This window comes from Canis lupus, chromosome 11, assembly GCF_011100685.1.
Source record: "Canis lupus familiaris isolate Mischka breed German Shepherd chromosome 11, alternate assembly UU_Cfam_GSD_1.0, whole genome shotgun sequence".
NCBI lineage: Eukaryota > Metazoa > Chordata > Mammalia > Carnivora > Canidae > Canis > Canis lupus.
In genome coordinates this window covers 269,822-341,617 of record NC_049232.1, presented here as the reverse complement: position 1 = coordinate 341,617, position 71,796 = coordinate 269,822, and the positions used below count along the sequence as shown (strand labels likewise).

Below are 71,796 nucleotides of genomic sequence, written 5' to 3'. Positions count from 1 at the left end.
CACCGTCTGCAACCCAAGGCGTGACCCCGGGTTCCTGGGATCGAGTTCCGCATCGAGCTCCTTACATGGAGCCTGCTGCTCCCTCTGCCTGTGTCTCTGCCTCTCTTTCTCTCTCTGTGTCTCTCATGAATAAATGAATCTTAAAAAAAAAAAAAAGTTAAAAAAATACTCTGGAAAGAGTATTAAAATTGATAAACCTTTGGTGTAATAAAGAAAGAACAAAAGTCACAAATAATCACAATAGATCCCATAAATTATTTAGAAGTGTACTTTTAAATATTTAAATATACAGGGATTTCCTAGTTATATTTTATTATCACATTGTGGTCAGAAAACATGCTCTTCTTGATTGCAACCCTTTGACATTTGTTTGGATCTGCTTATGGCCCAGCATGTGTTTGATCTCAGTGAAGTTTCCATGGCACTAGAAAAGAATGTGTTGGGTTTTTTTTTGTTTTTGTTTTTTTTTGTTTTTTTTTTTTTTTTACTTATTTATTTGAGAGAGAGTACAAGTGAAGGTGGGGGGAGAGGCAGAGGAAGAGGGAAAAGCAGGCTCCCCACTGAGCAGGGAGCCTGATTTGGGGCTCAATCCCAGGACTCTGGGATCATGATCTGACCCTTAGGCAGATGCTTAACTGATTGAGCCACTCAGCCACCCCAAGATTATGTGTTTTGCAGATGCGGGTGCACTCATCTAGTTGAAGCTTTACATCAAGGTTGTAGTGTATTGTTCAGATCTTTTCTGCTCTTAGTGGATTTTTGTCTGCTTGTTCTGTCGGTTAATGAGATAATTGTAGTTACCCATTTCTACTTACAGATCTATAAAGTGTGCTTTATATATCTGAGGCCATTTTATTAAATGCATGCAAATGTAGAATTATTATATCTTCCTGGTGAATTGAAATTGTAAGAAGGAATCCTCTATCTGTAGGAATGCTTTTTGCTTATTTTTTTTCTGAAACTAATAACATCAGCTTCCTTTTTTTTAGATTTATTTATTTATTCATGAAAGACACAGAGAGAGAGAGAGACAGACAGAGGCAGAGACATAGGCAGAGGGAGAAGCAGGCTCCAGGCAGGAAGCCCAATGTGGGACTCGATCCTGGGGACTCCAGGATCATGCCCTGGGCCAAAGGCAGATGCTCAACCGCTGAGCCACCCAGGCATCCCCATCAGCTTCTTTTTAATTACTGTTATGTGGCATATCTATTTCCGTTCTTTGGCTCAATTTAAAGACCCAAAGATGTGCTTAGGTATGTGTTTCTTGGAGGTGTCTTTTGGAAATAGCATGTTGTGGTTTTAATATATATATATATATATATATATATAAATATAATTGGAGTTTGATTAGCCAACATATAGTATAACACCCAGCATTCATCCTGTCAAGTGCCCCCCTCAGTGCCCGTCACCCAGTCACCCCATCCCCCCGCCCACCTCCCCTTCCACTACCCCTTGTTCATTTCCCAAGTTAGGAGTCTCTCATTTGTCATCCTCTCTGATTTTTCCCACTCATTTTCTCTCCTTTCCCCTATAATCCCTTTCACTATTTTTTCTATTCCCCATATGAGTGAAACCATATAGTGATTGTCCTTCTCGGATTGACTTACTTCACTCAGCATAATACCCTCCAGTTCCATCCAGGTTAAGGCAAATGGTGGGTATTCATCGTTTCAATGGCTGAGTAATGTTGTAGTTTTAATCTAATCTGATAACTTCTTTTGATGGGAACATTAGGCCTTCCATATATACTTTTCAGTACATGTGAGCTTAAATCTTCTTCACTGCTTTCTATTTACCCACCTCACCTAGAGTTATGTAATCTTTTCTTGACTTCTTTCAGATTGGGTTAGAATTCTTCTGTTAGGATTCTATTACAATTAGTCTATTATTCTACTTTTCCCTCTATTGGTTTGGAAGTTATACACTTTTTCTCTTCTTTTACTGGCCAAGGACTTAAAAGATCCATTCTTGATTCATCAAAGCCTAATGTTAATTGGCACTTTTATCTTCATACTAGACAATGAAAGGATCTCAGAATACTTTAACTTCATTTACCTGTCATTATATATGCCGTTGTTTTTGTGAAATTTAATTATGTATATATAAAGGTATTTGGATATGTATTGTAATATAGTATTATTGTTTTCTATGCCAAATGTTTATTGAGATTTATCTTCATATTAACTATTTACTTCTCTACCTCCTCAACTTTCCATGTGAGGTCATTTTCCTTCTGTATGAAAAACATCCAGTAGGACATTCTATCCTGTTAGAGGTAACTCCTTCCAATCTTTGTTTACCTAAAAGTAGCTCTGTTCCACCTAATTCTTAAAAGATATTTCCCCTAGGAATAGAATTCTAGGTTTAGCATCTTTTGTCACAGTGGAAGCATCAAGCTAACAAGTTCTGACTTCCATACTGGCTGGTGAGCTGTTCATCTTCTTGTTTAATACATTCTTTGAAGTTTTTTCTGTGTCATTGGGTTATTCCAGTTTTACTATGATATGTATAGGTGTGGATGTTTTTAAGTAGTAATGCTGCTTCAGATTCTTTGCGCTTTTAAATTTGTGGATTCATATCTTCAGTTTTGGTAAATTCTCAGCTGTTAGGTACCCTCATTCTGTGACTCCAATAAAGGTATATTAGACCTTATCACCATAACCCCTATACCTCTTAATATCTCATTTTCATCCCTTTGTCCCCGCTACTCCCTCCTCAGGCTTCATTCTGGATATACCTTATATTTCAGTTCACTAAGTCAGTTCATTAGCTGTGCAATCTTCCATTAAATTGATATTCTGTTTTTCAGTTAGAGACTTTCCATTTGTTCCTTTTTTTATAGTATGTCAAATAGTATTCAAATTTGACTTTATCTTGCTTAAACATTATTTTAAAAACTGTATGTGTTGACATCTGGCAGGGGCTTTCTCTGATGCTGATCTCTGAGTCTGTCACAGATTTCCTGCATTAGTTTCCCTCTGCCCAAATACTTAGAGTACTTTCTGTTTTCCTAGTTGGAACCTGATACACTGCAATCTGCCAAGTTCTCAACCATGGGCCTTAAAACTTTCCACACATTTTTTTTTTCACTGCTCTCCTTTATATTTTGTTAACTTTCAGCGAAAGGGAACTTGGTTCAGGAGCCATATAATTGTGGTTTAAAGCCAGGAGTCTAATACATACTAGAAGAAAGAATCCCTTCTCAAAGAGTCCTAACCTTTGTAAATAATTTTTGGATAATATTTTTTGGGGGGGGGCACACTGCCATCCTCTCAATTTGTTTCAGTTGGCCTGTCATCAAGCAAATTCATCCTCTCCTTCCACAAAACAATATCTGAGATACAGATGTTAGTTATTAACTAAAAGTTAAATCATCTTGAAGCTATTTCAATTACATATTTAAAATTTATCATTCAGAAGTTACTTATTCCAAAAAAAAAAGTTATTTCTTAGAACTTGTCCTCTGAAGATACAATTAAAACAAAACAACACACTTCAATTAGCACAAACTTTGAACTCCTAGGTCCCAGCTTCTTTATCAGAAGGCTTTTTTTCCCTCTAAAAATAAAGATAAAAGCATGTTACAAAAAAATGCTAGAATAGCAATACTCTATAATTTTTTTCTTCCTGTGATCTTACTACCCTCTTTCTCATCAAAAAAAAAGAATTTTTTTTTGCTACTTTTATAGGAAGTTACATCATTTCCCAGTTCTGCTCTCACTTCCCCCCACATCTAGAATCTTTGATGTTACCTAGTTCATCTGTGGATATGCTGACTAGTGGGGCTTGGAGCAACCAGAACCTTCCTCCTCCCTTGGCTCCTTAGCTCTCTCTGAAGTTGACTGACCCTGTCATGGCCTGTGTGGGGATCTGCCCTTCTGCAAAGTAGTCCTTGACTTAGACTACTCTCTAAGTAGTGTGCCTAATCAGTCAGGGGGGAAGACAGCAGACAAACACCATAGTAGAACTTCTGCACAAACATAGTCTTGATGACTCAGTGACCCCATGCTAATTGCTGTGGGGCTTACACCTGCGGATCCCCACTTACTTCTTCCACCATCCTGACACCCTTTTTTAGCCAGTCCCAAACTGCAGTATTTCTGGTGGGCTGCCAACTAGTGTAAAGGTACCACAGACATACACCCCTTGTAGGGTTAGAATAAGCTCCTCATTTAATTAACAAACTTCAAAATCTTATGAGAAGCAAGATGGCATCTGGGCAGAGAAGAAGCAGATTCAGCACATCACAGTCATGTTCACCTCAGTGCCCAGGGTCCCTAAGTGGCTAGGATCTGACCAGATCTGGAACATATTTTTCTTGTCAGGACACAACCATTTTAAACTTAAGGATAACATAACTGTTTTTGGAATCTAAGCCAATAATCTGTGCATTTACACTTTTAAGAATTTATACAGATAAGAGGTTCTCACTGATCCTGAACCAGATCCAGCAACACCAGGGAGCAGATGAAGGAAGTATATTTGAGGTAGCACCATGCCCTGTTCAAAGAGACACTTTTGCTTCCAAACATTTGCTTTCGATTTTTCACAGAAACGAACCTTACTAAACATGCATTTATGTGGTTGTTCTCCTTTCTTTGTAAGGACATAGTCATCTTTTGCATTCTTTCGAAGCATTTCCTAATAACTTATGGCATAGTTATACCATAACTTAACCAGTCCTCAGTGATAAACATTTGGGTTGTTTCCAGTTTTTTTTTTTTTTTTTTTTTGCTAGTATAAGCAGTTTTGCAATAAAATATATTTTCTCACCCTTACAGATATTTATCTGAAAAATACATTTCTTTTTTTTTCTTTTTTTAGAATCATAAAAATTAATCTCTTTTTTGGTTTAAGAAATTCTTTTATCTGAGTATAGCTGACAAACAATGTTACATTAGTTTGAGGAGTACAACATAATGATTTGATAAGTTTATACCTTATGATATGCAAGTGTCACCATACAACACTATATAATATCATTGGCTATATTTGAAGGTTACATTTCTTTTTTTTTTTTCTTTTAAAGATTTTTATTTATTTATTCATGAGAGAGAGAGAGAGATGCAGAGACATAGGGAGAGAGAGAAGCTGGCTCCCTGCAGGGAGCCCAATGCAGGACTCCATCCCCATACCTGGGATCACGTCCTGAGCCAAAAGCAGACGCTCAATGCCTTAGCCATCCAGGCATCCCTGAATGTTACATTTCTAAAGGCAGAATTGTTGAGTCAAAATTTGCCTTATATTTTTGATTGTGTGAACTTGCTATCCAAAAATATTGTAACAACTTACACTTCCAACAGTAGTGTATAGAACTTCCCAATTTCCCCATACCTTCACCAACACTAGGTATTATCAACATTTTTTATCTTTGACAAGCTAATATTTGAAAAATGGAATCTACTGGGTTTTTTTTTTAAATCTTGAAACTGGGGCAGCCCCAGTGGCTCAGTGGTTTAGTGCCGCCTTCAGCCCAGGGTGTGATCCTGGAGACCCTGGATTGAGTCCCATGTCGGGCTCCCTGAATGGAATCTGCTTCTCCCTTTGCCTGTGTCTCTGCCTCTCTCTGTGTGTGTCTCTCATGAATAAATAAATAAAATCTTTAAAAAAAGAAGTAAATCTTGAAACTGTCTCAAAGAAAAATGGGAAGTACAATATAAAACTTCATTTCTTCCTGAACCATTTGAAAACTAAATTGCTGACAAGACATCCTATAACCTTTGAATACTTTTAGTATATATTTTCTACAAGCAAGTATCTTCTACATAACAACCATAAAATCATAAAATTGTCAAAATCAGATTAACGTTGACTCAGTACTGCCACCCAATGGTCTGAACCCTTCCAAGTTTCTTTAATTGTCCCAGTAATGTCCTTTGTAATAAAAATATTCAGTTCATAATCATGCATTGCTAATTTAGTTTCTGCATCTTTTTGGTCTTCTTCAATCTAGAATAACGCTCCCATCTTAGAACAAGTGTCTCTCAAGCCTGTACAAGTATCAGAATCATGTGGTGAGCTTATTAAAACACAGACTACTGGGCCCCAGGGCTCTTGACTTAGGGATTGATTGGCTAAGAATTTGCAGAAATTCTCAGGTGATGTAGATTCTGTTGGTCCAGGGACAGAGCCTCTCCACATTAAGTCCACCAGCATGACTGGTCCCTGATTACTCATTACTCATGAGGCTTGTGCACAAAATGGAAGGTGAAGATGTAGTTGTATCTTCTTAGAATTTAAAATAATGCTTCATACTACCAATAAGTAATGTTTTTAAAAAAGAATTATTAAATGTGGTTATATTAGTTTTCCATTGCCACAATTTGGTGGCTTAAAACAACATAAACTTGTTATGTTAGAGTTCTGGAGACCAGAAGTCCCAAATAGATGTCTTTGGCCTAAAATCAGGGTGTCAGCTGAAGTTGCATTCTTTCAGGAGGTTATAGAGGAGAATCCATTCCTTGTCTTTTCCAGATTCTACAGGCTCTCTGTATCCTGCTCCTATGGCCTACTTCCATCTTTTTTTTTTTTTTTTTAAGATTTTATTTATTTATTCATTCCTGAGAGAGAGAGAGAGGGAGAGGCAGAGACACAGAGGGAGAAGAAGGCTCCATATAGGGAACCGATGTGGGACTTGATCCCGGGTCTCCAGGATTACACCCTGGGCCGAAGGCAGGTGCTAAACCGCTGAGCCACCTAGGGATCCCCTCTACTTCCATCTTCTAAGCCAACAATGGCCAGACAAGAATTTCCCAGGCTGTATTAATTCTGACTCCCTCTTACAAGTATAAGAACTTCTCCCTCTGCCTATGTCTCTGCCTTTTCTCTGTGTCTAAATAAATATTTATTTATTTATTCATGAGAGACACAGACAGAGAGAGAGGCAGAGACAGGCAGAGGGAGAAGCAGTCTCCTCGCAGGGAGCCCAATGTGGGACTCGATCCCGGATCCTTGGATCACGCCCTGAGCCGAAGACAGGTGCGCCCAACCGCTGAGCCACACAGGCATCCCTAAATAGATAAAATATTAAAAAAAAAAAAAAAAAAAAAGAACATTGAGCCACCAGGATAATATAGAATAACATCTTTATTTTATTTTTAATTTATTTATGATAGGCACACAGTGAGAGAGAGAGAGGCAGAGACACAGGCAGAGGGAGAAGCAGGCTCCATGCACCGGGAGCCCGATGTGGGATTCGATCCCGGGTCTCCGGGATCGCGCCCTGGGCCAAAGGCAGGCGCCAAACCGCTGCGCCACCCAGGGATCCCCGAATAACATCTTTATTTCAAGATCTTAAACATCTGCAAAGTCTGTTTTGCCGTGTGAGGCAATGTATTTACAGATTTTGAGGATTAGGACATCTTTGGGGTCCATTACTCTACCTATCAGAGAAGACCACTAGCTGTTTACCAAACTGTTATTCCCTTCTATGGGCACACAGCTAGACTACATTTTCCATACTTATTTGCAGATGGGTGAGGTCTCTCAAAAGGAATGTGAGAGGCACCTGGGGGGCTCAGTGGTTAAGCGTCTGCCTTTGGCTCAGGTCGTGATCCCGTGATCCCGGGGTCCTGGATAGAATCCCTCATCAAGCTCCCCAGCGGGGGGCCTGCTTCTCCCTCTGCCTGTCTCTGCCTCTCTCTGTGTCTCTCATGAATAGCTAAATAAAATCTAAAAAAAAAAAAAAAAAAAGGAATGTGAGTGGAACTGTGTGTTCTTTCCACATCAGGCCTACAAGAACCTCTTTTGGAGGTTCTTCCTGTTCTTTCTGCTTTCTCAGGACCTTAGAGGATGTGCTATCAAAGTACTTCCCTACTTCTCTGCCTCTTTCCACTATCAGATTTCATGAGCTGGGGCCTCACTTTGGTAGAAATCTGGAAATGGGAGGGAGTGGGGACTGACCTGGCCTGGGAGGTCAGGGAAAGACACAATGAAGAGGTAGTGTTCTAGCTGAGGGCTGAGCACTGAGGCTGAGGAGGCATTAGCCAAGAAAAGAAGGAAGAAGAAAGTCAACAGGCAGACACACTGCTAGAAAGAGGCTGAACTTAAAAGGCACCAGCAAATACATGTAGTAACTGGATAGGATGTATGTGAAAGAGAGAGGGAAAGTACTCTGGGGACAGGGCAGGGGTTGAAGGTGGGGTGTGAAGAAGAGCTGGTGAGTGAGGTGCACTAAAGATGGGGCTAGAGCTCCAAAGTCAGCCTGGATTGTTGACTCTGCAGAGCTGCAGTTGGAGCTCAAACCCTCAACCCAGCCAAAGCTGTCAGGCACCACCAGAAATGTGACCTGGTGCCCGGTGCCCTGCTCAGGTGCTCTAAGAAGCTTGGGTATCTGGGCTGTGACTGTGGGCCCATTCTAATATGTAAAAACATGAGGACAACTAAGAAGATGGGTGGAAGCAACTAAGGCTCCTTTTCTCCTGGCTTGTGTCCAGAAAGATTTCCATCCCAGCGGAGGTGCTTAGAAGACAGGTATGTGTGGACCTCTGAGCAGGGAAACCTTGGGTCTGTTTCACTGTCCCTATTCTTAGAGCCACGCTGTTCTAAGGCTGATTCAAAAAGATCCCAGATATGGAAGGGTAGGCTGTGAGCACTGCGGAAGAACTCTTTGCACATAACCACTTAGTCCAAACCCTGCATTAAGAGACCAGAAAAAATAGTAGCATAGTTTCTAACAGGTCAAATCCATGTCCCTGGGATGTCTACCACAGCCCCCTGAAGTTCCTGCATGAGAAAGCTTACAGCTGCCAGAAGAATTCAGTTTATTCCAGCCAACACATAAGGATAAGGTCCCTGTCTCCCAGTCTCTGCAAGAGAGTGGGAGCCTAGTTTTCATAAGCACTAGTTAGCAAATCCAGATGGCCTCATCCTGCACCTATATATTTCTACTTTCCTGATTCTGCTCACCACCCCCACTGCATTTCCCCCAGTGACCACACTCAAAGCAAGATGGGATTTTTCAATGTTGAGATTATTATTTTCTCCTGAGATTGAGAACTGTTTGAGTGTGGAAGAGGGATTGGGTGGGAAAGCAAATGAGCTTCCGTGTGAGGAGGTGCGGCCAGGCTCTGGACAGTTACCTCAGGTTCTGCTTGTCAGGATGGTGGTGACCAGGGAGTAGAGGTCCAGCTCTAAAGTATAACAAAGTGCCTCTAGCTAAGTCATTTCATTGATTTGAGATTCTCTTTCCACCTTGGCACACTGATCTGTAAAATGGTCTTCAAACTTTTTTATGGGTAGCAACTTATTTTTCAGATAGGAATTTAGATAATTCTCTCAAATAGATGACAATAGAGCTTCTTTAGTAGAGTGGAGAATTGAGAGGTTGCCCACTGGGTCTAACAGACTCTCCTGAGGGAACTGAATTACCTCCAAAGAACCTGCTACCACAGAAACTACTGTTCCAAGGCACCCAATCTCACCTTCTTCCACTTAGCAGTCAGACCCCACCCAGAAGAGTTTTGTCAGGGCACATGTCCAGCTTCCCTCAAGCTTCTAACCAAGTAAAAGGGCAGCTCTCAGGTAATTCCCTGAAAAAAAGCTTAGTCCTCTGCTTCCTCTGCCTTTTTCCACCTGGCTGGGAGAGGGGATAATGGAGTGGCATCTTGAACCCACAGGTAGATACCATGTATTGATGGTGTAAAGTCAGTGTGTCAGCATCATTGCACAGTGACCTTGTGGAGCACAGCAACATTGTTCTGAACCACCCCCCTACCTACCACTATACTATTATTGGCTTGTCTTGTTAAAGGCAGTGTGTTTGGGTCTTTTCGGAAAGTGGATCAGCCAGTTGCTTAACCAGGAGAGCAAGGCTCAAAGGAGGAGTTTGATAACTTCTACATTACCTACTCTCAGCCTTCAGCCATGCTCAACTTACGGAAGGCCATTTCACTTATTATGACACATGTTCCCATGTGGCTTTGGCTCACTTTTAAAACTTCCTCAACTCTACCCCAATAAAGAAATCTGCAAGTTTGTTGAAGGAGAGGATCAGAAGAGGGTTGGTTCATCCAATCAGTCATAAATGTAGATGCTAATTTCTAAAATGGTGTGAGAACACAAAGGAAATTAGTAGAAGATCTGATTTTTTTAAAATATTTTATTCATTTATTCATGAGAGACAGAGAGAGAGGCAGAGACACAGGCAGAGGGAGAAGCAGGCACCATGCAAGGAGCCCAATGCAGGACTCGATCCCGGGACTCCAGGATCACACCCTGGGCTGAAGGTAGGTGCCAAATCCCTGGGAAGCCACCCAGGGATCCCTGAAGATCTGATTTCTATTTCGTGCTCTTCTTGCATCAGTTCCTGCCAACTCCCATCTTTTATTTATGCTTACAATTCTTCCTCACTCCCCTTTCCCCTTGGATTTTTTCTGGAGTGCCTACATATGTTGTTCAAACATGTGACATCACATGGGTCCTGGCAGTAGGACACAGCTGACTCCTGGTAACTTGAGTACCAGGAAATGGTGATACCAAATGAGAGCAGTGCCGGGGAGGGGCGGGGGGGGGGGGGGGTGCTTCCTGCTGAGACACTGCCAAACCTCAGAGGGAAAACAAAAAAGGTCACGGGTCACCTACAAGAAAAAAAAGACAGCTGTAAAAAGAAATGTGACTTTAACAACTTTATTTTCAGGTTGAAATCCTAGTAATTGCCATGATTTATGAGTCAGCCTAGGGTCTAGGTGTCTCATTATAGTTTTTTTTTTTTAACTTTTTTAAATTTATTTTTTATTTATTCATGAGAGACACACAGAGAGAGAGAGGGAGAGACACAGGCAGAGGGAGAAGCAGGCTCCATGCAGGGAACTTGATGTGGGACTCCATCCGGGTCTTCAGGATCACACCCTGGGCTGAAGGCGGCACTAAACCGCCAAGCCCCTCAGGCTGCCCACATACACTATTTCTAATTTTTACAGAATTACTCAAGGTAAACATTCTTACTCTCATTTTATAAATGAAACAAGTTCAGAGGAAGATTAGGGATTTAAACCCAGCCTTGACCCTTTCCCCCCTCATGCCACCCTGCCTTCCACTTTAGACAAGAAATATGAAGTATTAAAAACTGACCTTGGAGAATGTGATTAATATTATGTGTCAATTTAGCTGACCATGGTGCCCAGTTATGTGATCAACTACCATTCTGGATGTTTCTGTGAGAGTGTTTTTGGTTGAGAGATTAACATTTAAATTGATATACCAAAGCAGATTGCCCTCCATCATATGGGTGGGGCTCATCTAATTGAAGACATGCATTGACCAGACAGACTGACCTCCCCTGAGCCAGGAGAAATTCCACCAGGATTGGGCATTCAGACTTCAAGTGCAGCGTCAGAGCTACTCCTTGGGTCTTCTTTCTGCAGGCCCACGCTGCAGATTTGGGAGAAAACTGTTCTCAGAGATGAATGCTGGTAGATTACAAACCAAAGGAACCAGAGAGAAAGTTGATACACCGCTATAGGCTGTTCTGAACTGCTTTCCTGCAGCTTCTGGGGTTTCTCTGTGAATGGCACAGGGGTAAGTGAGCCATGCAAAGATGCCGAGGTCAGACTAGTGGACTCTCTTCTTCCCAGTTTGTAAATATGCACCTGTGTCAGAGTTCCTCTTCCTGGGCTTACAAGAGGACTACATTTCCCAGTCTTCCTTGTAATTAGGGGTGATGATGGGACTGGGTTCTGTTCAATGAAATGTGGGTGGTGTGATGTAACTACATCCTGGTTTGGCCCACAAAAATTGTAATCCTCCAGCTCTCTCTTCCACTATTCCAGCAACCTGGGAGTTCATATTCAAAATGAGTTGACTAGAAGATGGAGAAGGGCCACCAGCACTATATTAGGCTTTGTATGAGCAAGAAATAAACCTTAAACACATTAATTCACTGAGATTTGGGGTTTACTGGTTTCCTCCCCCTAGGCTATTCTGTGCTGACAAAAGCAGCATCCAGTTAGTCTCTGTATTGTTCAGAAGGAGCCAGGCTGCTGTAACAAAGAGAGTCAATGATACAATGTTTTTAAAATACAACAGGCAACTGATCTGGTTTTTTTATATGTATATTTTCAATTGAAGTTCAGTTTGCCAACATATAACACCCAGTGCTCATCCCGTCAAGTGCCCTCCTCAGTGCCCGTCACCCAATCACTCCATCCCCCTGCCCACCTCCCCTTCCACTACCCCTTGTTTGTTTCCCAAAGTTAGGAGTCTCTCATGTTTTGTCACCCTCTCTAATTTTTCCCACTCAGTTTCCCTCCTTTCCCCTATAATCCCTTTCACTATTTCTTATATTCCCTGTATGAGTGAAACCATATAATGATTTTCCTCCAATTGACTTACTTCACTCAGCATAATACCCTCCAGTTCCATCCACATCAAAGCAAATGGTGGGTATTCATCCTTTCTGATGGCTGAGTAATATTTCATTGTATATATAGACCACATATTTATCCATTCATCTGTTGATAGACATCGAGGCTCCTTCCACAATTTGGCTATTGTGGACATTGCTGCTATAAACATTGGGGTGCAGTTGTCCCGGTGAAGCAACTGATCTGTTTACACAAGTTGTGCCATGTGATTATTTTCACAGGTATCTCAGTTTGGATGACAAATTATATGGATATCCTACTTAAGGAATAAAGAACTGTATATTTCTCTCACTTCACAGTCCAAAGTAAGCACTCCTGCCTGGCAGCTCTGTCCTGAGTTCCTTTTATGTAATTGCTCTGCAAATTTCAGGGAATTGTTGTCATCTGGATGGTTGGAGCTGGGCTACTGCCATGTGAGGTTGTCATCAGTGACTTTTTGAATTTTTTTTTTTTTTTGAGAAAGAGAAAGAATATGCACACAAGTCAGTGTGCTCGAGCAAGGGGGAGGGGCAGAGGGAGAGGGAGACAATCTCAAGGAAACCTTATGTTCAGTGCAAAGCCTGAGTGGGGCTCAATCTCATCACCCTGAGGTCATGACCTGAGCTGAAATCAAGAGTCGGATGCTTAACCAAGTGAGCCAACCTGGGGAATATAAATAATAGTGAAAGGGAATATAAGGGAAGGGAGAAGAAATGTGTGGGAAATATCAGAAAGGGAGACAGAACGTAAAGACTGCTAACTCTGGGAAACGAACTAGGGGTGATAGAAGGGGAGGAGGGCGGGGGGTGGGAGTGAATGGGTGACGGGCACTGGGGGTTATTCTGTATGTTAGTAAATTGAACACCAATAAAAAATAAATTAAAAAAATTAAAAAATAAATAAATAAATTAATTAATTAAAAAAAAAAAAAAAGTCGGATGCTTAACCAAGTGAGCCAACCAGTGCCCTGACTTTCTGATGTTTTAATCTTCTGATTCCCATGGTTAATGAAAGACCAAAGTGGAGGCTACAGTTTGAATATACACCTAAGCCCAAACATTCTTAGTCACATAATCAAAACATAAAACTGTTCTGATTTTTCCAAAATGGTGATTCTGACCTTAACCAAAGTTAAGCTTTCTTCATGTTAGCATAACCTATAGTTTTCCTACTCACCTACACACAAATAAGCTTATGTTGTGCTTCTACTCTAAAAAGAATATCAGTTTCTTCTAACCAATCACAATAGAAAACAATGTATTTCCTCATGCTCTATAAATTGAGCTGTAATAGCTGAGAGCCAGCTATAACCACTTTTGGTTTGAAGTCTTCCTGTTCATGAATAGTTTGTTTCTATCTCAAAATATTCATATCAAATAAGTTTCTCTGGATTTTCTCTTTACATCATTCTAGACTATAAGCACAAAGAGACCAGAATCCAATCTTTTTGTTTCTAACTTATTTTGAGATCATTAGATTCACAAGCAGCTGTAAGAACACAGAGATCTTTTACCTAGTTTCTCTATAATAGTAACATCTTACAAAAGTATTATATAATATCACAACTAGGATGTCTATATTGGTACAAGCAAAAGATCTTGTACAGATTTCCTCAGTTTTACTTGTACTTGTATGGGCATGTGCGTGTGTTATTTGGTTCTATGCAATTTTATCACATTTGTGACCACCACCACAGACGAGAGGCAGAAAGGCCAAATCACTTCCTCCCAGGCCTGGAGCAATGCCTGTCGCCAAGAAGTTGAATTAATTAATTAATTAATTAATTAATTAATACTGTCCTAGCTAGGGTTCTCAGAAGTGGTAACAGAGATGCAAAAATCCTCCAATGTAAATAACATACAGACAACAGTGCAGAGGTAGGACTGGTAGGGACAGTGGTGCCATATGCTTCTGGGCCAGGTGACTGCTGCAGCCCACCATGTCCTCCGCTGGTGGGCAGGGCAAAGTCAGTGCATGCCCAGTCCTTACAAGTGCAAGGCCTAGAGGTTGCACACATTGCTTCCCTCCCATCCCTTTGGCCAGAATGCAGTTGAAAGGACACAGCAAGCTACAAGGGAGGCTGAGGTTGATGGTGCTATATGCTTGCTACTCCTCCTTCCTTCCTGCCCTTGGTAAGGTTCCCCAAGATGAAGAGTACTTTCCTACGCCACTGATGTTCGGCTTTGGCCAGGGGAATGTGGGCAAAAGTGACAATGTGTTGGTTCTGAGCCAAGGCCTGAAGGGGCCTGTCACATTTCTCCTCATCCCACTGGCACAGTTGCCACCCTCTGTGAGAAGAGTCTGCTCAAATTAATATTGTGAAAATTTCAATGTTACCCAGGGCAATTTACATGTTTAATGCAATCCCTATCAAAATACCATGGACTTTCTTCAGAGAGTTAGAACAAATTATTTTAAGATTTGTGTGGAATCAGAAAAGACCCCGAATAGCCAGGGGAATTTTAAAAAAGAAAAACATAGCTGGGGGCATCACAATGCCAGATGTCAGGTTGTACTACAAAGCTGTGGTCATCAAGACAGTGTGGTACTGGCACAAAAACAGACACATAGATCAATGGAACAGAATAGAGAACCCAGAAGTGGACACTCAACTTTATGGTCAACTAATATTCGAAAAAGGAGGAAAGACTATCCACTGGAAGAAAGTCTCTTCAATAAATGGTGCTGGGAAAATTGGACATCCACATGCAGAAGAATGAAACTAGACCACCCTCTTGCACCAGCACCATACACAAAGATAAACTCAAAATGGATGAAAGATCTTAATGTGAGACAAGATTCCATCAAAATCCTAGAGGAGAACACAGGCAACACCCTTTTTGAACTCGGCCACAGTAACTTCTTGCAAGATACATCCACTAAGGCAAAAGAAACAAAAGCAAAAATGAACTATTGGGACTTCATCCAGATAAGAAGCTTTTGCACAGCAAAGGATACAGTCAACAAAACTCAAAGACAACCTACAGAATGGGAGAAGATATTTGCAAATGACGTATCAGATAAAGGGCTAGTTTCCAAGATCTATAAAGAACTTCTTAAACTCAACACCAAAGAAACAAACAATCCAATCATGAAATGGGCAAAAGACATGAAGAGAAATCTCACAGAGGAAGACATAGACATGGCCAACATGCACATGAGAAAATGCTCTGCATCACTGGCCATCAAGGAAATACAAATCAAAACCACAATGAGATACCACCTCACACCAGTGAGAATGGGGAAAATTAACAAGGCAGGGAAAATTAACAAGACAATAAACCACAAATGTTGGAGAGGATGCGGAGAAAAGGGAACCCTCTTGTACTGTTGGTGGGAATGTGAACTGGTTCAGCCACTCTGGAAAACTGTGTGGAGGTTCCTCAAAGAGTTAAAAATAGACCTGCCCTACGACCCAGCAATTGCACTGCTGGGGATTTACCCCAAAGACTCAGATGCAATGAAAAGCCGGGACACCTGCACCCAGGTGTTTCTAGCAGCAATGTTAACAATAGCCAGACTGGAAGGAGCCTCGGTGTCCATCGAAATATGAATGGATGAAGAAGATGTGGTTTATGTATACAATGGAATATTACTCAGCCATTAGAAACGACAAATACCCACCATTTGCTTCGATGTGGATGGAACTGGAGGGTATTATGCTGAGTGAAATGAGTCAATCGGAGAAGGACAAACATTATATGGTCTCATTCATTTGGGGAATATAAATAATAGTGAAAGGGAATAGAGGGGAAGGGAGAAGAAATGGGTAGGAAATATCAGAAAGGGAGACAGAACATGAGAGACTTCTAACTCTGGGAAAGGAACTAGGGGTGGTGGAAGGGGAGGTGGGCGGGGGATGGGGGTGACTGGGTGGCGGGCACTGAGGGGGCACTTGACGGAATGAGCGCTGGGGTGTTATTCTGTATGTAGGCAAATTGAAAACCAATAAAAAATAAATTTATTATTAAAAAAGAGAGAGAGAGAGAGAGAAGAGCTTGCCCAGGAAGGTAGTAGGATAAGACAAATGGAGATACCCTAAATCTGTTCATGGCCTGAGCAGAGCGGCCTCTGCTGAACTGCAAGAAAAACAAATGGCTTTTTTTTTTTTTTCAGTGGAGGAGCGGGGAGCCACTGAGATTTGGGTTGCTCATTTGCAGCATTAATGCAGCAGAAACTTCACGTATTAGCCATGAGTTCAGCCTTCACTGAGGAGCTCTGTGAGAAGAACACATATTAGTGTACCATAAGAAGTTAGTGGGTATGAGAGGGGTCCTTCCTGGACAGAATGAAGGCAACCCAACCTGGGGGGGGGGGTCCTTTAGGAGTCCAAGGCATTGCCTAGTTGGCTTTTAGTTCCCATGAATATAATGTGAGAGGACCAAATTGTGAATGGAAGCCCTGGATATGGGCAGACCTGGGCCAACTGAAATGGAGAGAGCAGCCTGGGAGCTCCTCTGTATGGAGGCATCTTAAAAATGAAGTGCAGGTTCTTTGTGGGAGAATGATGATAATGGAAAATTGTGTCTGTCTTAAGACACAAGTGAAACTGTCACATTCACTAAAATGTTTGAAAGAGTTTTCTCTTTGAGTCAGGAGGTAGTGCTAATTAAAAAAAAGCCTGAAATAAATGTATTTCACCATATTAAATAGTTAATTAGTGTGTCTGTTGCTAGTATAGCTGTAGAGAAAGCTGCCATTCCAGTTGGCCTCCTATACAAGATTTGGAATGCATGCAAAGGCAACTGATGCATCTACCAGATCAATCAAACTTTGCCTCTAAAGGATCATTTCTCCATGGTGCCTGGGCACCTCAGCACTTAAAATCTGCATGATGAAAGCAGCCTTTTAAAGGAAGCTTAGCTGTCTGTACTACTTGCTGACTATCCTGCCAAGAATTCGGGTGTATAGAATTGGCATCCAATTTTTTCTGCCTGGGATACTGCTAGAAATATGCAAGAGGTAAAAAGCTTTTGAAAGCACAGCAATTTAGGAGTGAATATCCATTTTGAGGTAGATGAATTAGTCCCTGATAAAGTACTGGCTGCTTATTTGAAACTGAGGAAAATGAAACATAGCTTAAAACATTTCTTCAAATACAAATACATCCTAAATTTTACTTAGGTTGTTTTTGTTTGTTGTTTTTGTTTTTTGGTATTTATCATCAAACTTTTTGTTGTGAAAATTTAAAAACACTTAAAAATGCTTAAAGACTAGAACCACAAAGTCCTTCTATCTAGATTCATTGGTTGTCAATGTTTTAGCATATTTGCTTTTCCTCCTTCTCTCCCCTCTCCTCACACACCAAAATACACTAGTTTTGAAAATAAGAAGACATCATGATCTCTAATACTTCAGCATGATTCTCCTAAAAACAAGGGCAATCTCCTATATAACACAATGCCAGTATTACACTTAAGAAAATTAACAATCATTCTACAATCACAACTAATATCCCAGCCATATTTATTTATTTTAATATTTTATTTATTTATTCATGAGAGACACAGAGAAAGAGAGAGAGGCAGAGACACAGGCAGAGGGAGAAGCAGGCTCCATGCAGGGAGCCCGATGTGGGACTCGATCCTGGGACTCCAGGATCACACCCCGGGCTGAAGGCAGACGCTCAACCGCTGAGCCACCCAGGCGTCCCCCAGCCGTATTTAAATTTTCCCACTTGTCTCCTAAAGATTTCTATTCATTTCCCCAATGATCTAATTAAGGTTTACAGATTCCATCTGGAGGTTAATCTGGAAACTCTCCTCCATCTTCGGTTTGGCTTTGACTTATGCTGATTTTTCAAGAATCCAGACCAAATAACTTATAGAAAGTCACACATTCGTCTGATTGTATTTGGATGGTGTTCTCTTTTACTTTTAAACCTGTATTATCCTTAAAATGAAGTTAAGTCTGGAGACTTGATTAGGTTTAGGTTAAACTTTTCTTTTCTTTTTTTTTTTTTTTTGAATACCTCAGAGGCATCTCATAAGAATGTTCATACACTGGGTTTTCTCCACTAGTGGTTATGCTGAAAGTGATGGCTTGGTTAAGACAGTGACTGCCAAACCACCACAAGGAAGTGTCTCCCTGGAAATGGAGACTGAGGCAAAGTTCACAGGCTAAAGTTTTATGACAAGTGCAATCCTATTAATGCAAAAAAGGTGGAAAAACAGAATTGAAGCAGAAAAAGAGAGAAAATGAATACCATGTGGTTTGTTGCCAAGCTGGCTCTGGTTTCATAAGCAGCTCCACTTGGTCATGTGAGACATCTTTGGAGGTGCTCTGTGGCACCACTGCTTCTTTTTTTTTTTTTTTTTTTTTGGCACCACTGCTTCTGGGTAGAGTCCTTCTCTGGCACAAAGTGTGCAGTGTGTTAATGCCCCTGTACTTCTGAGTGTTACCAGTGCTTGTGGGCAGCTGCTGGGAAAGCCAGGGCTTCTGTAGGTCCCGTGTTGGACTTGGGCATGGGAGCTTCTGTCTACCTTTCTGGTGTAATGACAGCCTTGCCAAAGACAGAGATGTCTTGTAGGAGGTGAGGTGACAAGATGGAGGCTGGAGCTTTACAACCATCACTGGGGCCAGGAATCAGGACAAGTGGGTCTTGAGAAGTAAGCAGGGCTAAAAGCATCTGTGTGAATGGGCACATATTGGGTCCAATACCAAAAGAAACATCTTTCTCTTTGAAATTAGTAATGATCTGTGGAGTGCTATTTTGCCCCTGTAGGAATATTCTATGGCCCAACTACTTTTTATGTAATGGTTTTAGTACCCATTGATTATTCTTGTCTGAACCAGTTATAACATCAGGAGTTGCATGGTATGGGGGCTAGTTGTGCTCACTGCTATACCAGGGTGTCATTTCTTCTAGACTCTTCAGGGACACAAGTAGGAATATATTTGTGTGTGTGTGTGTGTGTGTGTGTGTGTGTGTGTGTGTGTGTGTATGAAGTAGCATGAGTTCATATTGTTTTTTTTGTTGTTGTTGTTTTTATTCATGAGAGAAACAGAGAGAGAGAGAGAGAGAGAGAGGCAGAGAGACACAGGCAGAGGGAGAAGCAGGCTCCATGCAGGTAGCCCAACATGGGACTCAATCCTGGGACTCTAGGATCACATCCTGGGCTGAAGGCAGCGCTAAACCTCTGAGCCACCCAGGCTGCCGGAGTTCATATTGTTATTGGCATTATTAAACAGTATTTTTCTTAAAATTCTTTTTATATTTTCTTTTTCCTTTGATGTTGGAAATTCTTGGTTACCAATAATATTAATGTAGGGTATAGTCAGAATAGTATGTTAAGTTACCCAAAATAACTTTCTCTTTCCTTGTTGGTTCAGTAACTAGTTTTATATAGAGTTAGGTTATTTGTTTCTTTTAAGCTCCAGGTTTAATGGATTTTCTTTATGATTAACTTTTGTTTTTGAGGTTGTTGTTTTTTAAGATTTTATTCATTTATTCATTACACACACACACACACACACACAGAGGCAGAGACACAGGCAGAGGGAGAAGAAGGCTCCATACAGGGAGCCCGATGTGGAACTTGATACTGGGACTCCAGGATCACGCCCTGGGCCAAAGGCAGGTGCTAAACTGCTGAGCCACCCAGGGATCCCCTGTTTTTGAGTTAAAAAAAAATATATGGTTCAAAAATCAATCAACACATTTAGTTAGAGAAGCCTCACTCCCATGCGCATCTTCTTCACTCTGTTTTATTTTCATTCATTTCTGATTTCTCCTTTCCTGCATTTCTTTTTGCAAAAATCAGCAAATATGGAGTTACAGTTGTGGAACAACACAAGGATTAAGGATATGGTCTCCCTCAAAACTTAACTACTAATATCTCACTATAGTATTATATACTGTATCCTTGTGATAAAATAAGCTTGAGAAAAGGTTATTAAGGAAATCATAAGGAAGAGAAAATACATTTACAGTATTGTATTGTACTATACTGTACTTATATAAGTGAACCCATTCAATTCAAATTGTATTGTTCAAGGGTTAATACACATTTTAATTTCCCCTTTTTTCTTAGCAAAATGGAGAACACTAAATACTCTGTTCTTTGTCTAGACTTTTTTTCTTTTAATAACATATATGCAAGGAATTGTTCCATATTGGTTCATAGATAGCTTAAATGCTAAAATTCACTGTTTACTATATACATATGTCAAGTGTATTAGGGTAGGCCAGGCAATGTTGCAATAACAGAGAAATCCCCAATTCTTCACAAATAAAGGTTGGTTTCTCGCTCACATAAAGTCCTATATGGGGGAGCACTGGGTGGCTCAGTGGTTGAGCTTCTGCCTTTGGCTCAGGGTGTGATCTTGGAGTTCTGGGATAGAGTCCTGCATGGGGGGCTCCCCACAGGGAGCCTGCTTCTCTCTCTGCCTATGTCTGTGTCTGTCTCTCTCTCTCTGTGCCTCTCATGAATAAATAAAATCTCTAAAAGAAAGTCCTATGTGGGGTAGGACACCCTCCTATGCCTTACAGCCACATGACTTGGAGCATATGTCCCCCATGATAGCCAGGCTGGGTAGCCAAGCCTGGAAACAGCCCATGCCACATGGCCCCAGAGCAATACAAGGGAGGTTGAAAATGTGTCTCATTCGTCATGAAGGGGAAACAGAAACAGGATTTGGTGAATTATATAGCATCATCTCTGCCACAACAGACTTCACATTCATCCTCTTATATAAACCCCACAACAGTTCTACAAGTTAAGTACTTTTATTATGCCCATCTTACAGCAGAGGACATTGAAGCTTCAAGCTTTTTAAAAATTTTATTTATTAATTCATGAGAGGCACACAGAGAGAGGCAAAGACACAGGCAGGGAGAAAAACAGGCTTTCTGTGGGGAGCCCAATGTGGGATTCAATCCCAGGATCCTGGGATCATGACCTGAGCCAAAGGCAGATGCTCAACCACTGAGCCACCCAGGCGTCCCGAGGCATCAAGCTTCTATATTCCTTTCAAAATTAGAGTGTTCCTGTGTGTCAAGATTAATTTCAGATCCAGGTGTATCTGGTATAGCCCACTAAGAAACCACAGCAAACCCATTTCATCCATGCATAAAAGCAAAATTTGCAGAAACGGAGATCAGAGCAATTGGTGTAGGAAATAAATATTTAGACTTAGGATTCATAAGCTATTTCTTACAAAAAAGTGCAAAATAAAAATTAAACCCCTGGAACCATAAAGACTAAAGCATCACAGGACTCGGTGTTTCAGTAACATTGGATGATAAAACAGCTTTATTTATAATTTCTGAATCACGAGCTAAATGTTATAGAATTTTTTTGAAGTACAAAGTGAGATTGTAAACACTTTCTTCCTCTTCCTAAGTAAAAGCATCATATGTTCACTGGATGTTAGAAATAATGACTCTTTCAAAACCATTTGGGATAGTTCTGAGGAATTAAACCAGGTAATCTCCATAGAATTTTAAGTTGAAAAACCTTCCTTTTAGAGGAGGAAATAAATAAAATTTAAAGGCCATTTGGACAGTGCTTTTAGTATCACATTTATTATATTTATATTTTTAAGAATTTTATTTATTTATTCATGAGAGACACAGAGACAGAGGCTGAGACATAAGCAGAGGGAGAAGAAGGCTCCCTGTGGGGAGCCCAATGTGGGGCTCAACTGCTGAGCCACCCAGGCATCCCCTTCCTTAACGTTTTTAATGGGGAAACAATGTATTATTCTTGGAATGCCTATGCTATTTTCCATTACCCTACAAACTTGGTCCTCTGGGCTCAAATTTGTACAATTTACAACTTCATTTCTAACATTTTACTATGTATCTATGAGACTATGGCCGATCTCTTTTTAGGGATTTGGCTTACTGGAATCTGTAAATTTCACTCAGGTTTTAGCCCAAAGTCCTTCCTCATTCACTGTGTCATGTTTCTGTTCTCATTTTCTCAAAATGATTAGGTTAAGTCTTCAGCATTCTGTATCTCTCTCCCACTCCTCTTAGTTTTGATTCCACACCTTCCCAGGCAGGATTTCCATATAGTGCTTCATTAAAACTTTGGTTTCCTCTGTGGCTGCTCCCATCTAGTGACACCTTACAGCTGTTCACTCTCCACTCCAGTCCCCCAAGATATTGCTGGGGGTTGGATGGTACTAAAGAAGATGGAAAGGAATAAGACTAGGGACAGCTGCACCACAATAAATTCCAATACAAGGCAAAGAAGAATCAGTGCTGACAATTATGGTGGTCTCAAAGAGGGAGTAGCATTTGAGATGGTAATAAAAGACTTCCAAAGATTTTGTGGGAGAAGAGAAGAATGAAGTAGAACCCAGCCTAAGGGAGGGGAGATGAATTCGGAGTCTCCATGTCTCTCAGACCAAAGATCCCTGGTCTCTTCCCTGGAATGAAGTGCCTGTGGTATTCTAGGTATTGTCAAAGTCCAGAAAAAAGTAAGTTATTTTTTTATACACAAACACACACATATACACACAAACATACACATCCCATTCTCTACTGAAATTCTATTGTTTTTTGCCCACTCAAGAAAGTATCTTAGAATTAAAGCATGTGGGATGCCTGGATGGCTTGTAGGTCAAGCATCCAACTCCTGGTTTCAGCTCAGGTCATGATCTCATGGTCATGGGATCCAGCCCCTTGTTGAGTCCTGCATTGGGCTTTCTGCTCAGTAGAGAGTCTGCTTGAGATTCTTCTTCTTTTTAAATATTTTATTTAAATTCAATTTGCCAACACATAGTATAACACCCAGTGTTCATCTCATCAAGTGCCCTCCTTAGTAACCCTCTGCTTGGGATTCTTTCTCCCCTTTCCCTCTGCCCCTCCTCCTTGCGCACATGCTCTCTTTCAAATACATAAATATATTTTTTAAAGATTTTATTTATTTATTCATGAGAGACGAGAGAGAGAGAGAGGCAGAGACACAGGCAGAGGGAGAAGCAGGCTTCATGCAGGGAGCCTGACGTGGGACTCGATCCCAGATCCCCAGGATCAGGCCCTGGACTGAAGGCGGCACTAAACCGCTGAGCCACCAGGGCTGCCCCTACATAAATAAATCTTAAAAAAAACAAACAAAAAACCAAAAACCTGCAAGCATGCAAGCTTGATATTTCCACAGACAAGATCTCAAATGGGTCTGATTATTTAGCTGGGCCAGCCTGCTAACAGGTACTAGGACTGAATCAGTGCGTGACACAGCACACAGGTGACTGCCACACTGAGTGAGACAGCTGGGAGTTGCTAGGCACAGGAAAGGATTATTAACTCCCAGAAGCCTGTGGCTTCTTTTTTTCTTTTCCCCCTTAAACAGTTTCCAGATGATTCCAGATGAGTGTTTGCTGGGGTGTTGGGTTGCCTTTAACTTAGATTCCTCCATTATTCTGAAGTAGCCTATTGCGGGGGTGGGGTGGAGTTGGGGGGATGGGAGACACTTGTGGACCACACCCTTGTCCCAGAGTAAGATAGAAAACAGCAAATCACACATCTAGCAAAAGATCAGAGATGGTACTTTGAAAGATTTATGTTATGTCCTTTACTATTTATGACTAATCAATATTACTAAAAGTTATTTAAAATGTTTCTAATAATTAGAATGACCATTCTGGTTTAAAACTCATTTCAAAAAAGATAAATTATGATGAGGTTCTAATGATAGTTTGGGGGTAATAGTTGTAACTTTTCTCCCAATTACTTTCAAGTGCTCCTGTATGAGGAGAAGCTTTGAAGGATTTGGTTGCAGTATGTGAGAGCTGGTCACTGCAGTCAGGACCTTTAGGATCCAAGCACCCCGACACCCAAACCAGCTTAGATTATAAGGAGTAGGAATATTCCTGTTTGAGCTTGATTCTGCTTGAAGTAAAGCATTCCTGACCCCAAACTAGGAGCTACTCTCTCCTTCCCATTAAGACCTTGCTGGTGACCCACGTAACACCTGGAGGTACTCTGAATTGACTTTTTGTCCTTCTAAACACTTTACTTTAGTACTTCTGAAATGTCTTCAGTTTTATACTTGTAAATTTCTTTTTTCTTTCTTGAGAGTAAGTCTCCTCTTTCCCTCTGACATTCAGTATGAGGGAAATACTGAATATTTATCAGTATTCAGATAAATACTGAAGGCAAAAGGCACTTCTGTTTTGGACTGTGCTCCCTTGACTTCTCCCTTCTCCTTTTCCTCTTTCTCTCTCCCAGCTACCCCCACCATCTTTGGAGGCTCAGGAGGGAAGCCTCAGCCTCTTGGCATCTGGAGCCAAGGTTTTTTTATACTCACTAGGTAAATGGACAACTTCAATAATGGAGCTGGTTTAAGGAAGTACTAATCTGAGCAAAATGCTCTTTGTTTAAATGCAAATTCACAGATTTAAAAACAAACCAACACAGTGATAGAATTTATCATTGTTAAAGAAAGGTGTTTAAAAACAGATCAGCTTTCACTATGACCCGTCATACTTTGAGAGCCCTGAGAAAGGGACAGGCCAGGTGAGAAATAGAGTAGCTTCCTAAGGGGGAACAGGGGAAGGTGGGCCTCAGGGCTTTCTCTTTCCTTGGATGGAGAGGGCATTAAGTGATTGCTCATGAAAACTCAGTGTGACCACCACCGTGGCATTTTCTGATTGCTATCTGTAAACCTCTAAACCCCATAGATATTTACATTTCTGTTTGCAGTTTTAAGAGTTCCCACAGCCCTTGTTCCATTTGATCCTCAAGAATACCTTGGCAGGGGTGAAGGATAGATTTCATTATCTGCACCTCGGAAAAGAAAACCTAATCTTCCACCACAGAAATCAGAGGAGCCAGGATCTGAGCTGGCAGGTAAATAAATGTTCACTGAATTAAACCAATACAGAAATATGTGAGTGTTTTAAGGTACCAGGTCTCTGTCCTAAAGAAACTCATAATCTATTTGGGGAGAAATGCTCAAAATTAAAATAAATTAAAATAATAATACCATTTATTAAAGAAAGACCAGATACAAAATGGTCTTTCATTGTGACATGAAGAAAGTGCTGTGACTCTAAGTGTACTTAAGTAGATTTCATCCCATGACTGAATTGAAATACCCAGTATCTTGCACCTGCCACTCATCTCAAGTTGCTTCTTAATATTCTGGGATTTACTAGGATTCCTTACAGTGTCTTTAAGAAGTCCAGCTTTACACTTAACTGTGGTGATGTCTGAGCTTGTTACATCCTCCTCAGTCCTATATTCGAAGTGCAACTCTGGCTCTCCCCACTCTCCTTTTTTTAATTTAAAATTTTTAAAGCCAAAAGGAACATGAAAAAGGGAGTAGGTGTTATCTGTCTTCAGTGTTCCAGAAAAGGCCAACCTCAACTCCTGGATTTGCTGCAGGAAGTAGAGTTTAGAAAATGGTCTGATTTTAGTCAATCAGATTTTATTGGAGGCATTTAGAAGGAGGGTGTTTTAGGAAAGAACACTCACCAGGCCAAAGAGAATGAGAGAAGACAAAGTCAGAACATGCTCACGGTCAGGACTATATCCACCTGACACAGAAGAATAATGGCGTGATAATTATGTGTGTATGGATAGGGATAATTAATAGGGATAACATATTTAAAATTGTTATCTCCAAAAGTCTAGGATGGCACTAGCTGTCAATGCTCTCCAGAAAATGCAAATTATCCCCAAACATCTTCATCTGGGGATTCGTGGCTTTTTATGTGGAGACTATGGTCCCATCCCCTTATTTGCTCCTTGTATCACATTGGCAAAAACAGATACAAACGTTTCTAGTGTACTCCTAAATATTTATTCTGAAGGCAGAGCATGAGCAGCAAGACCAGACTTCTGGCCTAACTGCTGCTGACACCTGCAATGTCAAATTAGCACAAAGATAGACTTGAAAGGCAAGTAACAAGCTGGGAAAATATTTGCAATATAAGTAACAATATTTTATTTTATATTCTATAAAGAGTTCTTACAAATGAGTGACACAAAGATAAGTCCAAATGGGCAAAACTGAAAGTAGGCAATTGAAAAGAGTGATATAAAAACAGGTTCCACTTTACCAGTAATGAAGAAAACACACCTTATAAACAATACAAAACCACTCTTCTATCAGATTGGCAGAGATGACAAAGAATGGTAAGACAGTGCTGGTAGGAAGGCAGAGAAAAGGAGTCTCCCACCTGCTGGTGTTAAAGCAGTCTCACTTTTATGTAGGTCTCTTGAGAACATGAATCAAAAGCCTTCAATCATGAGTGCACCTCTTGACAACAGTTCCAGGATTTTATCCTGAGGAAATAATTAGGGATGTGCACAGAGATGTAGCTACAAGTAATTTTGTGAAATGCTGGAAACAACCTAAATGTAAAAAAGACAGGGACTAGAATTATGGTACATTTGTATAATGGGATATGAAGCAGTCTTTAAAAATGACACAGAAGTATTTTTTTGACATGGAAAAATGTTCATAATATATTAATCTAATTATAATATGATCATAGGCTTGATTATTTCTAGATGTTTTTATTTTTCATTTTGCTTATTTACAGTTTACTGTTTTTCTGTAATGAATGTCCATTTCTTTTATAATAATTTTAAAGACCGGGTAATTATGTGAAGATAAAAGGATAGAAAAAAAGGCATTAATAAATTCTGAATTCACTGGAAGTAAACTGTAACTAATCATTAATAAACATTTACTTCTAGCATTTACCTTGAATTAACTAGATTGTTTTCCTGCCATCAGAGCTAAGAAGGCCTAGAATAAAAAATAACTTGAGTTATAAAAAATAAAGGTAGAATTTAGGCATTACCTGTCTTTGAACTGTGAAATCTGTACCTGTTATGTGTCTGTATGTGTGTCTAGAAAATATTTGGAGGGATATCCACTAAATTTAAAAGTAGTGCCCTTCAGCAGGGTGGGATTAGAGGGGGAAGGAAGCTAATTTTTTTCTTGACACTACTCTCTGTATTGTTTGACTTATTAGAACAAGCATGCAAAAATCTATCCTTAAAAAGCATATTATGGGGATCCCTGGGTGGCGCAGCGGTTTGGCGCCTGCCTTTGGCCCAGGGCGCGATCCTGGAGACGCGGGATCGAATCCCACGTCGGGCTCCCGGTGCATGGAGCCTGCTTCTCCCTCTGCCTGTGTCTCTGCCTCTCTCTCTCTCTCTCTCTGTGTGTGACTATCATAAACAAATAAAAAATAAAAAAAAAAGCATATTATGAATATTTAGAAATGTGAACAGTATCCATGGTATGGTGAGAAAAAAATCATAATGCAAAGTATACTGTACTTATAGTTTCTCTCTACATGTGAGAATACTCATGAAAATAGCTGTTCAAGTTTATTTATTTGTTCATTTATCCCACAAATATCTGTTAAGCACCTACTAAGGGCTCTGCATTGGGATAAAGCAAGGAATCAAAAGCCAAATATGTCTATTAGAAAGCCATAAATTCCAAATATGGAATTTATATTCTAGCTGGGATAGACAAACAAGAAGTAGTAATCATAATGCATGTTCGTTGATAAGTGAGTGCTATGGAAAATTGGACCTGATTAAGATAGACTGGCACTGCTGTGAGGGGGTTACATGGGTTGGTTAGGGAAGGCCTCACTGAGGTGACATTTAAGAAAATGTTTAAAAGAGGTGAGGGCGTATATTAGGCAAATATCTGGAAGAGCTTTATAAGCAGAGGGAACAGCCAGTACAAAGCCCTTGAGATGGGTTCAAGGAAAAGCAATGAAGGCAGTGTGGCTGAGTCAGAATCAGCAAAGGGAGAGCAGGTCAGAGAAAACCAGGGCAGTTAGGTGGTGTTGGGCTCTTTAAGGACTTTGGATTTTTTTTCCAAGTGAACTGGGAAGCCACTGTGTGGTTTTGAGTGGAGAAATGCCAGGATCCTTTTGGCTGTTGTATGGTGATCAGGCTTTTGGGGGTAGGGGAATACAGCAGAGACCTGGTTGTTTGGGTGAGGGATGGAGGTTGCTGTGGGGATGCTGAGGTGTTAGATACTAGATATAGTTTGAAAGTAGGGTCACACGGCCTTAGCCTGGCTCCTCGCTGGGCCCCTGCCCCTTGGATGCCTTTTATTTCTTTATTTTTTTCCCCCCGTCTTCCTACCTTGATAGAAGCGCGAACTCTTCTCACTGTGGCATTCTAGCTGTTCTCTCTTTAAATCTCAAGCCAAATTCGTAGGTTTTCAGGATGATTTGAAAGTTATCTAGGTAATTTGGTGGGGACAGGGGACTTGGGGACCCTACTCTTCTGCCACCATGTGGGTACAGGATGTAAGAGAAGTGTATGAGGATGGCTCTAAAGGTTTGGGCCTGAGTAAATCAAGTGGAGTTGCCATTAAGTCAGAAGAGAAAGACAGCTGTATCGAATATGTCTGAGTTGGGAAAGAACTTATTTGTGGATCTGTTATGTTTGACTGTAATAGCAATATAAATTCTGTTTTAAGAATGTTTCTAATACTGTGATGACATCTTCCCAAATAAATCATTTCAAGACTCTTGACATTCCCAGTACATTTCTGGTACTAAAAATATACCTTAGTCAGTGCTAGTGATCTGGAGAAATCATGGGAATAGAATATATGCTAGAAGACTGGGGCCTAGGCTTCAATTTTCAAAAAATGGGGAAAAAAACAAGGGTTGCAAGGGCTGCAAATCCATCTACAGAACATGTGAACTCCAAAAATTACTTATAGGTCCTCTTGGATTCAGCTTGGAGTTGAGCAAGTCAGACTAATATATGTACTAGAAAAATCCAGACTTTCCTTCCATAGGTCTTTTCTACTCTATACAACTCTTCACTTCTGATGCCCTCTAACACCAAATGTGTGGTTTTTTTTCCTCCCACAAAGCAATTTTCTGTGATGCCAGCTGGTTGTCCTACAATTTAACTGACTCCTGACACTATCTACCTGGAGGTAGCTATTGCATTAGGTCCCACAGTCCCATGAGACTGACCCCACTTCAGATAACCAATCATAAGGATCAGGTGCCCAAGTTACCCACAGTTTCTGTCTGACTTGGCTACAAATTGGCGGATCCCAGGATCTCCTCCCTTTGGATTTGATTATTTGCTAGAGCAGCTCACAGAACTCAGGAAAACACTTATTTACATTCACCAATTTATTAAAGGATACAGATGAACAGCCAGATGAAGAGATACATAGGGTGGGGTGTGGGAGGGTGTAAAGTAGAGAAGCTTCTGTACCCAAGGAACCACAGTCAATGACCAAATATTGGAACAAATGATGCTCCTAGTGCTCTTATCACTTAAGAAATTCCAAGGTTTTTTAGGAACTTTGAGCCAGGAATGAAATGAAGACCAAATATACATATTCCTTCTCGTAAATAATAAGAAGATATGCCAGAAGTCTGAAGCTCAGGGTAGCATTTTCAGAAAGGAGGAAAAAACAGAGGCTGCCAATCCGTTCCTAGTCTTGGCAAGGTTCTAAGATATGTCATTAAAGGAATGAGATATGAACTCCAAAAATTAGCAGTGGCTCCTTCTGGGATTCAAGTTGAATTTAAGAGTAAGTCAGGCCAATATATTTAGGAAAAAACAAACAACAATCAGGGCCATTTTGGGTCTTGGAAGTCCCCTGCAGGAATGGAAATGTTTCTTCCGGGAGAGGTCTCAGATGGAACATGATAGTGGCAGCACCCGGTAGTGTTACAGACTGGGAGGCTGGAGGCCACCTCTACTGCTTTCTAGTCCTGAAATTGCAGGCTGGCTCTCTGCTGTTCTGGGATGGTAACCGAGTATTAATACTAGGAGTATGAATATTATTAATACTTCGCAAGCATTAATACTTTAAAGTATTATTACTTTAAGCCAAGTCAGACAGAAGTTGTGGGTAACTTGGGCACCTGCTACTTATGATTTAAAGTATTAATACTGGGGATCCCTGGGTGGCTCAGCGGTTCGGCGCCTGCCTTTGGCTCAGGGCACGATCCTGCAGTCCCGGGATCGAGTCCCGCGTCCGGCTCCTTGCACGGAGCCTGCTTCTCCCTCTGCCTGTGTCTCTGCCTCTCTCTCTCTCTCTCTGTCTATCATGAGTAAATAAAACCTTCAAATAAATAAAGTATTAATACTTTACTCTTGAGTATTAATGCTTGTAAACTGCTTCGCACAGCGTGTACGTTACTGAGGGCGCGGGGCAGGGGGCATTCATTTTAGAGTACTCTTCTTACCCTTTTCTTTCTCTTTTCTGACCCAAGGAACCGTCTTGCCTGAGCGAGAGAGGCAGCGAGAAAAAGTGAGCGATGAAGAAAATAAAACTTTCCTTCGGTCCTGCCGCAGAGCTGTCAGCACGGGAACGGCTAACACGGCCCTCGGCGCTTCCGGACTTGTTCCTCGCCGGGAGCACCCACAGCCGGAGCCCTCGGCAGCTTCCGGTCCGCGGGCGGTTGCTAGGCGACCTCGGGCCAGCAGCGGCCAAGCTGCCCACCCCCTCCCCGCCCCAGTCCCACCCGCAGACCCGCCGAGGCGCCAGGACGCATGCGCACTTGTCACTGCGCTGTGCGAAGCGACGCGAGCTCCCGCCCTTCGCCGTGCTCTGTGCCCCGCCCCTTCTCGTGCTGTAGCCCCGAGCTCCGTTCCGTTTCAGACCTGGCCCTGCCCACGCCTCGTCTTCAGTCTTGGGAACAGTGCGGACCCACGTCCCGCGCTCTCGTGGTGGCGGTGGTGGTGGGTGGGATGGAGAAGGGTACGGTGGCAGAATGAGGCCAGAGCAGGGGAGGCGGCACTTGCGGACTCACTTCCGGACCACGGGCGGAAGCGGATGCGGCGGAGGGTGGGAGGGGGGACCCGAGCGCGAGGGGAGGGTCCGGCCGCCGCGGGTCCAGGGGGTGGGGTCTGGGCCGCCTGTCCGGACCCAGCTTGGGGCCTGGACTCGGACCTGGGAGGGCCTCGGCTTCCGGCTGACACCCGGCCGGCGGGACCCAGGTAACGAGGCAGATGGGGCGAGGGTCGTCCGGGCTGTAGAGCGTGCGGGCGGGGGCGACCAGGGAGGGTCGCAGTGTCACTCCTTTCTGCGGCGAACACAGAGCACTGGGTTCGGAGGAGAAGGGTGGGAGGAGTTAAACTCGTGGCGGGGGGCGGGGGTCATGTGAACGCCACGCCCCTACAGGAAGGAAGGGTGTGTGTGTGTGTGTGTGTGTGTGTGTGCGCGCGCGCGCGCCTTTAGGAATGAATTTAGAAGGGAGGGGGCGACTGGCAAGGGTCTTCCCAACTGTGTAGCTATTGCTGGCAGGACTCAGGCCTCTATTCCAGGACGGTTCTCCCAGTGGCCCCGGGAAGAGTTTGAGATGAGGAATCACATCCCTGGCACAGTCTTGGAGGCAGAGGGGGAGATGAGGGTGAAGGGAAAGGAGCGAAGAATGTATGTGCAAGGTGCCAGCATCTAGGTCTGGGATGGATTTAGTTCATTCAGGGAGAGCTGATTAAAAAACTGAACACTCTAAGAAGCTTGGGAGATGCAGGAGATTAGTGTGTGGCAAGAACAAGAGAGCGGGGAGAAGGATGTTCTTTTCTCTGTTTTTTACAAGACAGTCGATTGATGATAGAGCAGAGTGAAGGAATCTAATTTAGGTAAGGGAAGGAGAGGTGGGCGGGGGGATGGGGTGACTGGGTGACGGGCACTGACGGGAGCACTTGATGGGATGAGCACTGGGTGTTACGCTATATGTTGGCAAATCGAACTCCAATAAAAAAATGTACAAAAAAACAATTTAGTTAAGGGGTCTTAGGAATCCATTTGGGCAAATAATAGATTAGAAAATGTCATAATGTCTAAATATTCCACAGGTTAACACTGAAATCAGCCTCTGGCCATGCCGGTTCAATGGCTTGTTTCTTCTCATGAACCCCAGCAGAAGACAGACGGGCCGGCCCTCACAGTGGATGGCTTCCCTTCCCTGAGCAAGAGATGGGATAGAACCTGGGATCTGCCAGACACCAGACTCTGGGCTAAATAAACCAGCTGAATGAAGGAATGTAACAGACCCCTGAGAGGGACACTGAACCCTGCAGTGGGGGGGGAGGGGCCTGGACATACCCCTTCCCCCCCCCCCAGACTCCTCCCCTTCAGAGTCCACTCAGCCATGGACTTTGGACCTGGATAAGAGGAGAGAAACTGCACTTTGGTGTATCTGATTTGGTATTCTAAGTTTTGGAAATGGACTGCTGGAAGGGGGTTTGGTGATCTCCAGGGTAGCAGCTAAGAGAAGAGAAGAAAGGTAAGTCTCGTGTCTCACTTCCCACTTGGTGCCTTTTTGCTTGCTGCTCTTGTGCAGAAAATGTTCAGTGGGGCAAATCTGGGGACACTGCCATTTAGGAAGTGCCTGATGAGAACCCTTACCACATGGGTACAAAGGAAGCTTCAATCTGTTTCACTCTCTTAGAATGCAGACTTGTTTCCAGCCTCTCTTTACCCAGGCAGAAGGAGCACCTTCTAAGGGGTTGTGTGCAATGGCAGTTGTGAAATGAGGCCTAGGAGAACATGAAAACAATTTAGGCTTCTGAAGAGAGGTTGAATTAGATTATAAGGGCTAACGCTGATTCAACACATTAGGGCTAAGTAAGACTCTAGATTACCCAGGCAGATGCAGGCTGCTGTGTTTTGGGGAACTAACTGAATAGAGCTGCCTTGGCGGGGAGGATTGAAGATGGTCTAGATAACTTCCTAAATTATCTCTCTTTCTCCTCTGTCTATAAGGGGGTTTAGGCCATGAAACTTCAGGTGACAGCAGAGGAACAGAATACATGTTTGAGATCAGTTGAATTTTTATTCTAGCTCTGACTTTGTTAGTGTGCACCCTAGATATGTCAGTTTATTTCTGCCACGTTTTGTTCACCCAAAAGACGGGCATAACTAACTTTATACATCTCTCACACGTTGTTACTGGAAGCAAACGAAAGGATAGATTTTGAAAAGTATCCAGGGCCATGTACATGTAAAACAGTACCATTGACATTGCTTGATGATGCTTGTATAATTGTTACATACAAAAACTGAATTAGGGGTTCTGTTCTTTTCTTGAATTAGTGTACTGGCAAAAACCTTTGATGTCTTCAATTAAAAGCCTACCCTGAATTTATCTCATTTTGTTGCTGTTAAACAGTACTTGAGATCATCAAGTGATGGTGGAAAAGGTGCATAAGTCCAGGAGAACTTAGGTTGAGGGATTCTGGTCCTTAGGGCTCTCCACACTTGTGACAAGTGTGCTTCTTGGGGGTAGCAGATTAAAGAGGGGTGGAGGAAAGTATAAGTCTGAAGGGCCAAGTGTGTGGTTAGGAGACAGAGCCCCATTTCTTGGAGTAATTGCTGAGCCTTTTCTTCTGGTGGCATACCCTGGTATTTTCTCCTGCTCTTTAAGATGACAGTTTTTTTGGACTGCCATCTTTTTAGCCCTTTATATTTTTTGCAGGTTCTCTTCCCATTTAAGCAGGGAACTGCTTCTTGTCACTCCTTGTTGCTCCTTCCTTGAACTCCGGTTCAAGATAGGCATAGTGACGACAAACAGGAGATGTGTTGAGAATTTTGATAGAGGGCTGTGGTGACCTGGTGCCGGGGCAGGAAGCCTGGCTTCTAGCATATCTTTGCCTCTCACTGGATGTGTAACATCTCATATTCATTGGGGGCTGGCAGCAAGAACTAAGGTCCTTTGCAAGCTGAAAATGATAGTATTTATGACTTAGTTTCTTTTTCCCTCCTCCTTCTTTTCTTGCCTGCCTTCCCCCAGTAGTGAGCTGTTTCTTCTCTGGTGTGAGGCTTACTTGGGGCTATACCTTTCAGGCCAAGCTTCTACTTTAGAAGGTCTGGATGTCAGGGTAGCATGTCACCTACCCCAGCTGGGCCCAGCAAATTCCTGGTGCCAGTCCTTGCAAGGCATACCTGGTCCAGGATGCATCTGCAACTCTCATCTTACCTGGAAGGCCTCTGAGCACTTAGAAGCATTTAAAGTACCACAGAGTTGTGCTGTATTTACATGGTGTTCATGTTACATGAAGCGTCCAGGCTGTTGTGTCACTTTTCTGTCACCATGTTGTTGTAAGGAAGAGAACAGGGATTATTTCCCCAGTTTGATATTTAAGGGGAAGGAAGCTACAGAAGCCCTGAGCATAAAGGGCTTTCCTAAGTGTGGAGAAGCAGACACTGTAATTGCCTGCCCAGTGTGGTGCTGTGTCTACAGCATCTGACCTGATAAGGGCCATCTGGATTCTGCTGCAAACCTTCAGGGAGGGGAATTCAGTGCCCTATCAGACAGCATCTCTGGTAAGACATTTCCTTCCTAGACTTAACCAGAATTCCTCTCCTCTGTCATTTTTACTGAAAGCTCTAGTCCTGACCCTTTGACAAGACAGCCTTCTCAAGACAGTCATCTGCCTTCTCACATCATCCTCATACTAGGATCTCAGACCACTTAGCCAAGACCAGTGATAGACCTAACCAAAAGTTATGTATGTGTTTTAACTGAATTTATTTATACCATTCTGTCATACAAAAGGAATTCTATGTGGCTAACCAAAAGTTTCGTTTTACAGATAATGCTCACTGGTCATTGTATTCATCTCTTTTTTCTTTGATCTTGATGGGCTGTTTCTCTGGGTATCCACGGGGAGTAGGGATGTTGGGAGAATGGGAGAAGGAAAAATAGACACAGATCTAAACCTTTGATTTTACTTCTGATAGTTTCCAGCCAAAATCTGCCTTAAGTTCAGAGCATGAATTCTTTCCAAATTGTAAACAATTTCAGGTATCTTAGGTATGGTTTATGGGAAGTTGGAACAATTTTCACTTCCTTCTCCTCATCTCTCCAGTCTTCTCTCGGAGGTAGTGGGGGTGAGCAGGATACACTATTTTTGCTTCTAATTCTCTCTTATCTCATGAGCAGATCTTCCTGTTTCTTCCATTTTCACATACTCCGATTCCAATTTCATTCCCAGAATCCAGGCACCTAGCTCCTTGTTTCTGCCCTTCTTCCCTGTGCCCCCACTTCCCACCCCAAAAACACCTCCTCATGAAATCTCCGTCAAAAGCCCAGGGCCTCTTTTTCCAGGTCAATGTGGCACTTACCACCCTGGCTTCTTACCTCTCAGACCAAATGTTTTCTCTTGTTTCCATCTAGAATTCAGCACAAACCACTTCTCTAACCAGGCTCTTTCTGCTTGGGATAGTCCTTTTGCAGCTGGGGAATTTCTACCCTTAGATCTTCCTGGGAGCCTTGGAATTTCAACAAAGGATTGTAGTCATTGGATGTGAGTTATGGTGCACAAACAGTTCCCCATTCTTGTCCTCTTTGAACTGCCTTCAGTAGAGAAGGATTATTGTTAGAGATGGGAACATTACATCTCATGGGCTGGTTGGTCCTCCCTACCTTTCAGCATCTCACTATGTCCTTTGTCCTGGAGGGTGATTTTAGCTCCTGATATCTTGGGTCTACAAACCAGTATTTCTCAACTCGTTACACTTTTAGGAATGATCATTTTCCTTCTTACCTTGACATGGAGTGTGAGTGTGTAGGTCTCCCATATCTCACAATTCCCTTCATAAAGAAAGCATAAAGAGAGGGCAAAGGTGCAGAGACAGTGGCTACTGGCTGACATATGAGTGTGGGCGTGCATTTCTTACCATGGTCCATGAAGTCAGCTCAGCTGGAGACCTTGGACACACACACACACACACACACACACACACAGAGTCCAGCCTCAGTGATGTGTCAGCTCTTTTCTCTGCTCCTTCAGGGCTAGCTCCAGTTGCTTCTACCAGGACTTCCCTGCTGCCCCACTGTGCACCTGTCATTCTGGACACATGGCCATCTCAGAGCATTTGCACCCAAGAATATATAAGAGGAAGGAATGAGTGCATGAATGCCTGGGTCTAAACCTGGCCATGCCCTTCATCATGTCTTGTGACCTTCAGCCAGTTGGCACTTACTCTGAGATTCACACTCCTGATCTGTAGAATGGGATGATAATTAATGCACACTCTGCAGACTGCTGGGAGGGTTCCACAAGTGGAGGCCTCTGTACAACTAGTTTATTTCCTTAGCTCCAGGCTGAGGAGGAGGCCCTGCCATTTTGTTTCTCTAAAACCGTTCATGATTCCTGGTTTCCTGTAGAAACAAGTTCGTAAGCAAAATCAGTAACCACACACTGCTAAGTTCCTGCCTGCTGTGTGAAACACAGAGGGAAGTGGATTCGGGGAAGGCCCGGTGCCTGTAGAATGTGTCCTGGTCACATGGTAGGGCTGGCCCTAGCCTGAGTGTGCATGAGTAGCCAGTAGATTCTCACTTCCCAGGATTAGATGAAGACATCAAGGCTTTTCCAGGGTGCTGCCTCACCCCCTTTCACAAAATTCTAAGATTAAGTCCTTTACTCCTTAAGACTCATGGTTCTTATCCCAGAACAAGTCTGTCTCTGCTCTTATACTCAGAGCGAACAGCTCTCATTCCCCACATCGAAAGGAAAAAACAAAGTATTAAAAAAAAAAAAAAGAAAAATGGAAAACAGCTGGCCCCTTCGGCTTTTGGCAGCAGGTGTTTCCTCTTTGGCGTCTTTTTTTGGTACCGTGGTTCTTGTCCTCACAGCCCTGCTGCACCCTTTGGCCCCTCCGTTGTCCCAACTCCTCCCTCTAGGAAGCTCGAGTTTAGCAGGTTGATGAGAGCTGAGCTGTGGGGCTGGCCGGCCCACCTCACGTTGGGATCCCCATCAACTCCTTGAGGCTGTAGGGCTTGGGAGCGCAAAACTCCGGAAGTCTCCACCGGGTCGGGTTCAGGGTTGTGAGCAGGGAAGGGCCCAGTGTAACAACTGTCAACACAGCGCCTCCCGAGGTTGGGAACCCTGAAAAACTTGGGATCCTGACGGCTGCTAACTGCCAAGCCCCGCGGAGGAGGCCGGCCAGGAGGAAGGGGCCCCGCGAGTACTGGCAGCAGGTCCCGCCCCTCGGCCCTTCCCCGTCCCGCCCTTCCCGGGGAAGGGCCACGTTGCTCGCCTGGCGGGCGGGCCGGGCGAATGTAGGAAGGGGCCGGCCGGGAGGTAGGCACCGGCATCCGCGCGAGTGGTTGGAACGCGCCGGGCCCCCGGGCTCGTTCCTCGCGCTCCGGGGCGCTCCAAGTTGAGGGCCAGGGAGTGCGGAGGACCCGGTGAGTAGGGGCCCGAAACGTCGGCGTCCGTCGGTTCCGAGGCTTGTCTCGGGGAGGGGATGGAGGTCCCCGCGGGAGCGGAGAGGGCGCCCCAGGGGCTGGGTCCCGGCTGGAGAAGCGGCTCTTCTCCGAGCGCTTCGGGTGCCCGGAAGCCGCGGGCTTCGGCCGCGCACCACTCCCGACCCGGGAAGTGGAACTTAGAGTTGGGCTCTTGAAGTCCCGGGCCTCCAGCTGCGGGAGGGAGGGCGGGCTCCGCGGGGAGGGAGGCCGTTGTGAAACTTGGTGGTTGGGCGTGCGTGGGTGCGGGGCTGCGGGAGGTGTGATTGTTGGAGAGGTTTGGGGAGTGGGAAGGGGAGGTCGCTTTCCCTAAACTCCACCCCAGGGTAGTTTCCACTGGTACTAACTAGGGTTCTTTCCCCTCAGCCGCAAAGAAGAATGGACTCAATGTAAAAATAGTAAATTGGAGAGAAAACATTTTCCTACCTGTTAGGGTGTGGGGTGTTGGGGGCTCCTCAGATGTACAGGGCTCCCATCTTACAAATCGGAGCAGAAAGGCTGTGTGGCCAGCTGATCGGCGTTTGTACTTAGTTGGCAGCCCCCGGGTGAGGCTTCCACCTTGGTTAACCCTTGCCCCTATGGCCTGTTTAATTATTCTTTGCTTTAGATCATCACTGGCTGAGAGATCCAGCTTTATTCTCTGTCGTTTGTAGCAGTTTTCAGACCATGGAGTCTTTTAGATGCTTACATACCTTCAGTCTGCCTCCCATGGTGAGTCACCCCTGTCTGACCCCGTTACTGGAGACCCATGAGATCTTCTGGATTCCTGCTTCCGTGTTCTTTTCGCAGAGTTAGGAAGCATTGAAGTTATGTTTAGTCTCAGTGGCATATGTGACACCTTAAACTCACTTCCTGTTTGGGACTTTGGGAAAGTTGTCGCTATCCTTTTCATCATCAGAAGCCAGGGAACCCGAGGAAGATCCAAATCAACTCTTTCCCTGTTCAAATAAGGGAACTAAGATACAAGTGGGTCCAGCAACTTGCCCAAAGTTACCGGGTTTCTCAGGCCTTCATGCTTTTTTGGTGCACTAACATCATACTTCCTTTTAGTCTTTCCTTTTTCAGGATGAATAACCTGCATCCCTTCCTCATAGGTCTTATGCTCTAAGCTCTTGAATTATTTAGTGTATCTTCTCGACTTCTTTTCATTTCTTCCGTCCTTGTGAAAGTATGGAGCCTGATACATGATGTGGGAGTCTAGCAGAAGTCTAATAATGAACAAGAAAGTAAATCAGTTAGGTCTCCATTAACTGTAGTGTATTTCATACTTTGAATTTTTTAGGCAGTGCTTTTTAACATACTTAGCAAGACAAAGGTAGAAAGGAAAGCCTGTCAATATTACTTAACTCCCATACTTTTTTTGAAGCTAAGTATGATTTCTTCATTATTGCTTATGGGGATCCCTGGGTGGCGCAGTGCTTTAGTGCCTGGCTTTGGCCCAGGGCGCGATCCTGGAGACCCGGGATCGAATCCCACGTCGGGCTCCCGGTGCGTGGAGCCTGCTTCTCCCTCTGCCTGTGTCTCTGCTTCTCTCTCTCTCTCTCTCTCTCTCTGTGTGACTATCATAAATAAATTAAAAATTCATTAGGAATTTTTTTCAAAATTCCTTGCTTATGAAAGGAAGTTGACAATCTGGTATCTTGCTGTTTAAATAATATTTTTACCAGGGCCAGGAAGGGGGATGAGGAGGCACTGGCTGCAGAATACCATGGAATCAGTGTTAGAAAGGATCTCACAGCTTCTAGACAGTCCTTCAGAGAAGAAATTGAGACCTACAGGGCTTGGTGGGACCCGCTCAGAGCCTCCTGGGATTTGGCTGAGGGTTTTACACATTAAAAATACTCTTCAGGGCAGCCCCGGTGGCTCAGCGGTTTAGTGCCGCCTTCAGTCCAGGGTGTGATCCCAGAGACCAGGGATCGAGTCCCACGTCAGGCTCCCTGCATGGGGCCTGCTTCTCCCTCTGCCTGTGTCTCTGCCTCTCTCTCTCCTCTCTGTGTATTCTGATGAATAAATAAATAAAATCTTTAAAAAAAAATACTCTTCATCTCCTACCACAGTGCAGATGTCTTTGTACTTGGTGGTGTGGATCAGCTGTGTCACTTACCTGAAAGAGTGTGAAAACTAGCATATCAGAACGAGTTTTGAATCTGTTCCTTGCAGGCAAATGTCATTAATAACAGAACATAGAAACTCAGTTCAAGGTTAAGGACTATTGCATTTTAGAAAAGGAAGATGTGGCACATTGTATTTTCCCAAATTGGTCATCCCATAAATATCCCATTCCTCTTGTTAGAATTGGACATTGTTCTCCACTCACAAGTGGTGAGATCTGTGGTTTTCTCCCTTGGAGTGTGGTTAGGGACTCATGATTCCTCTGACCTACAAGTAAAAGGCAGAAGTGATCCAAGGCTAGATCATGAAAAGGATACAGTTTCACCTGGTTTACTCTCTTTTTTGGGACACTCATCTTTGGAACCCAGCCATCAAGTTCAGAGGAAACCCAGGCCAAGTGAAGAGACTACATGGAGGTGTTGCAGCTAGCACTCCAGCTAACCATGCTAACATCAACCTGCAGATGTGTGACAGAATATGCCTTTGAGGGGGAATCAACCCCTCAGCTTTTGAGTCTTCTAGCTGAGGTCCCAGACATCATGGAGCAGAGACATGTCATCCCCTCTGCACCTCACTGTCCAAATTTCTGACCTGTTGAAACTGAGAGGAAATAAATGATTGCTATTGATTTAAGCCCTTAAGTGTTTTTTTTATTTTTCAATAATAGTTACTGATAAGGAAGGTAATATGAATGGAAGCAGGCCCTCAGATTTTGAACTTGGGGCCTGAGCACAGAGGACAGAAGGAACACTTTGCTGTGCTTATCAAGGGTACATAGATTCTGTTTTACTCATTATTTCAGGTACTTATTGTTGTATCACACATCACCCCAGAACTTAATGGTTTAAAACAGCAGAATCATTTTATTTCTATCTTAGCTATGTGGTTCTTGCTCGTGGTCTTTCATGCAGTTGCAGTCTGATGTGGCCAGAGCTGGGATCATCTGAAAGGCTTCCTCCCATGTCTAGTGGTTGATGCTTGCTGTTGGCTAGAACCTTAGCTTGGATTGTGAGCTGGAATACCTGTAGGTGTTCTATCCGTGTGGCTTGGGTTTCCTCTAACCTTTGTGGCCATATTCAAAGAGCATGCATCTCAGCAGCAACAGGTGGAAACTGTATCGCCTTTCTTTCTTTTATTTTCTTTTTTAAAGATTTTATTTATTTATTCATGAGAGACATGAGAGAGAGGCAGAGACATAGGCCAAATGAGAAGCAGGCTCCTGCAGGGAGCCCAATGTGGAATTCCATCCCAGGACCTTAGGATCATGGCCTGAACCAAAGGCAGATGCTCAACCACTGAGCCACCCAGGTGCCCGTGTATTGCCTTTCGTGGACTAGTTTTGCAAATCTTGCATGATCACTTCCTTGATAGTCACAGATCAAAGAGAGGGAACAGAGACCCCACATCCCTCACCTCTACTGAGAGGAATGGCCTTACATCTTTGTTAAGAAGAGCATGTGAGGTGAATATGTGGTGATCATCTTTGGATGATCAGAACTTGTTTTCCACTTGAAACTTTTAAAAGAAGGACAACTGTTTGAATTTTTGCATCTGATGAGTAAGAAATTTTATCTTAGTATAGTTTAATTTGCATTTTTCTTACTATAAGTGAAATTGAGTATCTTTTCATGTACCCAAGGACCAATTCAGTATCTTTTTGTGAATTGCCCTGGTCTAACTAAAGATAAGGAGTTTTGGCTTTTTACCCCCTCAGTTTAAAAGTTTTTTGTCAGACTATTGGCTTTTTATTTGTGATATATATTGCAAATATTCTCTCCCAGTTTGTCTTTCAACTTGGCCAATTGTGTTTATATCGTGCAAGTGTTTTACTTATTACTGCATCTAGATTTTGAATCAAACTTAGCCTTTTTTTGTATGCAGGTTATAGAGGAATTGATGTGTATTTTCTTCTAGCACTTGTATAGTTAGATTTTTTATATTTAGAACTCTAATCCACTTGGGAGTTATTCTGTACAGTTATATAATTTTGTTTTTCCAAATAGCTGTATAGTTGTTATAACAACTAATAGACCATTTTTTTTGCCTTAGTAATTTTAAATATCACCTGTATCTTCTATTGGGTTTCTACACATATTTGGGTCTGTTTTTGTAGTTTAAATTGTATTCCTTTGGATCTATTTATTTACCTACTAGCATCACATCGTTTTAATTATAGAAGCTTTGTAATGTGTAGTATTTTAATGGTTGGTAGGCTAATGAGCAAAACCTTGCTCATGTAGGTTTTGAATATTCCTTGTTAAGTTTATTCTTACATAGTTTATAATTTTTATGGCTGTTGTAAATAGGGTTTTCTCAAGCATTGTGACTTCTAATGAGTTATTTTTTGTGTATAGGAAGGCTACTGATTTGTGCCTGTTAGTTTTATATCCTGCTACTATGCTCAATTCTTCAGTTGTTTGGGTTTATCATTGATTCTATCAGTTTCCCAGGCATATTCTTACAGTATCAACAAATAGATAGTCATGCTTCTTTTTCCACTTCTGTAGTCCATTCACATTGGCTGATCCCTCCAAGAGAATGTTAAATTGTCATATAGATGGTGGGCAGCTTGGCTTTGCCCCTGACTTTTGTGGGAATGCCGCTAGTGCTTCCTTATTAGATAAGGTCTGACTTTAGCCTAGAGGTGTGATATTAAGAGTTTTTATTTTTATTTTTTTAAAGATTTTATTTATTTATTTGAGAGAGCGAAAGCGTGGGCCTGTGAGCTAGGGGCAGAGGGAGAGAAATTGGAGCAGGCTCCCTGCTGAGCCTGGAGCCCCTCTGGGGCTTGATCTCACCACCCTGAGATCAAGACCTGAGCTGGTACCAAGAGTCCTATGCTTAACTGACTGAGCTTCCCAGGCACCCCTAATATTAGGGTTTTAAAATCAGTAATCTGTGAGCAATTTGATTTGAGGAATGGGAGGCAGAAAGACTCACCTCCATCCTTGCCCCTAAAACTCTGCAGAGAAGTTGAAACTGAAGTCTTTCACGTATGGGAGGAAAAGTAGGGTTCTGTTGCTTCCTCCTTGACAACATCACGCTTTATTTCTCACTCAAACCATATTGCTTTTCTGAGGCTCATGGACTCATTTTGGAGTGGGGGAAGTGTGTTGTCCTATCCTCTTTATCCCAGATTAAGAGATGGGCAGCTCATTTCTAAGAGAGCTCTGGAGTCAACCTCTTGGCCTCCCACTTGCCCTACTGTTTCTCCTATTCTTGGATGCCCCTTCAGGCCCCATTCCTCCACCCCCAGGAGAGCTGCATGCCTTTGTGATGAAGGTTGGTTTTGTTTGTCTTCTCCTCAGGTGCATGGCTGCTTCCTGTTTCCAAAGGCCAGAGAAAGCATCCCTAGGGCTGTGGAAGTAAACTAGGCAAGCAAAGGGCAGCCTCGAGCCCCACCCTTGCTGCCCTCCCCTGTGGGGGCCAGGATGCTGAAGAAGCAATCTGCTGGGCTTGTGCTGTGGGGCGCCATCCTCTTTGTGGCCTGGAATGCCCTGCTGCTCCTTTTCTTCTGGACGCGCCCGTCACCCAGCAGGCTGCCCTCAGACAGCGCTCTCGATGATGACCCCGCCAGCCTCACCCGGGAGGTGATCCGTCTAGCCGAGGATGCAGAGGTGGAGTTGGAGCGCCAGAGAGGGCTGTTGCAGCAGATCAGGGAGCATCATGCTCGGTGGAGCCAGCGGTGGAGGGTGCCCACTGCTGCTCCACCTGCCCCACCGCGTGTGCCTGTGTCCTCCCCACCAGCTGTGATCCCCATCCTGGTCATCGCCTGTGACCGCAGCACTGTCCGGCGCTGCCTGGACAAGCTGCTGCATTACCGGCCCTCAGCCGAACACTTCCCCATAATTGTCAGTCAGGACTGCGGGCATGAGGAAACGGCCCAGGTCATCGCCTCCTACGGCAGTGCCATCACGCACATCCGGCAGCCAGACCTGAGTAGCATCACGGTGCCCCCAGACCACCGCAAGTTCCAGGGCTACTACAAGATTGCGCGGCACTACCGCTGGGCGCTGGGCCAGGTCTTCCACAAGTTTAAGTTCCCAGCAGCGGTGGTGGTGGAGGACGACCTGGAGGTGGCTCCAGACTTCTTTGAGTACTTTCAGGCCACATACCCGCTGCTGAGGGCCGACCCCTCCCTGTGGTGTGTGTCTGCCTGGAATGACAACGGCAAGGAGCAGATGGTGGACTCCAGCAAGCCAGAGCTGCTGTACCGCACTGACTTCTTCCCTGGCCTGGGCTGGCTGCTGCTGGCCGAGCTCTGGGCCGAACTGGAGCCCAAGTGGCCCAGGGCCTTTTGGGACGACTGGATGCGTAGGCCTGAGCAGCGGCAGGGCAGGGCCTGTGTGCGGCCTGAGATCTCCAGAACGATGACCTTTGGCCGCAAGGGTGTGAGCCATGGGCAGTTCTTTGACCAGCACCTCAAATTCATTAAGCTGAACCAGCACTTTGTGCCCTTCACCCAGCTGGATCTGTCATACTTACGGCAGGAGACCTATGACCGAGATTTCCTTGCCCGCGTCTATGGGGCTCCCCTGCTGCAGGTGGAAAAAGTGAGGACCAGTGAGCGCAGCGAGCTGGGGGAAGTGCGGGTCCAGTACACCGGCAGGGACAGCTTCAAGGCCTTTGCCAAAGCTCTGGGAGTCATGGACGACCTCAAGTCCGGTGTCCCCAGGGCCGGCTACCGGGGCATTGTCAGCTTCCTGTTCCGGGGCCGCCGTGTCCACCTGGCCCCCCCACAGACGTGGGATGGCTATGATCCTAGCTGGAATTAGCAGCGCCTGCCTGTCCCTCCTGGGCATCTTCCTTGTCATATCATGGGCTGAGATGGGCTGCATCGTCCTCTTTGTGTCTCTCTTGGGTACATTTATCTTTATCTTTTGTTTTCTTTTTTCGAGTGGCATTCAGGAGCACAGAGGATAGGGTGAGAGTTATTCTCCTGTTCTCAAGGGGGTCAAGTCGGGAAACTATCTGGAGTACGTTGGGTGGTATTAAGCAAGAAACCACTGTGTGGTAGGGAGAGACTTGGGCATGTGGGAGCCACAGACTTCCATGTTCCAGGTTTTCTCCTAGAGCATCTGTAGAGAGGTTGGCAGCTCTCTTGACCAGCTCTCATTTTCCTTGTCCTTGCTCTTCCAACCAGGGTATGAGCTCATCCCCTTATATTTGCTCCCCATTCCCACCTTCCCCCAGTTTGAGGGGTTGTTGGCTTATTTGAAAAGGGGACTTACCTATGGCCAAAATGAGACTAACCAAAGGGGTTTCATCAGAGTCTGGGCGGAGCTGTTAGGCATTCAGGGTTTATTGCCACCCACCCTTATTTCTCTTTACCTGTCTCCTTATCCCTGACCTCCTTTCTGCTCTTCTTTCCTTGCAGCTTAGCAGTTTGTGATTCTAAGATGAAAAGTTGAAGAGAGAAACAAGACCTCTCCTCAGCTTATCTGAGGAATGGAGGGAAAGGTGGTAGGGGAAAGCCTTTGTGTAATAGGACATGCCTCCCTCATCCTGCCTCAAAGAAACAGACTCTGTTCCTGGATCCTGGCCTTTCTAAAAACGGATCCCTTCTCCATTACTGTAGGAGGTTTCATGCTGGCTTTTTGGAAGAGAGATTATTAGCTCCTTGTGTCCCCTTGCCCCTGGTGTTTGGTGCACAGGCTCCTCCATGAAGGTTGAGGCTTCTGGTGGCCCTCTCAGGGTGAGCGGTAGAGCAGCCAAGTCAGGATGGCTCCTGCCTTCCTCTTCTAGCAGACCCTGGGCATTCCCTTGTCTGCTCAGATTAGGATGAGGATGGCAGATTGGAGAGCAATGTGTGTGTTTTTGCTTCTGGCCTGACCTCAATTCCTGGAAGAAAGTTGAAGCTACAGAATTATTTTCAAAAATAAAGGCTGAATTGTCTGAAAAACTGTGTGTTTGTATGTGTGTGTGTTTATATGTCCTGGGACAGGAGGAGGAGTAGAGAAGTTGGTGAAGAGTCAAGAAGAAGGAAAAAGAAGGAAGAACAGGACTGAAGGAAAGGCCTGGATGGCAGGAGGAAGTGGATCAGCTAAAGGAAGAAAGCAGATGACCAGAAGACGGGAGCTGGGAGGGGTTGAGTGTGAAAGAAAGGCCAGGCTTGGAGGTGGAGGGGGTCCCAGGCTATAGTCACCTGCTGCTAATCTCTGGAGTTGGGCTGTGAACCCTTAGTGGATTTGAGCTTGCTGTAAGCCTGAAGGCCTGGTCTGAGAGAACCCAGGCAGTCCTTGATAAAGCAGGTCTATGTGCTGGGTGCTCCCCAGTGGCACAGACTCCATTTCCTGGGCCTCCTGGGGTGCTTCCTGAGCTCCCGGATGCTGAGCTGATGCCAGGGTAAGCTCTGTCAGTGACATTCAGAGACCTGACCATGATCCCAGTGAGGATGCCTTTTGTGCTGCCACCTAGAACACGCACATGGAGCTGGCAAACTTACTGAAACTTAGATCATGTAAAACACATTCTGAGAGTTTCGGTTCTGTATTTTTTTTTTTTTTTTATGTTTTATTAGTGGATTTGAAAACTCTGCGTAGGTGACTTTGTTCACAGATACCATTAACATGAGAGATTAACATGTATGAACTGTGGAGGGAGTGAGGTCACCGGGTCAGAAAGGGAGTAGCTCTGGCTTCCCTTTTCCTGGGCTTAAGAATGCTGAGTGTGCCGAGGGAACCGTGGTCAGACATTAATTTTAACCTTTTAGATTTTTGTAGAGCTAGTTTTGTCTTCCCATGTGCTCCTAGGTGGATTAATTTAACTCTGTTTTGGGGTAGGGAGATGGTCATTATCCATGATTTGTGGATAGTGACAGGTCCAGTGAGGCACTGAATCTGGCCCAACACACCGGCGCCAGGAGCACTTTGGCTGCCAAATTCCATGTTCTTAGCACTAAATGTACCAAACCATTGCTCACCAAGTGCATTGTCCTGTGTGCTCCGTAGTTAACATTAACTCATTTAATCCTCAAAGCAATTGGTGATAAGAACTCCTGTTTCAGAGATGAGGAAATGGGCACATAGAGGTTTCTTTGCCCAGGGTCACACATATGGTTGGGTGGAGTGGTGGATCTGAATGGGGCCCATGCTTTTAACTACCACCTAACACTGGACTATTCCCTTTCTATCCTTTACTACCCTCCTTCAGGATGGCCTCCTCAGCCTCCTTTGTACTTTGGTCTCCTGACCTTCAAGCCCCAGGGTAGTGAATGGGACCGGACTTCCTGGTTTGCCTAAGATGGTGGGCTGGCAGGGGCAGCCCTCCAGGAGAGATTTCAGAGGAAATGCCACTCTTAGAAGATTCCTCAGGTTTCTCCTGAAGCAAGGAGAACTTTAGATGTCTCTGTGTCGTTTCTTTTCCTTTTGATGTAGGTCCTCAGGCCACATTTACCCTGTTGAATCATTTTCAGGGGTGATTCATACGTACATGGCTGCCATCCATTCAGAACCATGATCCTCCTGCAGATGCAAAACGTGTAGAAATACCAAATGCAAAAGTACCATGCATTAAATATTTCAGGATTAACCTTCAGTTCAGAGATGTAAAGGTAATTCCAAAGAGTTCACCTAGCTCACTTCAGCACCCCTGCCAGGTGGGCCCTCACTGAAATAGCTGGTGACCAACTAGCATGGCTGGTGCAGGCTGCAAGTTCCTGCAGGTGGAAGTTCTCAGTGGTATGCAGGGTCTCAGCTGCCTACAAAAGACTTGGCCCAGCAGCTCTCAGCCAGGCCAATACCCTGACTTGGCCTTTGCACTTCTGCCTCTGCCTGTAATCCACAGCCCTTCCTCCACTTACTGCCGTCCTCCTGCCCCTGGTTCCTGAGAACAGTGATTCTGCATTTCCACCATGAATCTTCCTTCCACCAGTCTCTTGGCCTTTGCCATTGTTAAATAGCAAATATTTAATCAAGTAAATTTTAAAGATCTAATTGGCCTTATTGAACAATTCATGATTGGGTAGAATCCCATCTAGCAAGTAGAGACAAGCTTTAAAAGGCTAAGAAAGGCAGGACAAGGTAGTCAGACAAAAACTGTTATTTTGGGCAAGGTCACCTCCCTTTGGTGGATTCCTTCATCAGTGCTGACCAGGAAATTCCAAACTAGTTAAAACTACATTCCTGGGGAAGATTGAAACTGCAATCAGTTAGGAATTAGGCCCTGTTTAGTGACAGGTTTAACACAAGTGACTCCACTTTGGATCTATTGTTTCTTTTTTAGTTTTCTCCCTTTACTGGGTCATCTTAGTGGAATCTCATTTGTGAGGTGGATCACATTCAGTGTGGACAAATGAGTCTTTGTGTTCTCCCTGAGCTGACCCACCCGAGTATGTTCAGAATCCTGCCAGGGCTGAGAGGCCAGGGCTAGGAGTGGGTCCTGGGCACCAGGGCAGAGTAAGGACCACGGGTGGGAGCAGGGGTGGAGGCTGGGGCCCTGGCTGGGTTGGAGGAGTCTGTGTTTAATGTCAGATACAATGCCCTTTTAAAATGAAAGGTATAATTTCCTTTTTTCTTATTACAAAAGCAATACCTGTTCATTTTAGAAAACCAGAAAGCAGATAGTAATAGAAACATTCACACTTCCACATTCCTCTTCATCTCTCTTTATACCTACCAGGTTTCTTTCTTGCAAAATGAATGTATGAATGAATGAATGAATGAATGAATGAATGAATGAATGAATAAAACATTTATTTTTCAATAACATCATTTCTTGCAAAATGAATGTATGAATGAATGAATAAAACATTTATCAATAACAAAAATACAGAAATATTTATTTAGCCTTATCTGAGTTGAACATTTATATACCCCCTATACATTGTCTCATAACCATGTCAAATATTTACCTTCACCATAATTTTCCTCATTTACCCTCTTTCTTAATACTCTTTAACAAATGCTGGATATCAGGCTTCCTGACAGGATTTCTGTAGAGATCAGTGGTTTGCCTTCAGTGGGGCCCTTGAATCTCCATCTATTGTCCCATTTACTTTCTGGGTGACAATCACAGAGAGTTTATACTTGGAGCAGAGGTGAGAGGATGACCACCACCTCTTGTTCTGAGGCACAGAGACCAGGTCTGGCATGTGAAGGACTTAAGCTGGACCCAGCTCTGGCTCACTGCTTTTACATCTGATTCTGTACCAGCTACTTGTCCTGCCAGAGCCTCTTCCTGTGAGGCAGGGACAATAGTGCCTCCCTTTGGGGTGGTTGTGGAGATTAATATGTATGAAAACAACTGTCCAGATCCTAGAGAAATCTCTGTCTCTGGTGCTCTCTTTTCCTTGGTTTCATTTTTGATCCTGCCTTATGGTGGGAGGAAGCAGACATTGCTTTTGAGAGAAAGGGGCCTGGGTGGTCCCAAGGCTGTTCCTCTCTCCCCCACTGTCCCTTCAGCTTACTTGAAATATGGCTCTTTATACTAAAACGATGAGACAGTATATTGAATTAGATTCAGCTACATACAGCAGAAAACTTTAATCACAGTGCCTTATGTGAAAGCTAGGTACTGTAGGGCAGCATGACTATTCCTGTGTCATCAGGGGCCCAGCTGTCTTGTCTCTCTGTCTCCTTAGCATGAAGCTTCCATCCTAGAAGTTACTCTTTGACTGCAGGAGCTCTAATCAAAGTGCTCACATTTGAGAAGGAAAAAAGAAGAAGGAAGAAGGGCAAAAGGTGAATTCCTGCTGCCAGTGCTCCTTTCTTGGAAGCCAGCAAATACCCTGATTATACAACTCCCTAGCTGGAACTGGATCACACAGACATACTAGTCTGCTGCAAAAAGTAACTATTCAGCAGAATCAAATTATGATTCCTTTTACCAAGGAAGAAGGCAGTGATTGTGTGGGAAGTTTGGGACCTCTGGCACACACCAGGCTTGGGAGGCTGAACTTGTGAGTGATGGAGAGGATATGAGAGGAGAGGATGATGGGGAGATTTTGAGGACTGCATTAGGAAACTTGACCTGGAGAGGGGCAGAGTTTAAGCTTCCTATGGCCCTAATCCTAGTGGACTGCGTGAGAATCATAACCAATGTGCTTAAGGGGGCTAGGCTTTCCCAGGGTCATACATGACAACTGAAAATCTTAAAGGCCACTTAGCCCCAGAAATGCCTATTGACAAGGGAGCAGGTTATTTCTCCTTAAGTGTTTTTTAAAAAAAGATTGACTTATTTGTTTTAGAGAGAGATTGGGCACAAAAGCATAGAAGAAGAGCAGACAGAGAAGGAGAGGGAGAATCCACAAGCAGACCCCCTGCAAAATTCTACATTCAGGATTTGAGCACGATCTGAGTGATTGCCTCTATACTAAGTATCTTCTGGGAGTTTCCCTTCATGGCATTGTGGCTATTTCGTCCTGGCCCACTCCTTGTTCACTGTGTGACCATGAACCAGACCTCAGGATTCCGTCCCAGACCTCAGGATTCTCAAACAGACAACGGATCTCAGCCTTTATTCCAAGACCTTTGAACTCTCGTTGCTGACCGGTTAGTAAGAAAGTGAGAAAAGAAGAGGCACATGAAAAGCTGTGAATGGGCCCAGAGTGCTTTTCATTCAGCAGAAGAAACTGGAAATTTGTGAGGGAGAGGGGGACAGGTCAGCTGTGTCTTGATTGTTAAGCTCCTGGAATATCTAGGCGTCTTGTTTTCTTGTCATCCTGTTATTTGGTCATTAACCCTGCGGCCCAGGAATTGAGTGCTGGAGGGACAAAGGGATAAAATTAAAACCAGTGAGGGAAAGGAAGTCAAAAGGCACAAACTTCCAATTGGAAGATAAATAAGTTCCTGGATGTGATATACAACATGATAACTATAAAAAATAAAATAAATTTAAAAAAATCCAATCCAATCCAATCCAATACAATACAATACAATACAATGTGGGACTTGGTCCCAGGCCCTGAGAACATGACCTGAGCTGAAACCAAGGGTCAGCTGTCTGACCCACTGAGCCACCCAGGTGCCCCTCCTTGCCTGTTTTTGACAGTGTATACCCCACATTCTCCCTGGACCCTCTGCCTGCTGGTTTCACTGTTGTAGGAGAGCCTCCAGGAAAAGTTGGCCTGGCACATTCTGACTGATCCCCATTTGATGTTGTTATTCTTTTTTTTTTTTTTTTTTTTTTGGTGGTATTCTTCCTACCATTATTTCTTTCCAAGAGAAGGGGGAGGGATTTACATTCTTGTGACCACTGCCTATGCATGTGTGGAAGAAGTATTGGAACTCTCTGTGGCTTCCTCTCAGTTTTTATGTGAATAAATACTAATTTACCAATATAAGGTCTTTAAAAATGAAAGATTTGTTACATAAGCAGAGTGAAGAGGGGTCTCTCCAGCCGCAACACCAGCCACCTGAGCATGTACCAGGCCATCAACAAGAGTGCCAGCATTTTCTTTTTTTTAAAATAATTTATTTTTCATTGGTGTTCAATTTGCCAACATATAGAATAACACCCAGTGTTCATCCCATCAAGTGCCCCCCTCAGTGCCCATCACCCAGTGACACCAACCCCCTCCCACCTGCCCTTCCACCACCCCTAGTTCTTTATCCAGTTAGGAGTCTCTCATGTTCTGTCTCCCTTTCTGATATTTCCTACCCATTTTTTCTCCTTTCCCCTTTATTCTGTTTCACTATTTTTTATACTCCCCAAATGAATGAGACCATATAATGTTTGTCCTTCTCCGATTGACTTATTTCACTCAGCATAATACCCTCCAGTTCTATCCACGTTGAAGCAAATGGCGGGTATTTGTCGTTTCTAAAGGCTGAGTAATATTCCATTGTATACATAAACCACATCTTCTTTATCCATTCATCTTTCGATGGACACCGAAGCTCCTTCCACAGTTTGGCTATTGTGGACATTGCTGCTAGAAACATCGGGGTGCAGGTGTCCCGGCGTTTCAATTGCAACTGTATCTTTGGGGTAAATCCCCAGCAGTGCAATTGCTGGGTCGTAGGGCAGGTCTATTTTTAACTCTTTGAAGAACCTCCACACAGTTTTCCAGAGTGGCTATACCAGTTCACATTCCCACCAACAGTGCAGGAGGGTTCCCTTTTCTCCGCATCCTCTCCAACATTTGTGGTTTCCTGCCTTGTTAATTTTCCCCATTCTCACTGGTGTGAGGTTTTGATTTGTGGTTTTGATATGTATTTCCCTGATGGCAAGTGATGCAGAGCATTTTCTCATGTGCGTGTTGGCCATGTCTATGTCTTTCTCTGTGAGATTTCTCTTCATGTCTTTTGCCCATTTCATGATTGGATTGTTTGTCTCTTTGCTGTTGAGTTTAATAAGTTCTTTATAGATCTTGGAAACTAGCCCTTTATCTGATATGTCATTTGCAAATATCTTCTCCCATTCTGTAGGTTGTCTTTGAGTTTTGTTGACTGTATCCTTTGCTGTGCAAAAGCTTCTTATCTGGATGAAGTCCCAATAGTTCATTTTTGCTTTTGTTTCTTTTGCCTTCGTGGATGTATCTTGCAAGAAGTTACTGTGGCCGAGTTCAAAAAGGGTGTTGCTTGTGTTCTCCTCTAGGATTTTGATGGAATCTTGTCTCACATTTAGATCTTTCATCCATTTTAAGTTTATCTTTGTGTATGGTGCTGGTGCAAGAGAGTGGTCTAGTTTCATTCTTCTGCATGTGGATGTCCAATTTTCCCAGCACCATTTATTGAAGAGACTGTCTTTTTTCCAGTGGATAGTCTTTCCCCCTTTGTCAAATATTAGTTGACCATAAAGTTGAGGTTCCACTTCCGGATTCTCTATTCTGTTCCATTGATCTATGTGTCTGTTTTTTGCCAGTGCCACACTGACTTGATGACCACAGCTTTATAGTACAACCTGAAATCTGGCATTGTGATGCCCCCAGCTATGGTTTTCTTTTTTAAAATTCCCCTGGCTATTCGGGGTCTTTTCTGATTCCACACAAATCTTAAAATAATTTGTTTCAACTTTCTGAAGAAAGTCCATGGTATTTTGATAGGGATTGCATTAAACGTGTACATTGCCCTGGGTAACATTGACATTTTCACAATATTAATTCTGCCAATCCACGAGCATGGAATATTTTTCCATCTCTTTGTGTCTTCCTCAATTTCTTTCAGAAGTGTTCTATAGTTTTTAGGGTATAGATCCTTTACCTCGTTGGTTAGGTTTATTCCTAGGTATCTTATGCTTTTGGGTGCAATTGTAAATGGGATTGACTCCTTAATTTCTCTTTCTTCAGTCTCATTGTTAGTGTATAGAAATGCCATTGATTTCTGGGCATTGATTTTGTATCCTGACACGCTGCCAAATTGCTGTATGAGTTCTAGCAATCTTGGGGTGGAGGCTTTTGGGTTTTCTATGTAGAGTATCATGTCATCGGCGAAGAGGGAGAGTTTGACTTCTTCTTTGCCAATTTGAATGCCCTTAATGTCTTTTTGTTGTCTGATTGCTGAGGCTAGGACTTCCAGTACTATGTTGAACAGGAGTGGTGAGAGTGGACATCCCTGTCTTGTTCCTGATCTTAGGGGAAAGGCTCCCAGTGCTTCCCCATTGAGAATGATATTTGCTGTGGGATTTTCGTAGATGGCTTTTAAGATGTCGAGGTATGTTCCCTCTATCCCTACACTCTGAAGAATTTTGATCAGGAATGGATGCTGCGTTTTGTCAAATGCTTTCTCTGCATCTAATGAGAGGATCATATGGTTCTTGGTTTTTCTCTTGCTGATATGATGAATCACATTGATTGTTTTACGAGTGTTGAACCAGCCTTGTGTCCCAGGGATATATCCTACTTGGTCATGGTGAATAATCTTCTTAATGTATTGTTGGATCCTATTGGCTAGTATCTTGTTGAGAATTTTTGCATCCATGTTCATCAGGGATATTGGTCTGTAATTCTCCTTTTTGGTGGGGTCTTTGTCTGGTTTTGAAATTAAGGTGATGCTGGCCTCATAGAACGAATTTGGAAGTACTCCATCTCTTTCTATCTTTCCAAACAGCTTTAGGAGAATAGGTATGGTTTCTTCTTTAAACGTTTGATAGAATTCCCCTGGGAAGCCATCTGGCCCTGGACTTTTGTGTCTTGGGAGGTTTTTCATGACTGCTTCAATTTCCTCCCTGTTTATAGGCCTGTTCAGGTTTTCTATTTCTTCCAGTTCTGGTTTGGTCATTTGTGGTTTTCCAGAAATACGTCCATTTCTTCTAGATTGCCTAATTTATTGGCGTATAGCTGTTCATAATATGTTTTTAGAATCGTTTGTATTTCCTTGGTGTTGGTAGTGATCTCTCCTTTCTCATTCATGATTTTATTAATTTGAGTCTTCTCTCTCTTCTTTTTAATAAGGCTGTGCCAGCATTTTCTATTTGTGATGTTTAAACAAAATACACCAACTAAAAATATAAATTAACAACAACAACAATAACAACAATGAAACCAAAGGCTGTTTCTTTGAAAAGATAAAGTCAAAAAGAGAAAACTTTAAACATACTTATAAAAACAAGAGGACTCAAATAAATAAAATATGAAAGAAAGGAGCCTGAGGTAGTCTGGGTGGCTCAGCGGTTTAGCCCTGCCTTTAGTCCAGGGTGTGATCCTGGAGACCCAGGATCAAGTTTGACGTCGAGCTCCCTGCATGGAGCCTGCTTCTCCCTCTGCTTGTGTCTCTGCCTCTCTCTCTCTCTGTGTCTCTCATGAATAAATAAAGAAAGTCTTAAGGAAAAAAGAAATAAAGGAGCCTAAGTAACAACAAAAACACAGAAAAGTATAGGATTATAATATAATATTGAGAAAAATTATATTCCAGCACACTGGAAAATCTAGAAGAAATAAATTCCTAGAAGTATACCATCTTTCAAAATGCAATAAAAAGTAAATAGAAAATCTGAACAGATCATTAATAATTAAATTGAATCAATAATCAAAAAGCACCTGACAAACCAAACTGCAGGACCCAATGGCTTCACAGGTGATTTCTACCGAACTTTTATTCATTTTATTTATTTTTTAAAAAAATTTTATTTATTCATGAGAGATACACAGAGAGAGGCAGAGGCATAGGCAGAGGAAGAAGCAGACCCCATGCAGGGAGACCAAGGCGGGACTGGATCCCAGGACCCTTGGATCATACTCTGAGCTAAAGGCACTCAACTGCTGAGCCACCCAGGGATCCCAAATATTTTTTGTTTGTTTGTTTCATGTATTTACTTAAATTTCTAGTTGGTTAACATCTACCAAATGTTTAAAGAGTACTTAATGCTTATTATCAAACTATTGGGGGAAAATAGAAGAGGAAGAACTTTCTAATTTATTTTACAGGGCCAACATTATATAAATACAAAAACCAAATAAAGACACAAACAGTATATGGTTTCACACATATGAGGAATATAAAAAATAGTGAAAGGGATTATAGGGGAAAAGAAGGAAAATAAGTGGGAAAATCAGAGAGGGTGACAGAGCATAAGAGACTCCTACCTTTGAGAAATGAACAAGGGTTAGTGGAAAGGGAGGTGGGCAGGAGGTTGGGGTGACAGGCACTGAGAGGGAAACTTGACAGGATGAGCACGGGGTGTTGTACTATATGTTGGCAAATTGAACTCCAAAAAATATATACAAAAAATGAAAACAAAAATCTACAGGCCAATATCTCTGATGAATATAGATGTAAAAATTCCACAACAAAATTTTACCAAATGAAATTCAATATTAAACTTAGAAAATCAAGGGCACCTCTGTGACTCAGTCAGTTAAGTGTCCTGCTTCAGCTCAGGTCATGATTCCAGGATCCTGGATTGAGCCCCACATCAGTATGCCTGCTTCTCCATCTCCCTCTGCCTGCCACTCCCCCAGCTCGTGCTTGCTCTCTTGCTTTCTCTAAAATAAAATCTTTTTTAAAAAAGTTAACCACTATAAAGTGAGATTTATTTTATGGATGCATGGGTGGTTCAAAATTTAATCAATGTGATGCATCATATTAACAAGATAAAGAATTAAAACTATGTGATCCATTTCAATAGATGCAGAAAATGCATTTGAGAAAATATGACATACATTCATAATAATAATTCACAACAAAGCAGGGTTAGAGGGAACATAGTTCAATAATAAAGGCCATATATGAAAAAAGAAACCCATGCTAATATCAGATTCAGTGGTGAAAAAATGAAAGCCTTTCCTGGAAGATCAGGAAGGTGACAATGATATCCACTTTCACAACTTTTATTCATCATAGTGCTGAAAGAAGTAGCCACAGCAATAGGACAAGAAAAAGGGTAAGAGGTATCCTAATTGGTAAGGAAGGAAGAAGTAACACTTTCACTGTTTGCAGATGAGATAACATTATACATGCAAAACTGTAAAGACTCAACAACAACAACAAAAAATCTATTGGAACTGAAAAGTGAATTCAGTAAAGACATGAGACTCAAAATGAATATACAGGAAACTGTTGGATTTCTATACACTGATAATTAAGTACCAGAAGGAGAAAACTAAGTTTTAAAAATCCCACTTACACTTGCATGAAAAAGAATAAAATATCCAGGAATAAATTTAGCCAATATGGTGAAAGGTATACTGTGAAAACTATAATACACTGATGAAATAAATAAGATACAAAACAAATAGAAAAATATACCATGTTCATGCACTGGGAGAATTAATATTATTAAAATGTCCATACTATCCAAGGCAATCTACAGATTCCATGCAATCCCTACCAAAATACCAAACACTTATCACAGAACTAGAAGAAATAATTATATAGTATGGAACAACAAAAGACCATGACTAGCCAAAGCATTTTGAAAAAGAAGGAAAAAGCTTGAGGTATCACAATTCCAGATTTCAAGATACACTACAGAGCTATAGAATACCAAACAGCATAATAATAGAAAAAATCGACACATAGATTGATAGAACAGGAGAGAGAGATTCCAGAAATAAACCATCTACATCGGCAATTAAAGTATAATAAAGAGGGAGTTAAGATGGTGGAGAAGTAGGAGGACCTTATCTGTGCATCATCCCTCAAACATAGCTAAAATGAGTATCAAATCATTCTGAACACCCAAGAAATTGATCTGAGTACTGAAAGAACAAACTACACTAGAAGGAGAAAAGATATTGTGGAAGGTAGGAGGTGCAGCTACATGATTTGGGGTAGAAAAGAATCACTGTACTGTGGAGGGGAGGGAGCCTTGATTAGAGAGAGTGGAGAGAGAGAGAGATTGGGAAAGGGAGAGAGAGCAGGACATAGGGTATTACACAAGAAAAACACTTCGCCAAAATCATTGGGAAAATGAGAGGGGCTGATAATTGTAAGTTTTCACAAGCAGTAAAACTGAAAGTCTAAATTTTTAGAAGCCCATGCTATTGGCAGGGTGGAGCCTGGTGCTTCTATGGAGAAGGAGGGCAGAGGCCCAGGAGCACACAACGTGGCCTGAGGATCCCCTGTATCACAGTAAGAGAGACAGTTCTTCTTGCATTTAGGAGAGATAGCATTGCATTTCCAGGGAGAAAAGAGCCAGTGGGCACCATTAATCTGTCCCATTCATTATCATAGGAGCAGAGACACCTGCTCAAGTCATCTAACCTGAACACCAGCTTTTTGCTGCACTTACCATAAATTCCAAGCCCCTGCACTGTGGGCTGCCTCTGGGAAAAACCAGCACCAGCCTTTATGTGGTGAGACCCTTCCCCAGAGGATCAGCAAGTGTCTGTGCCATGCTGGGTCCCTAAAATTTGGAGTTTTGAAACCCATCGAGCATTCCTGAGATAAAACATAGGAACATAGTACCGCTGGGTGGGCAGATGGCTTAGACACAGACAGGGTGAAGGCAGGGATCTTATGGAAGTCTGGAATAAATGAGAGATTTTTGCTCTTCTATGAGGTGTTCCTAAACAGCAGTGGGGGTGAACTCTCTTCTCATGAGATGAGAGAGCCAGCTGATGCCATTTCCCCCCACCTACCAATAAGTACGGACAGACTTCAGTGAGCAGCATAGTACATACAGTAGAGGCCTGAGCCACTTACACCAAGCTCTATCCTTGTACTCTGGAGCGCTTCTGAACTAGGGCAAATGTACCTGAGAGACAGAGCAGAAGCATATCCCTCCCCTAGAAGATCAAGACAAAGCTTCCTACATGAATCAAGTCCACTGACCATAGTGAACTGGTCACTCACTACTAAAACTTCAACTTTAGCAGAAATAGGATCTAGCCTATTTTAACAAGCAGACCAAAATGCACCGAGTTAAAACTTGCTACACAGTGGAAAAGATCCAAATATTCCTCACTTGCAGGCAAGGAGTAACTGCAGAGGACTGACCTGAAAGATGCCAAAACACAATAGCAGAGTGCACAGAGCATGCACCAAAAACATTTCTGAAGATCCAGATCCTGGACAGTATAGGACCTTTTCTTAATACAGCCATTACTCTCAGAAGCAGGAAATATAACAGATTTTCATAAAACACAGAGACAGATACCTAAACAAAATGCCAAGACCATAGAATTCATCCACAACAAGAAAAAGAAGAGGTCACAGGCAGGGATTCTTTTTTTTTTAATATAAATTTATTTTCTATTGGTGTTCAATTTGCCAACATATAGAATAACACCCAGTGCTCATCCGGTCAAGTGCCCCCCTCAGTGCCCGTCACCCAGTCACCCCCACCCCCCGCCCACCTCCCCTTCCACCACCCCTAGTTCGTTTCCCAGTTAGGAGTCTCTCGTGTTCTGTCTCCCTTTCTGATATTTCCCACTCATTTTTCTCCTTTCCCCTTTATTCCCTTTTACTATTATTTATATTCCCCAAATGAATGAGACCATATAATGTTTGTCCTTCTCCGATTGACTTATTTCACTCAGCATAATACCCTCCAGTTCCACCCACGTCGAAGCAAATGGCGGGTACTTGTCATTTCTAATGGCTGAGGAATATCCCATTGTATACATAAACCCCATCTTCTTTATCCATTTATCTTTCGATGGACACCGAGGCTCCTTCCACAGTTTGGCTATTGTGGACATTGCTGCTAGAAACATCGTGATGCAGGTGTCCTGGCATTTCATTGCGTCTGTATATTTGGGGTAAATCCCCAACAGTGCAATTGCTGGGTCGTAGGGCAGGTCTATTTTTAACTCTTTGAAGAACCTCCACACAGTTTTCCAGAGTGGCTATACCAGTTCACATTCCCACCAACAGTGCAGGAGGGTTCCCTTTTCTCCGCATCCTCTCCAACATTTGTGGTTTCCTGCCTTGTTAATTTTCCCCATTCTCACTGGTGTGAGGTTTTGATTTGTGGTTTTGATATGTATTTCCCTGATGGCAAGTGATGCAGAGCATTTTCTCATGTGCGTGTTGGCCATGTCTATGTCTTTCTCTGTGAGATTTCTCTTCATGTCTTTTGCCCATTTCATGATTGGATTGTTTGTTTCTTTGGTGTTGAGTTTAATAAGTTCTTTATAGATCTTGGAAACTAGCCCTTTATCTGATATGTCATTTGCAAATATCTTCTCCCATTCTGTAGGTTGTCTTTGAGTTTTGTTGACTGTATCCTTTGCTGTGCAAAAGCTTCTTATCTGGATGAAGTCCCAATAGTTCATTTTTGCTTTTGTTTCTTTTGCCTTCGTGGATGTATCTTGCAAGAAGTTACTGTGGCCGAGTTCAAAAAGGGTGTTGCTTGTGTTCTCCTCTAGGATTTTGATGGAATCTTGTCTCACATTTAGATCTTTCATCCATTTTAAGTTTATCTTTGTGTATGGTGCTGGTGCAAGAGAGTGGTCTAGTTTCATTCTTCTGCATGTGGATGTCCAATTTTCCCAGCACCATTTATTGAAGAGACTGTCTTTTTTCCAGTGGATAGTCTTTCCCCCTTTGTCAAATATTAGTTGACCATAAAGTTGAGGTTCCACTTCCGGATTCTCTATTCTGTTCCATTGATCTATGTGTCTGTTTTTTGCCAGTGCCACACTGACTTGATGACCACAGCTTTGTAGTACAACCTGAAATCTGGCATTGTGATGCCCCCAGCTATGGTTTTCTTTTTTAAAATTCCCCTGGCTATTCGGGGTCTTTTCTGATTCCACACAAATCTTAAAATAATTTGTTTCAACTTTCTGAAGAAAGTCCATGGTATTTTGATAGGGATACAGGCAGGGATTCTAATCAAAACAGATATGCCTGAACCAGAATTTAAAATGACGATCATAAGGATACCTTCTGGGTCTCAGAAAAACATAGAAGACACCAAGAAGTCCCTTACCACAGACTAAAAGACCTAAAAACTAGTCAAGCCAAAATTTTAAAATGCTATAACAGAGATGTGAAACCAACTGATGTATTGACAAGAGTGGAAGAAGCAGAGGAATGAATCAGTGATAAACAAGATAAAATTGTGGAAAATAACAAAGCTGAAAGGAAAAGGTAAAGATAAATATTGGATCACAAATGTAGAGTTAGGGAGCTCAGTGACTCCATAAAGCATAACATTCACATCACAGAAATCCCAAAAGAAGAGAGGGGAAAGGGGGTAAAAGATTTATTTGAGAAAATTATAGCTGAAAACTTTACTAATCTAGGAAAGGAAACAGACATCCAAATCCAGGAGGCACAGAGAACTCCACTCAAATTCAACAAAAGCTGGCCAACACCAAGACATATCACAGTAAAATTTAGAAAATACACAGAAAAGGAAAGAATCCTGAAAACAGCAAGGGGAAAAAAGTTCTTAACCTACAAGTGAAGACAAGTAACTTTCTTTTTCTTTTTTTTAATTTATTTTTTATTGGTGTTCAATTTACTAATATACAGAATAACCCCAGTGCCCGTCACCCATTCACTCCCACCCCCCGCCCTCCTCCCCTTCCACCACCCCTAGTTCGTTTCCCAGAGTTAGCAGTCTTTATGTTCTGTCTCCCTTTCTGATATTTCCCACACATTTCTTCCCCCTTCCCTTATATTCCCTTTCACTATTATTTATATTCCCCAAATGAATGAGAACATATAATGTTTGTCCTTCTCCGACTGGCTTACTTCACTCAGCATAATACCCTCCAGTTCCATCCACGTTGAAGCAAATGGTGGGTATTTGTCATTTCTAATAGCTGAGTAATATTCCATTGTATACATAAACCACATCTTCTTTATCCATTCATCTATCGATGGACACCGAGGCTCCTTCCACAGTTTGGCTATCGTGGCCATTGCTGCTATAAACATCGGGGTGCAGGTGTCCCGGCGTTTCATTGCATTTGTATCTTTGGGGTAAATCCCCAACAGTGCAATTGCTGGGTCGTAGGGCAGGTCTATTTTTAACTGTTTGAGGAACCTCCACACAGTTTTCCAGAGTGGCTGCACCAGTTCACATTCCCACCAACAGTGTATGAGGGTAAGACAAGTAACTTTCGCAACAGATCTATCCACAGAAATTTGGCCAGCCAGAAGAGTGGCACTATCTATTCAATGTGATGAATGGAAAAAATATGAAGCCAAGAATACTTTATCCAGTAAATCTTTCATTCTGAATAGAAGGGGAGATAAAGAGTTTCCCAGATAAACAAAAACTAAGATTTTATGACTACTAAACCAGCCCCACAAGAGATATTAAAGGGGACTCTTTGAGGGGGAAAACAAGTAACAAAGACTAGAAAAGAACAGAGAAATTAACCAGAAACACTAACTTTACAGGTAATACATGTCACTAAATTCTTATCTATTAATAATTACTCTAAATTTAAATGGACTAAATGCTCCAATCCAAAGACATAATGTATCAGAATGGATAAGGGACACCAGGGTGGCTCAGTGGTTGAGCGTCTGCCTTCAGTTCAGGGCATGATCCTAGTCCAAGGATCGAGTTCTGCACTAGGCTCCCTGCAGGGAGCCTTCTTCTCTCTCTGTGTCTCTGCCTCTCTCTCTGTGTCTCTCATGAATAAATGAATAAAATCTTTAAAAAAAAGAATGGATAAAAACAAGACCCATCTATGTGCTGCCTACAAGAGACTTACTTAAGACCTAAAAACACATTGAGAGTAAGGAGATGGAGAATGACCTATCATGCTAATGGACATCAAAAGAAAGCCAGAGTAGCCAGACATACTAGATTTTAAACCAAAGACAGTAGCAAAGAGATGGAGAAAAATAGTATATGATAAAAAAGGGGTCTATCCAACAAGAAAATCTAACAATTGTAAATATTTATGCCCCCGACCTGGGAGCACCTAAATATATAAATAAATTAATAACAAACCTAAAGAAATTCATTGATAACAATACAATAATTGTAGGGATTTTAACACCTCTGTTGCAGAAATGGACAGATCATCTAAGCATAAAATCAACAAGCAAACAATAGCTTTGAATGACACACTAAACCAGATGGATTTAACAGATATATTCAGAATATTTCATCCTAAATCAGAATACACATTCTTTTTGAGTGCACATGGGATATTTTCCAAAATATTTCACACACTGGGTCACAAGTCAGCCCTCAACAAGTACAAGACTGAGATTATCATATGATGCTCCACAATGTTATAAAACTTGAAGTCAACCATAAGAAAAAATTTGGAAAGAATACAAATACATGGAGGTTAAAGAGCATCCTACTAAAGAATGAATAGGTTAACCAGGAAATTAAAGAAGAAATTTATAAGTCAGGAAAGAACAGACATTGGTGAGGATGCAAAGAAAGGGGGACCCTCTTACATTGTTGGTGGGAATTGAAGCTGGTGGAGCCACTCTGGAAAACAGTATGGAGGTTCCTCAAGAAGTTAAAAATGGAGGTACCCTATGACCTAGCAAATGTACTATTATGTATTTACCCAAAGAATACAATGATCTGAAGGGGTACCGGCACTCCAATATTGATAGCAAAGTCCACAGTAGCCAACTTATGGAAAGAGCCCAGATATCCTTTGACAGATATATAGATGAGGAAGCTGTGGTAAGGAGGTCAGGGCAAGATGGCAGAAGACTAGGGGTCCTTGACACACCTGGTCCCACTAACTTACCTAGATAACTTTCAAAACATCCTGAATACCTATGAATTCAACCAGAGATTTAAAGAGAGAACAGCCGGAATGCTATAGAGAGAAGGGTTTTCACTTCTAGCAAGGTAGGAAGGTGGAAAAAAAAAATAAAAAAGAATCAAGTGGGGAAGGGGAACCGCAAGAAGCTGCATCCTGGACAGTAAAGCCCAGCCCTGCAGAAGCCAGAACTTTAAAAATCCACACAGGAGTCTCCCTGGATGGAAAAGTGCTCAGCAGGGAAATTGGGCAGAATTCCAGGAGGGGCAGTGAAGCCTCCAGTTTCCTGGAGTCACTATTAGTGGAAGTGTGCCTGGGGGAAAGTGCCCCACAAAGTGTGGACCCATCTTGGTAAGGGGCTGGAGCCTGCAGCCTAGGGCATTTGGGAGAAGCCAGTTGGTTAGGCAGGCCAGCCCCAGATGGAGGTGGTAGTGCATCTGCTGCCTTCGGGAGCTGCATCCCCCGGGAGCTCTATTCCAGCAGCACAAGGTCCTGGATCCCCAGGGAGCCAAGGTGACAAAGCCCATGATCCTGCATTCCCCCTGGGACAGCAGGAAGCAGGGAGGGCACAGGACAGTGAGAACTCTCCTGCCACTGGGTGACCTGCAAGCTGTGCAGATCAGTGGACTTGCACCTGCCCTGGGAGCATCTAGGCCAGTGCAGACTGGGAGACTGCATTAGTTACTACCAGGGAGCTGACTCCAGAGCTGGAGATCTTGTGGCTGCAATTGTTGTTCTTCCTTGTTTCACCTTGCGCCTGGGAGAGGCCAGCTGCCAGGGAATAGAGGCATCACAGGATTAAACAGCTCCCACAGAGCTGTGCACACACTTGAGAATCAGCACAGCAGACCCCTCCCCCAGAAGACAAGCTGGATGAACAGGGGAAGAGCAAGGTCTTGACCAAGAAGCGCTGGAAAGCTCCAAGGGAAGTCAAGGGATTTTAGAATATAGAACTAGAGGGTACTCCCACCCTTCCCCCCTTTTCCATTGCAACTCATTTTTATGTCAAACTAAAATTTTTCAATATTTTTCTCTTTTCCCACCTTAACTACAATATTATACACTTCTTCATTTTTAGGTTTCTTTCTTTTTGACTTTCATATTTCTACAATTATATGTCTTACATATATTAACTTTTTTTAAAATTTATTTTTATTGGAGTTCAATTTGCCAACATACAGCATAACACCCAGTGCTCATCCCATCAAGTGCCCCCCTCAGTGCCTATCACTCAGTCACCCCAACCCCCTGCCACCTCCCTTTCCACCACCCTTTGTTCATTTCCCAGAGTTAGGAGTCTCTCATGTTCTGTCACCTTCTCTGATATTTCCCACTCATTTGGTCTCCTTTCCCCTTTCTTCCCTTTCACTATTTTTTATATTCCCCAAATGAATGAGACCATATAATGTTTGTCCTTTTCTGATTGACTTATTTCACTCAGCATAATACCCTCCAGTTCCATCCACGTCAAAGCAAATGGTGGGTATTTGTCATTTCTAATGGCTGAGTAATATTCCATTGTATACATAGACCACATCTTTACTATTTAAAAATTTAATTTAAAAATGAAAATTTAAGAAGTTTGTTGGTGGCTGTCTGAGCTGGGTAAAAATACATATTGCATCTATATGCACAAAAAATAATGTGTAGGCTAATTCTCTTTTTAGTTCTTATTACAGGGAAAATTCTAGAAATGAGCACAGAACAGGCAAGAAGTGAATCAGGAGCCAGGGTTCTGGTGCTGGCTTGTTCACCAAACATCTGATGGTTGACTAGTCAACTCTCCTCACTCAAAAATGTTCACCTTTAAAATGGTTGAGTTGGATTAGATTGAGGTTCCTTCCATAACATCGTTTGTGTTCAGACCCCAGGTCATAGCAGGCAAGATGAGAAGGCGAGTGCTGGTGACCAAGCTCAACTACGAATATGTTAGTCATGAGCCCAAGAGTTTCTTTAATCTGGCTTCCTCCTTGCCAGATGTCTTTTCAGTTGCCTCTCTTGGCCTGAACTGGAGAATACGATTTCTTTTTTTTTTTTAATTTTTTTTTATTTATTTATGATAGTCACAGAGAGAGAGAGAGAGAGAGGCAGAGACACAGGCAGAGGGAGAAGCAGGCTCCATGCACCGGGAGCCTGATGTGGGATTCGATCCCGGGTCTCCAGGATCGCGCCCTGGGCCAAAGGCAGGCGCCAAACCGCTGGGCCACCCAGGGATCCCTGAGAATACGATTTCTAATGGGGGTGTCCCCTTGTGGTGATGTCCAGGGAGGACCCTAATGTCTCTTGGCCCTGTGTATACAAGGCACTGTATTTACAGAGCTGCACCCAGGAGATCTTGGAGCAGATGGTCTGTGGCTTCAACTATTCCAACTCCCTAGATAATTATCAGTTGCACCAGGCCACCAAGGATCAGTGCTGTTCTGAGCTGTGTATGGGAAGAGGGTTCTCCACCCAAATATGGCCCCCACACAAACATGGAGAGAAACCTGGGACCCTCCCATAGTGTTTCCACATGAGTGTCCCATGGCCTCAACCACAAAGTGACCTGAACTTCCACACCTAGCCACCAGCTACGTGATGAAGTGGGAAGACACTCTTCACCTATGTTGGAATGGTGCAGAATATATTTAATGTTTTTGAGGGTTTGGGGAGGGGTTGTTTTGTTTTGTTTTTCATGACCTGAGGCGTATCTTTGCGTTTTATTACTGTTTTTATTATTTCACCGACTCATCCCAGATAGCCTATGTAGAACCCAGATCCACTGTCCCTGCAGAACTTCTCCAAGCCCTTACAAATCATCACACTAAAGAGGGTGATTTAATGAAAAAGGAAAGGGTGGGATGAAGCCATTCTATATGTTTCTCTGTAACCTGTTCTCTCTCAGAACACACCAAATCATTGTAGGCCCAACAGGTCTATAACCAACAGGTTACAGATATTTGCAGTACTCTGTAAATGACGCTGTCTGCCACAGTGATTCAGCCTTTTAAGGCCCTTGGCACTTGACCTGATGCCATTCTTTTGCCATTTCTGCAGTGGCCTTACGTGTCCTCACAGACTGTTTTAGTTGCTAGATCTGCCATAACATGGAACCCCAGATTAGGGGGAAGACCTCTGATTCCTCCTGGCCCCAGTAGCTGACTCTGTATTTTTTTAGAGATCCACCCGGGAAATATTTAATGAGCTGCTCCAAGGGTTCAACTACTCCATCTCTCCTGAGAAGTACAGGTACATTAGGCCACCAACTACATCAAGTGTCGGTCTGGGGTGAGAACAGGTCCACATTCATGCCCATTGTCAAGACCCAAAGATGATAAGGACAATCCCAGAACCCAGACTAGAAACAACTTGCTCCCCTGAGGCCTGCTGAGGAACGTGGTTTTCCCCTGACCCTCTTTCCCCATGTCAGGAACAGACCAAGTCACATCAGCTTAGGAGAAATGCCATGCAGCCCATGCTGTGGAGAAATCTCAGGCCTAACATATGTGATCTTGAACAGCATTTGAGATTCTAACCCTCCGAGTTCTATCGGCAGTGGGAATGTTTACTGATGACTCAATGGCATACTGGTCTTCATAAAAGCTATTAGCTGAGAGAAACGCTGTTGTTGCTCAGGTAACATAATGTGTTGAAGTTACCAACGGTTTACCATGTCTCCCCTAAAACCAATGGTACTTTGAAGCCTGTAACCTTTTTCTGTGTGGGCACTCAAGTCCCTTGTCCTGTACAAGGTCCCAAAGTGATGGGAGTCTTTAGTCTGAGCGCCAGACCCTGATCTTCCTAGTGGTTCATGGTTTGGAAGCTGACTATGGTGCCCCTCCTTGTCTCTCTTGTGTGAAAAGGAATCAACCCTGCCCCTGGGTGAGGCCTGCACCATGCTGATGCTCAAGGAAGACATGATGGAGAATTTTATACAGTCCCTGTATATTCCATATTCCATATTCCAGTATAGAAACCTCTCAAACATCTCAATAATTACCTGCATATACCAGGTGTTCATCACAGCCCAACAGGTTCTGGGCCAGCAGTTCAACAGGTAAGTGACCACACCATGCACAGCACAGGGGGTGAGGCTTGCCTCTACTACTGGTATGTTTGGGAATGTCATTGCACCTCTCTAAGTTTCCTTTTCCTCTCCTGAAATGTGATGTAGTAAGAAGATGAACTTCATGGGGCTACTGTGGGAAATCATGGGAGAAAAACATGGCATAGACTTACCTGGTGCCTGGCTCAGTAGAAAGGGCTTCTGGACATGCTGGGCATGTGTAGTAGTTCTCTCTCCCCAGTGAAGAGGCTCTGACATCAACCCTCATGGCCTGTGGCCCTTCCGCCTTTACAGAAGTGCATGGGAAGGAGGCAGTTTTCCTATTTGTAAAGGACTTCTGGGATTCCATCTAACTGGTCCTGCTACTTGTCCTTTAAGTGACCAGATTAGAGGTCACTGGGGGCAGGCAGAAGAGCTCAAAGTCCACTCAGTATATGGAAAGTACTGGTTGGAATTCCTTCATCCAATAATATATATTATGCATCTAGTATTGAAGACACATTTCTAGTCACTAAGATAATTGAAGGAATAAAGTAGATACAATGTCTGGGTCTCAATTCTAATCAGAGGGTCAGACGGTCAATCACTCTACACGCCATAAGCACCCATGTCCATAGTTTGTTAGATGTGACATCTTCATGGCCATCTCGAGTGAGGAATGGATCCACCTGTATTTGGGCCATTATAATGGACGATAAGATCAAGTAAGGGCACTGGGTGTCTCAGTCAGTTAGGACTCTGCCTTCAGGTCAATTCATGATCCTGGGTCCTGGGTTTGAGCCCTACATTGGGCTCTCTGCTCAGTAGGGAGTCTGCTTTTCCCATCCCCTTTGCTGTTTACCCTGCTTGTGTTCTCTCTCTCTCTCCAAATAAATAAATATACTTAAATTTTTTTTAAAGATCAAGTAAAACTTTGATTGATCTTTAGGTCCAGAAGGAGGGCCTTGCTGCCTCCACAGAGCACATTGGGAGACTACAGGGGTTGTGGCTGGGGAGGGACTTTCAGAGCCATGGAACTCCCAGATCTCTTGATTTCCATTTGGGAAGCCTTCATTTTGGGGACTTCCTGTGAAGAGGCAAATGAATCAAAGGGAGCTGCAAATGGGGTTCCAAGCCCTCTGGGAAGCAGAGCACAGTCTGGGCTGATTTGGTGCCCCAAACACCCATCCCTTCAACTGTCCTATTTTGCTCTACCTGCCCCTCTCCATACCACCTCTGCTGACCACCACACCTGGGGCTAAGAACAGAAGCTGTGGTGAGCAGACCACTCACCAATCTGCCACAAACCTAAGCCCTGGTACTGTTCTGCATGGAGTATGGAGTAGACGAGGCCCTTGGCCATGGCGAGAAAAGGATAAGTAGAAAAACAAGACTCATATAGGTTTTCTGGATGACCAGACCTTCCACTGCAAGGACAGCTATAGAAGGGTTGGAAGTCAGGCTGGGGCCATTCTCTGGAACCCATACAGAAAGAATGGTGCTATGGGAGTACCGTGTGGAAGGAAAGACCAGGCCTCTGACGCTACTCCACATGTGACTCTCCCCAGCACCTTCTCTCCCATCTTGGATACCTGGCCTGATGAGAAATTGCAGGATACCTGCACTATGCCTGTTTCAAAGTAAAGGAGGCCTGTGTGCATGCGAAGTTGCATGACTGGGACCTGAAATACCATGCCCTCCTTATCCTGATGCTGTGGGAACTTCTGGAGCTCACTGAGGCAGAGGCAGAGGGTAAGAAGGATTGCAAGCTGGGAAGACTATCTGGGATGGGGTTCAAGGGGTGGTTGTTCCTTTAACAGACATGGGATCTGTCCTGTTTTTGGAAGGGCACAGGGCAAGTCAGTCATGTGGACTAACATTTCTCTTTATCCTGTGCCAGTGCCAGCTCCATGGCTCCTTCCAGCTGCAGAACCAGAGAAAGGGTCTCCGATGGAGCTAGAGACACCCCTAGCTCTGTTTCAACCATCACCTCAAACGTCAGAGCCAACATCACCTCCATCAGTTGTTCCCAATCTGGAACAAGGGATTACATATTCTTTTGCATGTGTGCCTGGTCCTGAGCTGAAGTCAGTTTGACCACCAGATTTCCTGAGAATTGTGACTCCAACCCTAAAACTAGAGAGAGGCAACTCCAGCCCCAGAGGCTACCTGTCACTGGTGGGTAACTCCCAAGAACCAGTTGCATGAGGAGAAGCCCGGCCTCACGGACTTCCCTCCCAAGTTGGTGGCAGAGAAATTTACATCCATGGATGCAATGAGCAGCTGGGTTCTCAGGGCAGGGCTAGGGCAGACTTTTCTTCTGCTATCCTCTGCCCCAGATCTGCCTTTCCCTGATGTGGGCTTGTATGGCCTGGGTCCAAATCTCAGTTCCATCACTTATCAACCACATCAACCTGTCCAACTCCTCAAACCCAAGCTTTCACCGTTCAGCTGCAGACTGTGTCCTTGGGTGGGGGAGGGAAATTCATGGTGTGTGTCCAAGTCCACGGGTCAGACATCCATCTGCCTTGGAGGCCGAGCACCCTCTGCACTTATTAGGCAACTGATGTGTGCTTAAGTACAGGAAAGGCAGACAAACCTGTGGTTTAGCTATCCTGTGAGAATGTGCAGCTGAAAGGGAAGTAGGACCAGAGGGATGAACAGTTGGAGGGGAAGATGCCCCCTTGTGAGGAGCCACCTTGAACTGCTACCTGGAGCTTGAAGTTAGGGAGAATGATCAGGATGCAAATGCCCTCCTTCCATCCCCTGCCAGTATCTTCTGGCTCATCCTGTACTGGGTTCCCTCATTGAAGAGGAATGAAATGCAATCCAGGGACTGCAACCGGGCTCAGGCTACATTCTCAGCTTGCTGAGCTCCAGCTCTGACCTGAGGCCATTAGTCTTGCCTGTGAAATGGCTGTGTGAGTGAACATCCCCCTATTCTCTAGGATCTGTTCAGGAAGGTGCTGCCCCATCAGTGCCTGGGCTCCATCTGGTCCAAGCAGAATAAGCCTGGCAATGAGCATCTGGCACACACAGTCTGTGCCACCATCATCAAGTTCGGTGGTCTGGCCAACTGCATCATCACCACCTGCCTTGACAACCCAAGCATAACATCCCAGGACAGGTCCATGGTGGTGGAGCACTGAATCAAGGTGGCCAAAGCATGCTATGGGAGGTCTAGCTAACATGCTCTCCTGAGCCTGGGGAACTGCTCTTCCCTTTATCAGTTCTCAAGGTTGAAGTCTCTGGTCTAAGCTCTTCCTTCCAGGGACATGCTGACCTTTACTTGCATGGCCCAATGTTGGGATGCTCAGTTCCTACCTGGCTCCTTCCTTGAGTGAGGTAAAATGCCCACTTTCCCTAGCAGTGCTACTCGTTGGGTCTTCCGTGTGCCCTTCTGCAGGTCCCTGGACATCTGTCTCATCCAGGAGGGGAGACTGACACTGAGGGTACTGTAGCTCTTGGGAAAATAGGGCTCTTGCTACCCACCTGACAGCTCATTATCTTCCCTTCCCAAGCCTGTCAAATCCTGTGGAGCTACTCACTGCATGCCATCCTCTCTGCTCTGCAGAGTGCCTCAATTCACTGCCTAAAGAAGACATGGGCCAAAGTTTCCTGGTGAGTGGGCCTCTTTCCAGAAGGACCAGGACAGATGAGGGATCTCCCATATGCCTGTCCTTTCTGCACCCCCTCAGTCAGCCTGGACTTCCTGAGAGGCAGCAAACCTTGACTACAGGACATGGGCAGGCAGGCAAGCAGGTGATTTTCTCAGCCTTCGTGGGGACCACCATGCCTCCTGCTTTAGAAATCATTTTTCCCAAATGTGGGATGCCTGGGTGGCTCAGCAGTTAAGCGTCTGCCTTCAGCCCAGGGTGTGATCCTGGAGACCTGGGAATCAAGTCCCGCATCGGGCTCCTTGCATGGAGCCTGATTCTGCCTGTGTCTCTGCCTCTCTCTCTCTCTCTCTCTCTCAGTCTGTATGTGTCTCTCATGAATGAGGAAATAAAATCTTATAAAAAATCATTTTTCCCAAATGTCCCTATTTTGGGTGACTGGGCTGAGCTGAATTAAAAGTTTTCAGATGTGTACTTTATAGCAACTAAAGTCTCTGCCCAATTGAAACCGAAATCAACCAAAGCAGAGCTGTTCAATTAATATGGGAATGGGGGCACTGGATGACCCTCACGAGAGCTCTCTCCCATGTCTTCCAACCACCTGAGTGCTCAGAGAAACTCAAAGAAAACCCTCATCCAGCAGTTTGACACTTTTGGGTTCTCAAATCAAAGGGACTTGCACTCAATCCTGTCACATTATTCCTACTATGATCATGCCTTCTTTCCCTCTATTCAGGAAGAGCTTTCAAAATTTTATTTTATTTTTTAATGATAAATTTATTTTTTATTGTTGTTCAATTTGCCAACATACAGAATAACACCCAGTGCTCATCCCGTCAAGTGCCCCCCTCAGTGCCTGCCACCCAGTCACCCCCATTCCCCGCCCACCTCCCCTTCCACCACCCTAGTTCCTTTTCCAGAGTTAGAAGTCTCTCATGTTCTGTTTCCCTTTCTGATATTTCCTACCCATTTCTTCTCCCTTCCCCTCTATTCCCTTTCACTATTATTTATATTCCCCAAATGAATGAGACCATATAATGTTTGTCCTTCTCCAATTGACTTATTTCACTCAGCATAATACCCTGCAGTTCCATCCACGTCGAAGCAAATGGTGGGTATTTGTCATTTGTAAAGGCTGAGTAATATTCCATTGTATACCTAGAACACATCTTCTTCATCCATTCATCTTTCGATGGACACTGAGGCTCCTTCCACAGTCTGGCTATTGTGAACATTGCTGCTAGAAACATCGGGGTGCAGGTGTCCTGGCATTTCATTGCATCTGCATCTTTGGGTAAATCCCCAACAGTGCAATTGCTGGGTCGTAGGGCAGGTCTATTTTTAACCCTTTGAGGAACCTCCACACAGTTTTCCAGAGTGGCTGCACCAGTTCACATTCCCACCAACAGTGCAAAAGGGTTCCCTCTTCTCCGCATCGTCTCCAACATTTGTGGTTTCCTGCCTTGTTAATTTTCCCCATTCTCACTGGTGTGAGGTGGTATC

At 43.4% G+C, this 71,796-nt stretch overlaps 1 protein-coding gene and 2 long non-coding RNA genes across 7 annotated transcripts; all 3 read left to right on the top strand.

Moving 5' to 3' along the window:
• The first annotated feature begins 8,111 nt into the window (after positions 1-8,111).
• On the top strand, positions 8,112-13,045 carry LOC119876784. Its single transcript, XR_005366463.1, has 3 exons — positions 8,112-10,229; positions 11,367-11,520; positions 12,587-13,045. It is a non-coding gene; the product is annotated as an uncharacterized LOC119876784 (long non-coding RNA).
• Positions 13,046-31,107: 18,062 nt separating this feature from the next.
• On the top strand, positions 31,108-45,532 carry LOC119876783 (alpha-1,3-mannosyl-glycoprotein 2-beta-N-acetylglucosaminyltransferase). Of its 5 annotated transcripts, XM_038551668.1 has the most exons (4): positions 31,108-31,260; positions 32,122-32,552; positions 38,125-38,228; positions 42,938-45,532. In XM_038551668.1, the coding sequence occupies exon 4, from the start codon at positions 43,061-43,063 to the stop codon at positions 44,402-44,404; it is 1,344 nt and encodes a 447-aa protein (XP_038407596.1). In that variant the 5' UTR covers positions 31,108-31,260; positions 32,122-32,552; positions 38,125-38,228; positions 42,938-43,060; the 3' UTR covers positions 44,405-45,532. The 5 variants fall into 5 exon arrangements, with proteins under 5 accessions (XP_038407596.1, XP_038407595.1, XP_038407597.1 ...); XM_038551667.1 differs by lacking the exon at positions 38,125-38,228; XM_038551669.1 differs by lacking the exons at positions 31,108-31,260; positions 38,125-38,228 and adding an exon at positions 31,408-31,905.
• Positions 45,533-66,422: 20,890 nt separating this feature from the next.
• Positions 66,423-70,575, top strand: LOC119876759. The gene is made up of 3 exons (XR_005366333.1): positions 66,423-66,688; positions 68,245-68,428; positions 68,577-70,575. It is a non-coding gene; the product is annotated as an uncharacterized LOC119876759 (long non-coding RNA).
• Positions 70,576-71,796: the final 1,221 nt, after the last annotated feature.

Bases quoted from the DNA above. Each gene is read 5' to 3' on its own strand.
- LOC119876783 (XM_038551667.1), top strand. From the start codon at position 43,061: ATGCTGAAGAAGCAATCTGCTGGGCTTGTGCTGTGGGGCGCCATCCTC.